Raw genomic sequence first — 58,005 nt, 5'->3', positions numbered from 1 at the left:
CTTTCATCCTCCTCGACTTCTAATTCAAGAAAAAAACAAGAAACTTTACAACTTGACTTTGAAGCCTTGAAGATAAACTAAATAGATGTGCAAACAAGGAACTATGATCTCGAGGAATGGGGGTGGGCCTAGAAAAAATTTTCAAGGGGTGCGGATAAGGGGTTTAACCAAATTTTCAAGGGTTCAAGGGGTGCGAATAAGGGGTTTAACCAAATTTTCAAGGGGTGCGGGGAGAATTTTACATTATAAAATACACTAATTTTTTTTTTCAGGGGGTGCGCCCGCCCACCCTGGACTCTTACTAGGTCCGCCCTTGGGCCGAAGGATTATGTTTTTTTTTTCTTTGAACATATGACAAGTAAGAACGATTCGTTTTAGAAAATGGCTATTCGAACGGGTTTTGACAAAAAAATGGGTACAGGTTGAAACAGGCCGTTTAAAAAACAATCAATTTTGTTTGGTTCGAACGTGTTTCAAAGTATTGTCACCGTATAGTAAGAGAATTCTCCTATCAGACTCAAACGGAACTTGAATGATTCTATAAAAGAACTTACATCATCCGACTCTTCTTTCTCTTCGACCTTTTCTTCTTTCTTCAAAAACAGACCAGATGAGCATTGGTCGATTAAGATGCGTATATATCTCAACCGCACATCATATCACAACGCCTTGTTGAATGCAAATTGATAGCATCCAAAACCTTTCCAGCAGAGCTTAGGACTTAGGAGGTTGTATCGTTGTAAGGAGACTTCTAGCATGTCTGAATTTGACTCGAAAGTACCGACATTTTACAAGCACCAAACTAGATTTGTAAAGTTTAACTACAACAAATATGGGTATAAATTGCAAGATCTTATGAGATCTGGAATCAGCCTTTCAAGGGCCAATGGTATTCTACAATAATCAAAGGGCAAAAGACACGTTCTAGACTTCTAGCAAGCTTAGAATAACATAGAAGCTCAAACAACTCAAATTTTGAACCATCCACTCAGAAAACAAGTCAATAAAGCAACATTTAAAACCAATAAAAGATCTGAAACTTGCACACATAGAGGCTCAAAAACCTACGAATATCTAAATAACTAGCAATTAAAAACTTGTTATACCAGATCACCAGGAGAATAAAGGAGCCTGTTCATAATTTAGAGAAAAGGAACACGCGGCATGAGAATTTACACATATGAAATAATCCAATAAAGCATTCTGTGATGACAATCCTTGATACTAGTGAAGGATATTAACTGCATAAAAATAACAGGCTTTCAGTATCCACACATCCCCCATTTTTATTTACACATCCCTAACCCTACAGGAAGCGTATTGGGCTATATGGTTCCTCTGAGCCCAAGCGTATTGATCTATAAGCTTCCTATTGGATAACTTTTCAGAAGCTTTGTAGACACTTTTCAGATGCTTTTTAGGCAATGATTAGAGACCAGAGGAAGTGTATTGCCCTATACGACCCTAGAAGAATTTTCCTTTTCACACGCATCACATGTTGCTCTTACCAAACTTTTTTTTTTAATTTAAGTTAGTTTTTTTTATAAAATAATGATGTTTTTTTGTTAAATTTTTGTAAACAACATAGTTAAATTAAGCAATCCAAACAAATTAAATATATACATACATTATAACTTACCAAAACAAACATATCCTAATTAAACAGAAAATTAAATCGTTCATACATTAAAACATTAAAACTAAATTTTTCGTACAATATTGCATCATATAAAAACATCACAAACCACTATCTTCATCAATCCTCGTCAGACTCCTCGTCAAACTCCACGAGCTCCTCCTCCGTAAATATCGGGGCACGCCTAATAGAGGGCGACGGGTTGTGTCGTGTATAGGACGTTCCCGGAGCCTATAAAAATTTAAACAAAATAATCATTACATAATATTAAAATTGTTCATAAAAATTGAAATAAAAACAAAATAACATACATGCATGGAAGTGCCGACCAAAGGAAAGAGCGGCATCGTCTGGCCAGACTGAGGAAAACGCGGCATCCAAAGGTCGGGCTCAGAATAGGACGGTCCTGAAGCCTATAAGAATTTAAACAAATTATCCATTACATTTCATAACATTAAATTGATCATAGATAATTGATGTGTGTGTAGTGTAATATATTTTTGATGTATATTTAAGCCCTTTTTTACACTTTTAGCCAAGTATTAAATTTATAAAACACGATATTTACTAACACCGCGGACCCGTTTACAAAAGGCCTAAGCAGAGAGTTAGTAGAAACGTCGTCAAGAGGAATGGGACTAAAGCCTGTGGTAAATGGGAATATGAGGGAAACCTAACTTAGTTGACTGGAGATCCCAAGATCTAAGTTCAATAGGACAACTTAATCATATTACCAAAACGGCGTCACTGTGGGGGAGTACCCCAAACTAAATAAAAAGGGAGTTATATATACTTCCTAGTCCATTCCAATCAGTGACATGAACTGAGGTTAAGCATATTAAGGTTAATGATTTCGGGAAATCAAATGACCATGATGCTTTTAATGATTCATGGGAATCACCTATGTTAGAGAGAAGTGGGGTCGCTTCAAATGGATTTGTGGGGTGCGCAAATCCTAGAGCTCTCGCAGAACCAGGCTAGTGTTCCAGGACCATAATAGGACACGACAATGAGGAGTTGGCCAAACCAGGGAGAGTATTGTGTGAAGTGTATTGTCGTTTACACAAATGGGGGGTGGGGAGGGGGGTTTAGGTTTTTATTTTTTTTTGGGTGGGGGGGGGTTAGGTTTTTTTTTTTTTTGGGGGGGGGGGTTTGGTTTTTTAGGTTGTGTTCACATTGGTTCTCAAGGTTCTCACAATAAGGGTGGTTCTCGCATGAGCCCCTCCCTATATATATATATATATATATATATATATATATATATATATATACATATATATATATATATATATATATATATATATATAAATGATACCTCTAAAAAAATATGGGGATACCTCTAACCAAAAAATAGGATATTTGATATTACTAAAATCTCATTTTTTTATAAGCTCATACATTTTCAACCCGATAATTTGTAGAATAGTTATGCCCGAATGATAAAATAAGCCCAAATTAACAATAATATAAATTGAAAGGAGTCCCTAAATATAATTAATAAAGTTAACCCAATACACAGAACGATATTATAGGTGAATAAGTGATATTGCTCGTCTTATGGTGGAAACCGGAACACATAGTTCTTGTCATTTGGTTTATCGGGTAGTGAAACTAGCTTTGGTTTTAGCGGTCGCAACCGCAACCGTTGAAATGTATTTTTTTTCTAAATTGAAGCATGTCAAGACGGATTTACGCAATCGAATGGGCATGGAATATTTGAATAAATGCTATGGTTTGTGAGGTCGAAAAATAAACTTTTGATAAAGTAAAAGACGACGATATGATGGAACGATTTCAAGATAAGAAAAAGAAAGAGGACACATCTATTAAGTATTTGTTTTACTTTATTTATTATTGTTTTTTATAATTGCCCGGTAAATTTTTTTTCAGGATACCCCTAATTTAATGGGATAGCTCCGCCACTGCTGTTTCATACTACAAGCTTATTCAAAGTTGTTGTTTCATACTACAAGCTTATTGAAGGTTGCTGTTTCATAATACAAGCTTATTGAAAGTTGCAGAATCATACTACAAGCTTAATAAAGATCGCAGAATGGTGTCACAAGTTTATTAAAGTTGCAGAATGATATTGCAATGTTGATATGGGTTCTAAAATTTGAAATGTTATATGTTTTATAACCCAACTACACATAAGAGATGCACAACAAATTCGTGTGTTGTGAACAACATACTGTGTTTGTTAAAAAAAATTTAATGTTGAAATTTATATTGTGTCTGTGTATCATGTTCTTTATTAAAAATGTTTGTTGGTTAATATTTCTACCGATAGGAAAATTTGGTCAATGTATGATGATTCTCTTGAATCATTCGTCATGATTTTTTTCTCAGTTTTAATTTTCGTATATCAAGTGGGAAGATCTTGTGTGGAGGAGAAAGATTATTCTCATCTACCATCTCCTCCCGTAAGGTGTACGAAGATAATGAAATTTGCTGTTGTGGTTGCGTCAACGTCTGCTATTGAGTCTTATGAAAGATTTAGCAGACGCTGAGGTATTTGTCATCTACCACCTCCTCCCGTAAATTATTCTGCCAGTTATGGTGGGGGAATCAGCCCCATGCAGAACCTCCAGCATCCTTAACCTTCGACCTCTCATTTCCTTCGCATAAAAAGTTGCATCAGGAAGCTCGATATAAGAAGAAATGGGACGGGATTCACTATATTTTACTTCTAATTGGAAGCCCGACAAACAGTCTTCCAATTAGAAATGATTTGTTAAAATAGTACGAAGTGAACATTGTATTTCTGCCCCGACAAATAGTCTTGCAATTAGAAATGATTTGTTAAAATACTACGAAGTGAACATTGTATTTCTGCCTGTATGTAATTAAAATAGTACTACATTTATGTAATCTGCGAGTTTGATAGATCTTATTGTAATGTTGTAATGTTATTGAATTACCAAATAAATAACCTTTTTAAATTTTGTGTTGTATCATGCCTTGTTGTAACCCTAATTTCAATGATGGTTGAAAAAAAATTAGAACCACTTCAAACGAATAATAAAATCCGACTAACTGATTAGTTGAAACAAATAACCATTTCAATGTATTTAAAGTTGTTTTAAGAGAACTACCATTTTTACTTTTTTGAATATTTAAAAAATATTATTATATGTATATTCATCCAGAAGATGGTGGGCTCCACCAACTATCTTGTTACTCTAACACTATAAATACTAGTTGTATTAGGTTCTCAACCCACTACACAACCCACTCATCCTTAACATTTCCTAACAAACGAAATCCAGCTTACACAACCCACTCATCCTTAACATATCTTAACATTTCACTTTCTTAGTTCATGGATTCTTTTCGGCCATACCTCGTAAGACTATATTGGGGCGGTGTGTTTTCCTTTGTTAACGGGGCTGTTCAGTTTGACCAATCCATGCTAACAACCTCTTTCCTTATGCGACGTAAATCGTCGTATGACGAATTGGTGGATTCAATCTGTAATCATGTTCAACTTCAGAAAGAATCGGTGCGCCTTTCATTGTTACTAGGGTACACGTTTCAAGGCATATCTCATACAACAAAAAATTTCAACGATGATGGTATTGAAACAATGAACTATTTAGCCCAAGTATCGGAAACCAACTTCATTGCCGAGATCTATGTTCAGTGGGATGCAGTCAATCCTGTCCAACACATGAGTTTCACAAACCTTCTGCATGACATTACACAACGTAATGTTGTTGACACCCAAGATTATGATGAAGATGACGAGGGATACGTGCAAACAACTCAAGAACACCACTTGATGCCTGCTGTTGATAACATAGTAGGTCCGTCCTCCCAGTTTCTGGTGGGTGACAACAATAATGACGGTCTTGATGATTCGGAAAGTTGCAGCACCGAAGAAAGTTCTGAAAGTGAAGAGGCACCACCATCCGACGATGGTACTTCTGACGACGAGGCTGCAGTCAACCAACACACTGAGTTGACCCTGGCTCAGCCGAGGCCTATCATTCCAGCGACACATGACGACCCATACGAGGACGAGGAACTTAGGGATTACATGTGTCCGGATTATGAAGATAATCCAATGGACGTATGGAATCCAAAAGTAAAACAGATACGTCTCGGCATGTATTTCAAGTCAAAACAGGAGGTGGACCTTGCTATCCGAGAATGGAATATTCGCCGTGGAAGGGAAATTTTTGTGATGGATAGCAAACCAACTTTATACAAAGTTAAATGCTACATGAGAAATAAAAAATTTAAAAACCCTTTCCCTCATTCTCCTTTGTGTGAATGGCGTGCAACGGCATCAAAACAGAAACACCAACACCTTTGGCAAATTACCAACTGGGCGCCTGCCCACACTTGTTATTCCACGGTGGTACGCAACAACAAAAGGTGCCTTAGATCTAAGGATATCGCTGCACACATCCTGCCACAAATTCATACAGACATTGCGTTGAAGGTGAAACACATCAGGACGCATATAAAGCAAGCGATGTCTGTCGATGTTACGTATACGAAGGCGTGGCGTGGACGAAGAAAGGCAATTGAGAGGATATATGGAACCTGGGAAAGCAACTTTCAGGAGCTGCCAAAGTACGTGTTACGACTTCAGTCTCGAAACCCTGGTACGGTGGTTTCATGGTTTCATCACCCGCACTCGGCTCCAGGACATCCAACATTCAAATATGTTTTTTGGGCATTTGGTCCTTCTATTCGCGCGTTTCATCTTTGCCAGCCTGTCATCTCTGTGGACGGCACACACTTGAAAGAAGGGTACCGTGGTAAGTTGTTGGTTGCGGTAACCAAAAACGCCAACAACTACATAATGCCAGTGGCGTACGCGCTAGTTGACGAAGAGACGGTTCATAGTTGGTGTTGGTTTTTCCAAAATTTGAGAGAATACGTCACCAAAGACTGTAACAGTAGAATTTGTGTAAATATTTGAAAATGGGCCACTATCTAAACCCCACGAGTGGTGGACCCATTATGTGATATGGGCCCTGTTAATAAAATAATGCAATTTAATGCACACAAGTGAATTAAGGGGTAGTGACTAGTGAGGTACTCTAGTATAGACCTGGCAAACGGGTCGGGTTGGGTCGGGTCATGGGTCAAAATGGGTTCGGGTCAAAAACGGGTTCGGGTCAATTAAAAAAGGGGTTGATTTGGTTCGGGTCAAAACGGGTTCGGGTCAGACGGGTTCGGGTCGGAACGGGTTCGGGTCGGAACGGGTTTCGGGTCGGATTAGTGAAAAATATTTTTTTAAAGAGATTGTACATCAAGGGGCAATTTTGTTCGGTACGAAACTGTGCGGGTCGAAACGGTTCGCGTCAAAACGGTACGGGTCGAAACGGTTCGATTCGAAACGGTACTAGTCGAAATGGTACGGATCGAAACGGTTCACGTCAAAACGTTTTGCGTCGAAACGGTTCGCTTCGTAACGGTACTAGTCGAAATGGTACGGATCGAAACGGTTCGATTTGAAACGGTACTGGTCGAAACGGTTCGCGTTGAAACGATACGTTCCGGATGCTGCAATTGAAAACAAAGTTCTAACTCATATACTGAAAATATCTTAAATATCGTATAAATATATGCTCAGAACTGTGACCCAATATATGTACAATCAATTATAAACCATATCAATATTATTTATCATCACCAAGCCTCATCCTATAACAGTTATTATTTACTCGATAATTCAAGTTGAAAATCGTGCTGACATGTTGTTACATATACATTCTTAAATGATTTTTTTTGCTGAATATTAGATCTGGCAAACGGGTCAAAACGATACGATTCGATTCGAAATGGTATGAGTCGAAACGATACGGGTCGAAACGATACGGGTCGAAACGGTACTAGTCGAAACGGTTTGATTCGAAACGGTACTGGTCGAAACGGTTCGTGTCGAAACGGTACGCGTCGGTACGGTTCGCGTCGGAACGGTACGCGTCGGAACGGTTCGCGCCGAAACGGTACGGTACAAAACTCGTCCCGACCCGAAACCCGTCCCGTGCGGAAACTCGTGCCGGCTCAAAACCCGTTGCGATCCGAAACCCGTCCAGTGCAGAAACCCGTGTCGGCCCAAAACCCGACCCGAACCGACCCCGTTCCGAGCCAAAACCTGCGTCGTGCCGAAACCCGTCTCGGCCCGAAACTCAATTTGAGCTGAACCTGTTCCGATCCAAAACCCGTTTCGTGCCGTAACTCGTCTCGTGTGGATACTTGTGCCGGCTCGAAACCCATTCCGATCCGAAACCTGCCCCGTTTCTTTAAGACATTAACCCACATCGACCCATTTATTTAATGTTGTCGACCCGCTTTGACCCGAAAATTACAAGATGGAATTTCAAGTGACCCATTGTGACCCATTTAGTTAAAATATCTTACCCAAACCAACCCATATAATTTTAAAAGTAACCCAAATTGACCCACTTGGAAGGCTTTGGGTCAAGATTGCCCCCTCTACTCTAGTACATCATCATATAAACCGAACGTTTGTGAATCATTATGCTGGAAGTTTGTTCAGTTTTCTTAATGTTTTGAATACTGGTATGAACCGGCCGCTAATACGAGTCATATCGGATACCGGGCACGACCCGTGTACGTTTAAGACCGGTAAAACGAGAAGACAACTAGTCAACCCGGTTGAACCATTTATAAGCCCTATCTGATAAGGCTTGAAAATCGGTTTTTAAAACATTGGTTTTGTTCATGAACATATGTTCGTTTATGTTTGTTAGTCTACGTTCATTTGTGTTTTTTGTGTTCATGGCGGTTTGTGGCATTGCTTATGTTGGATAAAGGTAATATTTCTAGCTAAATACAAAGCACACGAGAATTATAAACCTAACGACAATAACAATACTACGTAAACAGATGGGACGAGTCAATACAAGATGTTTTAGCAAAAAGTAACAACTTCGTTTGGGCCGAAACGGTTCTCACCAAAATGGGGTCGCCTTCAAATGGTTAGTTCACCGGCTCATCTTCTTTCCCAAAGGACAATCCATATATTGTAACTTTATGAATATGGACTAGCATTCTCGGAGACTCTGTGGGATAACACCTGAAGTGGTGGTGGAGCTTGACCAAAAGTTTCGAAGAGGCGTAAAGTCATGGGATCCATTTTTTTTTCTTATCGTTATGTTTCGGGTCGGGCCAGCTATTCGATTTGGGTCGGGTCAAACAATAATAGTTCCAAATAAAACTAAAAAAAATTCATTCATTCAAAGGACCCGTTCTTACATATAAAAAAAACTAAATATTGTTTAACAAACAAAAGACCAATATATACAATGCTACGAGATAAATGAAACCTGGACGAAGAATTACAACTCAGCCCGACGACCTTTAAAATTTAAAGTGGTAACAAACTTTACTTTGATTAATATATTGTATAAATATTTAGGCAAAATAATTGGAAGGACGATCCTATATAATTTTAAAATTTTCAGACGAAAATCGGAAATTATACACTTCTAACCGATACATTGGAGGGGGCAGGTGCACCCCCGGGCACCTACTAACCTATGCCCCTAACCTGAAGCATAACGCATTTAACCAAAATAAGAGCCGCAACAATAATATTATACAGGTCCACCATTTTAGTAGTTGGTCCCTCGTCAGATAAAGATAAGGAGTGGGATGTAATGATGTTTTATTAAACTTTTTAAATTTAAAGGATGGGTGAGAGATAATGGATGGATGAGTGCTGTTAGGGACAAATAGGGTGAGTGTTGTCTGTGATCGGGGAAAAGGGAAATGCATATATGGGATTGGAGAAAGGGAAATGCATGGGCTAATGGTTCTAAATTTGGAAATGAACTAAGAAGATGGTTCTAAAATGGGTTGGACTCATTTTATTTGAATGAATATCTATATGAACGAAGATAAGAACGTTCATGAACATAATTGTACAAAAAAGACATGTTCATATTCGCTAGTTTATGTAAATAATATAAAACCATTTTTTTGTTCGTTTATTAATAAAACGAACTTCTTCTGCACTCAGTTATTTATTTGTTTAGAGGTACTGTTTAACATATCTATTGTCATAAACTAGTGGACCTAATGTTTATAAGTTTAGGTAACCTTTTAACTAAGCCAGAAAAACAAATTAAGTTATTTCAACTTTACACAACAGAAGATAAATTGTTATTATTATTATTATTATTATTTTTACAATTTTCATTTTTCTAGACTTCTAATTGAAGAAAAAAACGAGGAACTTTACATCTTGACTTTGAGTCTTGAAGATGAACTAAACGCATGTACAAACAAATTGAACTATGATCTTAAGGAACGCGGATGTGATTTCTTAAATTCTAGGCCAAAGGGTTATGTTTTATACTTTGAACGGGTCACAGGTTTGAGTGAGTCGTATTAGAAACTGGTTATTTGAACAGGTTTTGACAAAAAAAAAAAAAAAGGGTACAGAAATGGTCCTTTTAAAAAATAGTCAATTTCGTTTGGTTAGACTTAAAACGTGAAGAATTATCACCATATGGTATAGAGAATTCTCCAATCAGCCTCGAATTGAATTTCAAAGGTGTTATAAAACAGTTTACATCTGACTCTTCTTTCTCTTCGTCCTTTTCTTCTTTCTTTGACTCAGAAGCAACAGAGCTGCGGGTGTAGTGTTGCCATCACCAACCACCTGATGCTATGCGGCTGCAAGCAAACTAACACCATTTCATCTTTATCAGCGTCTAAGAAAACAGACCAGATGAGCATTGACTGATTAAGATACGGATATATCTCAACCACACATCATATCACAACACTCTGCAGAATGCATATTGACAGCATAAAAAACCTCCCTAGTAGAGCTTAGGAAGAGACTCCTAGCATGTCTGAATTTAGAAGGAAAGCACATTCATATATAGTGCCCAACATTTTACCATTAAACAAAACTCAAAAGCACCAAACTAGCTTTGTGAAGTTTAACTACGACAAATATGGGTATAAAGGCCAAAGGTATTCTACAACAATCAAAGGGCAAATGCAACTTCAAATCCAATTCCAAGCATAAAAAAAAACACATTCTAGCAATGTTGGTGAAAAAGTGCGTATATGTCTATACGCAGCGTAGGTAAAGGTAGGGTTTGGTGTGCAAATAGCCATGTTGGTGTGCAAATAGGTAGACCATATATAATAGTGAGAGGGTGTTTGGGATTACGTTTTGAAGTGATTATTTGATTATTGCGTTTGTAAAACATAAATAATCTAAAAAAATGTTTGGATGAAAAAGTGATTATCTGCGTTCAAAACGCAGTTTTGAAGAAACATGTACCTACATGCTTTTTCAAAACGCAGTTTTGAAAACGCAAAATCTATTTTGAAAACGCAACACCAAACACCCCTGAATTGGAAGCTGAAAGATAATATGGGATGATAATATGCAGAAAGAAAAACTTTGCTACTGTTTCAGTAATAAAAGAGGGTACATTAATAAATCTCGATACTAATCCTATTTATATTAAATACAAAAACACATGTGGAGAAAGAATATTCTAATAAACCTCCTTTTATTCAGCAAACAACTTCAGTCACTTGTTCTCCAAGCCCACGTTTCTTTTCTTTCCAACAAACTTGGTAAACACAAGACCATTCTCCATCAAACCGTTGCTAAATAAAAACCCATTTAAACGAACCGTGACCCAATAACGTGCCAACCATGTGACTCGTGAACCGTACACAACCGATTAATCCAACAAAGCCTTTCACTTTATTTCCCCTAGCAAGATAACTTATTATCTGGACAAACTCAGAATCCATACGAAGATGACCAACCGAACAGACGAATTCTAGTATGTCCGGACCATTGTGTAATAACAAAAAGTGGAAGATGGCGCTGACAAGCTTATACTTTTCCAACTGTCTGCAAACATAACTATATGATAAAGTGAACATATCGTCAGTGAGCACAAGTTGGGGCATGCTCCGCCAAGTATGCCGCCATTTCTTTTACATAACGCTCGTTCTCAGTGCATCTCGGATCGGCATACGAGTTAGAATATCTTCAATAATGTTTTGACTTTTGAGGAAGGGTGCTGATAATATACATATACAATTAATAATAAGACCTGGAAACGGGTTGGGTCGGGTCGGGTCATGGGTCAAAACGAGTTCGGGTCAATTAAAAAAAGGGGTTGTTTTGGTTCGGGTCGAAACGGGTTCGGGTCAAAACGGGTTCGGGTCGGATTGCAATTCCATTGTGTTTGCAATTTCTAAAGTTTAGTCAAATGTTCTGGAAGTCACCCAGAATAAAATTCTCAAAGCCTTCCTAGTGTTACTGAAAGAAATAGGATTTGAACCAACAATATTCAGATAGTTCATGGTTATTGTTTTTATAATTTCAAAAATTCGATTATTGGTACCCAAAGAAATTGGAACCAAAGCGGCTATGGTGGAGTTGTAGCATTTTCAAAATAAATAAATAGCCTGGTCTAAAACCAAAACCAAAATGAATGAAAAATAGTTAGAAAAAATTAAATGTTGAGAGTGGGTTTGCGTCGAAACCGTTCGCGTCGAAACCGTTCGCGTCGAAACGGTACGCGTCGAAACCAGTGGCCGACCCAGGAATTTTTCCATGGGGGTGCGAAACATTTTTAAAAATTTTAGGCCCCTAGGTATATAAGTAAAAAAAATTGGATCGTATCGGGTCGGGTCATGTAAAAAAAAGAAATTGCGCCATAACGTCTCTACTCATGGTTTCTATCACAAACAAATTGATGCATAAGTTTATCGCTCCATAACATAATGTTTTAATTTTAATGTTCAACCCTAGAAATCGTGTGTAATCACCCTAAAAATCATCTAAACAACATAATCACCTTAAAAATCATCTAAACAACCATAAACAACATCAAAACACATGAAATTTCAAACCTATTTAAGAATTTTATTACCCTTTGGTGTCGGACGGCGGTGGTTCGCAGCTGCTGATGACGTGCTGTTGTGGTTGCTGTTGTGTTCGATGATCGCTGGTAGGAGACGACCCAAGAGAGGGAGGGCGGGAGGAATCTAAGGGACTATTGGGCTTATTTTAATTATTATAGTTTTAACTTAGGTTGAGTTTGGTTAATGGGCTAGTAATTAGTGGGCTAATTATGTTTAATGAAATCGTAGGTTAAGGTATTGGGTATTTGGGTTAAGTTGGGTAGTATAAGTTTATATAATTTAGGTAGTTTTTTTAATTAGAGTTTACTAAAAAAATTTAAAATATAAATCCAAAACATTTTTTACCTAAGGTGTGTGGACGAAAAAATCCAAGGGGTGCTGACGGGATTTTCAACGGAAAATAGCACTAATTTTTTTTTCCCGGGGGTGCGCCCGCCCACCTTGGGCTACATGTAAGTCCGCCCCTGGTCGAAACGGTTCGATTCGAAACGGTTCGATTCGAAACGGTTCGATTCGAAACGGTACGGGTCGAAACGGTACGCGTCGAAACGGTTTGCGTCGAAACGGTACGGGTCGAAACGGTTGCGTTGAAACAGTTCGATTCGAAACGGTACGGGTCGAAACAGTTCGATTCGAAACGGTACGGGTCGAAACAGTTCGATTCGAAACGGTACGGGTCGAAACGGTTCGCGTCGAAACGGCACGCGTCGAAATTGTTCGTGTCGTGCGGAAACTCGTGTCGGCCCATAACCCGTTGCGATCCGAAACCCGTCCCGTGCAGAAACTCGTGTCGGCCCGAAACCCGACCCCGTTCCGATCCAAAACCTGCGTCGTGCCGAAACCCCTCTCGGCCTGAAACTCAATTTGAACTGAACCCGTTCCGATCCAAAACACGTTTCGTGTCGTAACCCGTATCGTGCGGATATTTGTGCCGGCTCGAAACCCATTTCGATCCAAAGCTTGCCCCGTTTATTTAAGACACTAACCCCCATCGACCCATTTCTTTAATGTCGTCGACCCGCTTTGACCCGAAAATAACAAGATGGAATTTCAAGTGACCCATTGTGACCCATTTAGTTAAAATATCTTACCCAAACCAACCTATATAATTTTAAAAGCAATCCAAACTAACCCACTTAAAAGGATTCGGGTCAAGATTGTCCCCTCTAACAATTATACATTTGAGTTTTAGTTTTCATATTTGAAAAACGGGCCACTATCTAAACCCCTCGAGCGGACCCATTTTGTGATGTGGGCCCTGTTAATAAAATAATGCAATTTAATGCACACAAGTGACTAGGGAGGTACTCTAGTACATCATCATATCGGATACCGGGCACGACCCGGGTAAGTTTAAGACCGGTAGACAAAATCTTTATAATTGATTTCAAAGTTAAAAATATATAAGAATTATATATTTTGGTACACTTTAATAACATAAACCTATTGTACACTTGTATTTAAAAAAAACCTTTTTGAAAAATTGAGTACTTTTGGATTAATTTTTATATTATGGAAATTGAGTACTTTTGGATTAATTTTTATATTATGGATTAACTTTTGCATTAATTTTATCATGAAATCATGTATTTTTGGATTATTTTTTGAGTCGAAATTGCATTTTATGGAATTACAGGCTTAACTAGTCAACCCGGTAGAACCATTTCTAAGCTCAATCCGATAAGGCTTGAAAACCGTTTTTTAAAACATTGGTTTTGTTCATGAACATTCGTTAATCTCCGTTTATGTTTGTTAGTCTACGTTCATTTGTGTGTTGATGTTCATGTTCGTTCATGGCGGTTTGTGGCATTGCTTATGTTGGATAAAGGTAATATTTCTAGCTAAATGACAAAATGCACGAGAATCATAAACCTGACGCCAATAAACATACTACGTAAAAAGATGGGATGAGTCAAAACAATATGTTTTAGCAAAATGTAACAACTTGGTTTAGGCCGAAACGGTTCTCACCAAAATGGGGTCGCCTTCAAATGGTTAGTTCACCGGCTCAACTGCTTTCGCAAAGGACAATCCATATATTGTAACTTTACGAATATGGACTAGCATGTTCGGGGACTCTGTGGGATAACACCTGAAGCATAACGCATTTAACCAAAATAAGAGCCGCAACAATAATATTATACAGGTCCACTATTTTAGTAGTTGGTCCCTCGTCAGATAAAGATAGGGAGTAGGATGTAATGATGTTTTATTAAAATTTTTTAAATTTTAATGGTGGGTGAGAGATGATGAATGGATGAGTGCTATTAGGGACAAAGAGGGCGAGTGTTTGTGATCGGGGAAAAGGGAAGTGCATTGATGGGATTGGGGAAAGGGAAATGCATGGGCTAATGGTTCTAAATTTGGAAATGAACTAAGAAGATGGTTCTAAAATGGGTTGGACTCAAATTTTATTTGAATGAATATCTAAATGAACGAAGATAAGAACGTTCACAAACATAATTGTACAAAAAAGACATGTTAATATTCGCTAGTTTATGTAAATAATATAAAACCATTTTTTTGTTCGTTTATTAATAAAACAAACTTCTTTTACATTCAATTATCTATTTATTGTTTAACATATCTAATGTCATAAACTAGTGGACTTAATGTTTATAAGTTTAGGTAACCTTTTAACTAAGCCAGAAAATCAAATTAAGTTATTTGAACATAAATTGTTATTTTTTTTTACAATTTTATTTTAATCAATATGTTTACCTTTCTTCTTTCTAGACTTCTAATTGAAGAAAAAAATGATTCTAGACTTCAAATTGAAGAAAAAAAACGAGGAAATTTACATATTCACTTTGAAGCCTTGAAGATGAACTAAACGCAAGTGCAAATAAAGTGAACTACGATCTTGAGGAACGCCGGATGTGATTTCTTAAATTCTAGGCCAAAGGGTGATGTTTAATACTTTGAACGGGTGACAGGTACGAATGAATCATCTTAGAAAATAGTTATTATTATTATTTTTTTTTTTTGAATAGCCAACGGAACTTTTTATTAACTCAAAACCAGTACAAAACAAAAAAGGAAACACCCAGCCAGAAGCTGGATTATACAAAAGAAAAGCTTAAACATAAACAAATTACCAAACTACATTAAAATCCCACCATTCTTGACGTGTAATCGAAGTATACTTTGATCTCGCCTTTAAACTTTTATACGAAGCTTCTTTAATCTCCTCCGTTATTAATTGTACCGGACCGTGTTTGTAGCTTGTGAGTAGAAAGCAAATCCTTCATCTTAAAAGCGTATATGGGGGAGAGATGGCATCAAATACTGATAATACTCCACCGTTTGAGAGAAATGGCACGTGATAAAAATATGTTCCACTAATTCTTGGATGTCCCAAGATAGACGGCACATGGGATTTTGGACGTGGATATTCCTCCTAAGAAGAGCATCCATAGTAGGTAGTCTCCGAAGCTCCGTGCGCCATGTAACAAATCTCACCTTTGCTGGGACCCAACTGTTGGAAGGGAACTGAATCTGAGCAGAAAGGCTGCTAAACTCATTAAGCGGCTCCTTTAAACTTCCCACGGAGAACAAACCGTCATTTGCTTTAGTCCAAACCCTAGAAATCTCATATCTCAATCATCAAAATCAAAATGTCACACAACATTCCCTTCGAAGTCCAAGAGATAATCATGAACAAGCTTCCGGTGGAACCGTTGATTCGATTCCGAACAGTCTGCAAAGCATGGAAGTCCCTCATCGACAGTTCCGATTTCATTCGAAATCATATCACCCAACAGAATTAGCAACATCTGCTCGTAAGGTATCACGACCCTCCTCATCGCGAGCTAAAATATGTTTCAATTGCTGACAATGATACTGCTACTTTCCCCCATCATAAGGTTCCTGTTACTATTCCCCAATTGGTAGTTGATATGGATAAACATTATACAAGAATTGACAGCTCTCACGGCTTATTGTGTTTGTTCGGTATCGAAAATAAAGCGATTATTTGGAATCCTTCTATTAGGAAAGCGGTTGATGTTGTTCTGCCTCGGATGGTTGGTGATGGGTTACATGTAAATGTGTTAGGGTTTGGGGTTTGTCCGGAGACTATAGATCCGAAGATCATTAAAATTAGGATTAATATGGAAGATGTGGTCCCGTGGCAGGTTGAGGTGTTTACGCTAAGCACGAGGGTTTTTAAGAAGTGCGTATAGCAGCAATGTACCGAGTAAGTGTTTTAAGTTTGGTGGGGAACAGGTGGTTGTAGGTGGAGTTGTTTATTTTCTTGTTAGTGGTAGGGTTGATGGTAATTTGATTGTTTCATTTGATCTTACAAGTGAAGAGTTTGGAGAAGTGAAGCTTCCGGATAGCCTAGTTTATACTCGTTGTAGAAAATAGTTATTTGAACGGGTTTTGACAACAAAAAATGGGCACAGAAAGAAATGATCCGTTTAAAAATGGTCAACAAAAAATGGGCAAATGCAACTTCAAATCCAATTCCAAGCATAAAAAAACACATTCTAGCAATTTTAGAACCACATCGAAGCTCAAACAACTCAAAATACGAACCATTCAAAAACAGATCACCAGGAGTAAAAAAAGAACACCATTCAAAAGATCGGAAATTTGCACATAGAGATGTAGCAAATGGAGGAGGCTCACAAGCCTACTAATATCTATATAACTAACATTACAAACGTGTTAAAACAGACCACAAGGAGTAAACGGGTACACTTTATCGGGTAATTGGGTCGGGTAAACGGGTATATAACTAAATCCCAAACCCGTCCCAAACCCGCGAAAAAAATAACAACTATTCCCAAACCCCATTAACCGACCCCAAACCCGTCCCAAATGTGTTGGGCTTCGGGTTTACCAATCGGGTTCGGGTTTGATTGCCATCCCTACCCCAAATAAATCTCAAACAAGCCCTAGCCTTTGATTCCCCAAATTGAACAGAAACATGCAAGTTTAATCGGAATTGTGTTAGGGCTTTTGTTCGACGGATGTAAACGAATAAAATCGTGTAAAGAACTTACCTAATTGAGCTCGGTATGAACGATGAACGACTTGGCCAGAGTTTAACTTTTCCGGCAAGAGAGAGAGAGAGAATGGGTACTTGGCCGGAGATGCCTGATTTTCCGGCGAGAGAGGATGTTGTTGGTGATGGGTATATGGCTGGATGTTGGTGAAAGCCCTAACTTTTTGTCCTTTTGTGAGCGTCTCCGTCGTCCCACACACGACGTTCTCGACGACGTCGGGCCTGGCGAAATGGTGTTGACAGCGGTGTCGGGCCAAGATGGGGTGGGCAGTGGCGAAGCTTGAAAATTTCCAATGGGGGGTTGGAAGTCACCAAACCTAAAAATTCTAAATAAGTAATTTTTTTTTATAATAGGAGGTCGAAAACGTATATACCTAAAAAATTCTATACAAAACGTACATACATAACACTACTGAGCGAAAAGTTCGGGGGGTCGAACCCCCCCTCCCGGCCCCTTGAAAGTTACGCCATTGGGGGCAGGGACGGTCCCCATACCGTCTAGCCTAATGTTTATAAGTTTAGATAACCTTTTAATTAATCCTAAACGACCACTTCAAGACCCTTTTGAACTAGTTTTATTTTATAATTAAAGAAACATTTAAAAGCGATCAAAAATCTAAACCTTACTAATATCTATATAACTAACAATACAAACGTGTTAAAAAACAGATCACCAGGAGTAAAAAAAAGGAACATGCAACATGAGAATTTACACATGGGAAATTAATAATCCATAAAAGCATTCTGTGAATCCTAACCAAGGAAATTAATAGCTTCATGGGCCTACTTGTACTTGTCTTTCTGGGCATTTTCCAGGCCCCCCTTTTTAAAATAGGAATAGCTCTGGGGGGTCGAGCCCTCGCCTATACTTTAGGCAAATTAGGCCTACCGATGGGGCTTACCTTGGCCATAGGGGTTTTTACGAAGGGCCTCATTACAGAAGCCGGAGTCTCAGAAGTACTAGCGGGTCCTCTTCGCATGATGCCCGCAGGGTCGGATTCGGTGGGTAACTCTGGCGGTTGGGAAAATACAGCCTTTGTAAAGATGTTTATGGGCTCACAATGATTAATTTAGCAGAAGGTGATGCCCGCGGAAATGGGAGTAGTAGCATTTCTTTAAGCATCTTCCGCTCTTCATCAGCAGAAACATTGCTATTCAGTCTAATTCGTACTTCCTCCAGCTCAGGTGACTTGGCGATGATTAGTTTCACAAATTCCATCTCAAGAGGCAAGTTACTATAGTTATGTATCTCCAACATCTCAAGATGATCCAAGTTCAAATCTGGGTAGCCTTCTGGATCAAGAAAGTTGGCTGGAGTTTGTTGAACAGGCGATTTGTCATTATTATCCATCTAATTAGAAAATAGGTTAAAAACGTCAATAAAAATATAAAGAACCACTGCCATAATAAATAATATTAAAACTATTTACCAGAAAAACGATTCTCCCCAACACAGGGGAGCTCCTGATGATACAAAGGGCAGAAGAAATCTCGTTTTGTTCCACCAAACACACATGCAAAAACAGATAACTGAGATGGACTAGTGAAGCTGGAAGCTTATGTGGCATGCCACCTGCACACAAGTACTTTGACCAAATACGAAAGTCAGATTTAGCAAACGCCATAATCTTACATCAGATGTAATCTTTAACTTAAACAATACCTTCATATAATGCTTTGTGATACCAAAACCCTCAAGCAAAGGAACACATTGAAAAAGATCAACTAATGTAAAATTGTTTCCTCCAGCTGGTACAGACTCAATGCCTTTTCCTACTTCTATCTGCATTTAAAATAACATCATCATCAACTGAAGAAGCTTTAATCCATAAATGGTTATATAGAACTAACCAAAATGAAAGACTGAAGCAGCGGGCACTTGGAAATGAAATGTTGAAGCACTTGAGCAGAAACCTCAACATTCTGAAAATTCATGACCGTCAATGAACTAACCCCGTTAAACGTCAATGGGGGTTCCAAAGTACAATTTTCAAGATGTACATGTTCTAATCCTTGCAATGCAAAGAAAGAAACCGGTAACTTGTTGGATCTATTATCACTAATAAAGATAAATTCTTTCACTGTATTTCCCCTTGCAAGAACACTTAATATCTGGGCAAACTCAGACTCCATATGAAGTTCGCCAACCGAACATCTAAACTCTACTATTGTCGGACCGTTGTGGAATAATAAAACATGGAAGATAGCACTGATAAGCTTATACTTGTTCAACTGTATGCGAAGATGATTAACCATATTGTCTGTAAATACAAGTTTAGGCATGCCCCGCCAAGTATGCCGCCATTTCTTTGACAAAACACTCGTTCTCAGTGCTTCTTGGAGGGGTATACGAGTTAGAATATCCTCAATAATGTTTTGGGGAAGGGTGCTGATGAAATCCGATTTTAGTTTTCGAGTTCTTGTTGGGGGGTGATGCTCCATATTATAATAGTGCTGCTGCATGGTAGAATGCAAAAACACAATCAAACTCCTTAATCCTAAATTCCTTATTCGACAACAAATAGTCAGGGGTTGACAAAACACACACTAGAATCAGATTCAGGGTTAAAAAGGAATGACATGGGGGGCCTCCGAACAATAACACAAATTTACTAAAATCAAATATATATCAAATTCTTAAACTGGACTGAACTGATCTTCATATAGCACTATTGATCATGAAAAGAACTAGAAAGCTGTACAGCAGTTGGTTGTTAAAAAAAAAACTGAATACGAGTCACCTCTGGCAAAGAAAATCAGCAGAAGACGAAACACAAATGAAGCAATGAAGATACTCAGATAGTAAGAGCTTGAACCGGTGGCCGGTTAATCCATGAAACGTTGCATATGGAGCCATGGAGAGAATATCAATCCACAATCTTTGGAATTTGGAAATTGTTAGAAAACCAGATATACAACCAATAACTGTTTTCAGCAGTTCTCCAATAACTAAGTTTTACAAGTTGATTTCAAGCACTACTTGAGTAGGAGGTAGGCACCCATTAGGCCATTTTCATGGCCCAAAATAGAAATGGGTCACTTGGGCTGCACTTACTAATTAAGTTTGGGTTGTTATTAACGGGCCTACGAATTAATTTCGGAAATGATATCTTTGATTCAGTTCAGGGGAGCGTCTGATGATACAAAGGGCAGAAGAAATCACGCTTTGTTCCACCAAACACACATGCAAAAACAGATTTTTGAGATGGACAAGTGAAGTGGGAAGCTTATGTGGCATGCCAGTTGCACACAAGTACTTTTACCAAATACCAGTGCATCTCGGATTGGCATACGAGTAAGAATATATTCAATAATGTTTAGAAGAAGGGTGCTAATGATATCAGAATTTAGGGTTTGAGTTGTTGTTGGGTTTTGATACTCCATATGATAATGCTGCTGCTGCAAGGTAGAATGCAATTCCCCAATCAGATTTAGGGCAAACGATTGAAAATTGGGGGCTTCGAGTAATAATAAAAACTTAATCAAATCAAACTATTTCGAAGTGGATATACATATACAATTATACATTTATCAAATTCTTGAAGCGAATTGATCTTTAAAACACTATTCATGCCAAGGAAGAGTTATAGAATTAAATTCATCAGCAAGAAATAAACTGAGTACGAATTAAATACCTCTTGTCGTCTAGGGTTTAAGCAAGCGATTTGTTGAATTCGCGGGGGCCTTGTACTGTACTCCCTCACTCAATCGTCTTCTAAGATTTGGGGCTTCATCGCCGCTTCGTTTTCCCAACTGAACCCACTGTCGTTGCGTTTGTATTACCATTTTACATTTTGAGTTTTAGTTTTCATATTTCGAAAATGGGCCACTATCTAGCAAAAAGCAATAATTTGGTTTGGGCCGAAACGGTTCTAACCTAAATGGGGTCGTCTTCAAATGGTAAGTGTCGAATCCCCTAACTAAGTTAGAGCTAAATAACATAAGTTGTAAGAGTTTGTAAATATCGAATACGTTTTCTGTAATTACTGAAAACAAAGTACACAGTTTGCAATAAGTGACATAAATAAATGACGATTTTTGTAATTTATTCTAAAGAAAATAAAAAAAAAACATAAAAGGAAATGTAAGTTTTGTGGCAAAAGGGAACCCAACAAAGGATGATTCGTCGACAGAAAAAGATGACGAGGAAGAAGAGGATGAGCATTATGAGTATGACGAAGGAACTGACACCGGTACTGATGGGCAATTAGATGAGAGCAAAGATAACGGTAGCGAGATATTTTTAAACACTGATAGATGCACCTTTTTTTTCCGTTGGTTATTTTTTCCTTTTTTCTTACTAAATGTTTATTGAAGCTTTTTATCATTGTTTTGTGATTGTTTAATGCGACATAATATTAGATATTATAACTTACGGTTATTGTTTTTTTATATTCCATACACCGACAGACATGCATAACATTTTCATTTGTTCAAAGGTATGACTTGTATAATTTTACACAATACACAAACGTCGAAACACAATTGTCTCGACTTTGAAACATAAGACTTTGTGATTCTGTTAACGCATACGTGCGTAGAGGTGTACAAAAAACTGGTTTTAGAACCGAAACCGGAAAAAAAAACCGAAACCGTTTTTTTTTAACCGGTTTTTTCATAACCGGTTTTTTTTAACCGCCGGTTTTTATACCGGTTACTATTCTTGACTTCAAAAACCGGTTATTAACCGAACCGGTTAGTAAAAAACTGGTTAAAACCGGTAAAAAACCAGTTTTTTGGGGAAAAACCGGTTATACCGGTTATTGTTTTGGACCTCAAAAACCGGTTAGTAACCGGAACTGGTTATAAAAAAAACCGGTTTTTATTTTGGGTGAAAAAACCGAAACCGGTTAATAACCGAAACCGGTTTTTAAAAAAAACCGATTTGTACACCTCTATTCGTGCGTACTTATTCATGTATGAAACTGCACACATGTGTATGTATTATGTATAAATCCGTACACAAGTGTACTTAGTTGAATAATGTGTTTTAGATACTATACATAACAGTACACAAGGGAAGGTTCATTGGGGAACACTTAAAAATTGGGGAACAGCGGGGAACCGGCTCAAACGAACTCCGATTGGACTCATTCCAGCGGCGTTGGAACCGGCTCGTCGAACCCTAACTAAGATCTTTCAACCCTAAACCCTAAATCCTAACTCCTAAACTCTAAACCCTAAAGCTAAAAAATAAGGCTAAAACCTAAGATAAACCGTACAATCTAAACAATAAACCCTAAAAACTAAACCCTAAAGGCTAAACCCTAAGCTAAACCCTAAAGCTAAACCCTAAACCCTAAAGCTAAACCCTAAACACTAAATCTATACCCTAAAGCTAAACCCTAAAGCTAAACCCTAAAGAAAAACCCTAAAAGCCAAACCCTAATATATTTAGGGTTTAGGGGTTATGATTTAGGGTTCAGGGTTAAAAGATCCTAGTTAGGGTTCGACGAGCCGGTTCCAACGCAACTGAAATGAGTCCAATCGGAGTTCGTTTGAGTCGGTTCCCCGCTGTTCCTCATTTTTTAAGTGTTCCCCAATGAACCTCACACACAGTACACATGTATAAAAAACAAGGAACTACGATTTTGAATAAAAAAACAAGGAACTTTACAACTTGACTTTGAAGCCTTGAAGATAAACTAAAGGGATGTGGAAACAAGGAACTTCGATCTCGAGGAATGGGGATGTGAATCCTAGGCCGAAGGGTTATGTTTTTTTTTCTTTGAACAAATGACAGGTAAGAAGGAGTCGTTTTAGAAAATAGTTATTTGAAAAGGTTTAGACAAAAAATGGGTACAGGTTGAAACAGGCCGTTTAAAAAATAATCAATTTTGTTTGGTTAGAATATGTTTCAAAGTATTCAAAATAAGAAAATAATTAACTTGATTTTGCAAAACCTTGTGACATTCAGAAGGGTAAAAACATGTTTCCATTCGGTACAAATAGGTGCTAGATAGAAGAAGGTCAAAATAAAACAGTTGTCTATTACTTCTTACAAACTAATTGTTCATAGATAACACAAAATGGCATTATCAAAACACAAACAAAATAGTCCTTAAAAGCATTCAAAATGAGAAAATTAACTAGCATCATCATCAAACGAACTAAGGAAATTAACTAGCGTCATTAAAATAACCGCCTTCATTAAGAAGTTTCTGGGCGTACAATGGTTAACTTTGCAGAAGGTGATGCCCGCGGAATTGGGTTTGAAACCAACTCTCTAAGCATCTTCACTTCTTCATCAACGGAAACATTGTCGTTAAGCAAAATTCGAACTTTCTTTAGCACAGGTGATTTGGCCATAATGAGCCTCACAAATTCCATCTCAAGAGGTAAGTTACTAAAGTTATTTATCCAAAACGTCTCAAGATGATCCAACTTCATATCTGGGTAGCCTTCCAGATCAAGAAAGTTGGTGGCAGTTTGTTGAACAGGCAGTTTTTCATTATCATACATCTAAGTAGGAAGCATGTTAAAATGTAAATGTAAGTATAACGACCACTACCGTTAAAATAATAAAACTATTTACCAGAAATTTCATAGTCTCCAACACAGGGGAGCTCCTGATGATACAAAGGGCAGAAGAAATCTCATTTTGTTCCACCAAACACACATTCAAAAACAGATAATTGAGATGGACAAGTGAAGTTGAAAGCTTATATGGCATGCCACCTGCACACAAGTACTTTGACCAAAGACGAAAGTCAGATTTAGCAAACGCCATAATCTTACATCAGATGTAATCTTTAACTTAAACAATACCTTCATATAATGCTTTGTGATAGCAAAAGTATTAAGCAAAGGAACACATTGAAAAAGATCAACAAATGTAAAATTGTTTCCTTCTGGTACAGACTCAATGCCTTTTTCTAGTTCTACCTGCATTAAAACATCTTTAATATAACATCATCAACTGAAGAAGCTTTAATCCATAAATGGTTATATAGAACTAACCAAAACGAAATAATGAAGCAACGAGCACTTGGAAATGAAACGTTGAAGCACTTGAGCAGAAACCTCAACATTCCGAAAAGTCATTCTTGTCAACGAACTAGCCCCGTTAAACGTCAATGGTGGTTCCAAAGTACAAGTATCAAGATGTACAACTTCTAATCCTTGCAATGCAAAGAAAGAAACCGGTAACTTGAAGGATCTATTATCACTAATAAAGATAATTTTTTTCACTGTATTTCCCCTTGCAAGATAGCTTATTATTTGGGCAAACTCAGACTCCATATGAAGACGAACAACCGAACAGTCGAACTCTAGTGTCTCCGGACCATTGTGGAATAATAAAACATGTAAGATGGCATTGACAAGCTTATACTTTTTCAACTGTCTGGAAAGATGATTAGATGCAACCAAATCGTCTGTAAATACAAGTTTAGGCATACCCCGCCAAGTATACCGCCATTTCATTGACAAAACACTCGTTCTCAGTGCACTTCGGAGTGGCATACGAGTTAGAATATCTTCAATAATGTTTTGAGGAAGGGTGCTGATGATATCCGAATTCAGGCTTCGAGTTCTTGTTGGGTTTTGATACTCCATAATAGTGCTGAAAAGTAGAATACAAACAAAAAATCAATCAAACACCTAAATCTCCACAAAGCATTTCTATAGTAGTTACTCTAACCAATTACCTCTGGTAAAGAAAATCAGCAGAACACGAAACACAAATGAAGCGATGAAGAAACTTAGATAGTAAGCGCTTGAAGCGGTGGCCGGTTAATCCACGACGACGACATTCGTCGGTTGAAAAAAGCAAGAGGAGATTATTACAGGAGCGGACAGTCGACAGAAGGGCTTTATAGATAGATGATGTATTGAGCAATGAAACGTTGCATATGGTGCCATGGAGAGAATTTCAATCGACATGCTTTGGAATTTGGAAAATCATTATTACCTCCACTGTGTATATTTAATTAATTAGGGTTTATGGTGTCGAGTCGGTAAAGGTGGTCGACACCGATCGGTGACCACCGCCACATTTGTTTACCGTTCCAACATTACCGATTTTGGGGGAGAAATCGGTGAAGGTTCACCGACTCGGTGAAGGGAGGGAAGGGGAGAGAGAGGGTTGTGTGGTGGGGTCCATGCTTTCTCAACCAATCACATATTTTTTCTTTTTTTTTTTAAATAGTTAACCAAATCCCATTAGGTAAACCATCGCAACGTTTTTTAGCATTAGGTAAACAATTGACATGACGCTATATGATTAGGTGATTTGGTAGTTTACCTATTCAAGGTGTCTAACCACTCCCTACACCCTTAGGTAGCGTTTGGTATGCAGGATTGAGAGGTGAAATGGAATGGACCATTGTGAGGGAATGAAGAAAAGAGTGTTTCATTGGTCGATAGAATGGAATCGTTCATTATAAAATACATTTCATTTCCTCAAAATCATTTCATCCGTCCCCCCATGTTTTTTTCCATTCCATTCCATCTTCACACTTTATTAACAACACCACACCACAACCCACCACCATTGCTATCACACACACCACCACCACCACCATCATCCGCCGCCGTCACCCACCCCCACCCCCGCGCCACCCGCCACCACCTACCGCCGCCACCCGCCACCTCCGTCCTCGCCACCGTGCGTCGCCACCACCCACCTTCGATCATCGCCGCCACTATTGCCGCTGCCACCTCCGATCACCGCCACCACCCAACCCCCCCCCCCCCCCCCCCCCGCTATCAACCGCCACCACCCACCGCCACCTCCGACCACCGACGTCGCTGCTACCACCTCCGACCACCCCTGCCACCACCATCGCCACTGCCGCCACCTACATGCACTGTCATCCACCACCACCGTTGTCACCATCTGCCGTCGTCTCCACCCATCACCACCGTGCCGCTACAACTGACACCTAGCACCACGCCCCATCATCGCCCATCACTGACCACCGCCATCTGATTTTATTCATTTGTCTTTTTTCACGTACCAAACAACAAAAAGTAATTGTTCATTCCATTCACACATGGTAACCAAACAAGACATGGAATGTTAGTGATCAATTCCATTACCTCATCCATTCCATTACCTCGTCTATTCCATTCCATTACCACATACCAAAAAGACCCTTATGCTTTGGATTTGGAAAATGATTATTACCTCCATACTGCGTATTTAATTTTTTTTTATGAACGAAGATAAAAGAATGTTTATGAACATAAATGTATAAACAAGACCTATGTTCATATTCGCTAGTTTAAGTAAATAATATAAAACCTTTTTTGTGTTCGGTCATTAATTAAACGAACTTCTTCTACACTCAATTATCTATTTGTTTAGAGGTATTGTTTAACATATCTAATATCATTTAACTAGTGTAGCTAATGTTTATAAGTTTAGTTAACCTTTTACCTAAGCCAGAAAAACAATTTAAGTTATTTGAACTTTACACAACATAAGATAACTTTTTTTACAATTTTATTTTAATCAATCTATTTACCTATATTGAAGAAAAAAACGAGGAACTTTACATCTTGACTTTGAAGTCTTGAAGATGAACTAAATGGCCGGATGTACAAACAAAGAACTACGATCTCAAAGAATGGAGAGTGATTTTTTATAAGGTTGGCCGAAGGATTATGTTTTTTTTTTTTTTTTTACTTTGAACGGGTGACGCATAAGAACGATTCGTTTTAGAAAATGGGTGACAAAACGCTTACCGGTTGAAACAGACTGTTTAAAAATAGTCAATTTGGTTAGGTTAGAGCTTGTTTTAAAGAATTGTCACCGTATCGTATAGAAAATTCGGGTGTGAGCCGCTAATTGAATTTCAAAGATGTTAGAAAAGAGCTTACACCATCGGACTCTTCTCTCTTCGTCCTTTTCTTCTTTCTTTAAGTCATAAGCATCCGAGCTACGGGTGTGCAGTGTTGCCACCACCCCCTGCTGCTATGCGGCTGCAAGAAAACCAACACCATTTTCAACTTTACCACCGTCTAAAAAACAGACCAGACGAGTATTGATGGATTACGCTTTGTATATATCTCAACCACACATCAGATCACAACACTCTACAGAATGCATATTGACAGCATCAAAAACCTTTCCAGTAGAGCTTAGGATTTTGTACTGCCGCGAGGAGACTCCTAGCATGCCTGAATTTGGTTTAAAAGCATGTAATCCCATATAGTGACCAACATTTTACCATTATAAAAACTTTTCCAAGCACCAAACTAGCTTTATGAAGTTTAACTAAAATAAATTTGTGTATAAATTGCAAGATCTTATGAATTAACCACTTCATCCAAATAAAAGCCTTTATATAGCAGTTTATGGGCGATCAATGATTAATTTAGCATTAGGAGAAGCCCGCGGAAACGAGAATAGCAGCATTTCTCTAAGCATCTTCAGTTCTTCATCAACAGAAACATTGACATTAAGCTTAATTCGTACTTCCTCTAGCTCAGGTGACTTAGCCATGATAAGTTTCACAAATTCCATCTCAAGAGGTAACTTACTAAAGTTTTCTATCTTCAATGTCTCGAGATAACCCAAGTTCATATCTGGGTACTCTTCTGGATCAAGGAAGTTGGTGGGAGTTTGTTGAACAGGCAACTTGTCATTATCAAACATCTAATTATAAAACATGTTAAAAAGTCAATAAAAGTACAACGAACCACTACCATAAATAATATTAAAACTATTTACCAGAAAATCAATTTTCTCTAACAACGGGGAGCTCATTATCATACAAAGCACTGCATATGTTCATTTGTGTGTTGATGTTCATGTTCGTTCATGGCGGTTTGTGGCATTGCTTATGTTGGATAAAGGTAATATTTCTAGCTAAATGACAAAATGCACGAGAATCATAAACCTGACGCCAATAAACATACTACGTAAAAAGATGGGATGAGTCAAAACAATATGTTTTAGCAAAATGTAACAACTTGGTTTAGGCCGAAACGGTTCTCACCAAAATGGGGTCGCCTTCAAATGGTTAGTTCACCGGCTCAACTGCTTTCGCAAAGGACAATCCATATATTGTAACTTTACGAATATGGACTAGCATGTTCGGGGACTCTGTGGGATAACACCTGAAGCATAACGCATTTAACCAAAATAAGAGCCGCAACAATAATATTATACAGGTCCACTATTTTAGTAGTTGGTCCCTCGTCAGATAAAGATAGGGAGTAGGATGTAATGATGTTTTATTAAAATTTTTTAAATTTTAATGGTGGGTGAGAGATGATGAATGGATGAGTGCTATTAGGGACAAAGAGGGCGAGTGTTTGTGATCGGGGAAAAGGGAAGTGCATTGATGGGATTGGGGAAAGGGAAATGCATGGGCTAATGGTTCTAAATTTGGAAATGAACTAAGAAGATGGTTCTAAAATGGGTTGGACTCAAATTTTATTTGAATGAATATCTAAATGAACGAAGATAAGAACGTTCACAAACATAATTGTACAAAAAAGACATGTTAATATTCGCTAGTTTATGTAAATAATATAAAACCATTTTTTTGTTCGTTTATTAATAAAACAAACTTCTTTTACATTCAATTATCTATTTATTGTTTAACATATCTAATGTCATAAACTAGTGGACTTAATGTTTATAAGTTTAGGTAACCTTTTAACTAAGCCAGAAAATCAAATTAAGTTATTTGAACATAAATTGTTATTTTTTTTTACAATTTTATTTTAATCAATATGTTTACCTTTCTTCTTTCTAGACTTCTAATTGAAGAAAAAAATGATTCTAGACTTCAAATTGAAGAAAAAAAACGAGGAAATTTACATATTCACTTTGAAGCCTTGAAGATGAACTAAACGCAAGTGCAAATAAAGTGAACTACGATCTTGAGGAACGCCGGATGTGATTTCTTAAATTCTAGGCCAAAGGGTGATGTTTAATACTTTGAACGGGTGACAGGTACGAATGAATCATCTTAGAAAATAGTTATTATTATTATTTTTTTTTTTTGAATAGCCAACGGAACTTTTTATTAACTCAAAACCAGTACAAAACAAAAAAGGAAACACCCAGCCAGAAGCTGGATTATACAAAAGAAAAGCTTAAACATAAACAAATTACCAAACTACATTAAAATCCCACCATTCTTGACGTGTAATCGAAGTATACTTTGATCTCGCCTTTAAACTTTTATACGAAGCTTCTTTAATCTCCTCCGTTATTAATTGTACCGGACCGTGTTTGTAGCTTGTGAGTAGAAAGCAAATCCTTCATCTTAAAAGCGTATATGGGGGAGAGATGGCATCAAATACTGATAATACTCCACCGTTTGAGAGAAATGGCACGTGATAAAAATATGTTCCACTAATTCTTGGATGTCCCAAGATAGACGGCACATGGGATTTTGGACGTGGATATTCCTCCTAAGAAGAGCATCCATAGTAGGTAGTCTCCGAAGCTCCGTGCGCCATGTAACAAATCTCACCTTTGCTGGGACCCAACTGTTGGAAGGGAACTGAATCTGAGCAGAAAGGCTGCTAAACTCATTAAGCGGCTCCTTTAAACTTCCCACGGAGAACAAACCGTCATTTGCTTTAGTCCAAACCCTAGAAATCTCATATCTCAATCATCAAAATCAAAATGTCACACAACATTCCCTTCGAAGTCCAAGAGATAATCATGAACAAGCTTCCGGTGGAACCGTTGATTCGATTCCGAACAGTCTGCAAAGCATGGAAGTCCCTCATCGACAGTTCCGATTTCATTCGAAATCATATCACCCAACAGAATTAGCAACATCTGCTCGTAAGGTATCACGACCCTCCTCATCGCGAGCTAAAATATGTTTCAATTGCTGACAATGATACTGCTACTTTCCCCCATCATAAGGTTCCTGTTACTATTCCCCAATTGGTAGTTGATATGGATAAACATTATACAAGAATTGACAGCTCTCACGGCTTATTGTGTTTGTTCGGTATCGAAAATAAAGCGATTATTTGGAATCCTTCTATTAGGAAAGCGGTTGATGTTGTTCTGCCTCGGATGGTTGGTGATGGGTTACATGTAAATGTGTTAGGGTTTGGGGTTTGTCCGGAGACTATAGATCCGAAGATCATTAAAATTAGGATTAATATGGAAGATGTGGTCCCGTGGCAGGTTGAGGTGTTTACGCTAAGCACGAGGGTTTTTAAGAAGTGCGTATAGCAGCAATGTACCGAGTAAGTGTTTTAAGTTTGGTGGGGAACAGGTGGTTGTAGGTGGAGTTGTTTATTTTCTTGTTAGTGGTAGGGTTGATGGTAATTTGATTGTTTCATTTGATCTTACAAGTGAAGAGTTTGGAGAAGTGAAGCTTCCGGATAGCCTAGTTTATACTCGTTGTAGAAAATAGTTATTTGAACGGGTTTTGACAACAAAAAATGGGCACAGAAAGAAATGATCCGTTTAAAAATGGTCAACAAAAAATGGGCAAATGCAACTTCAAATCCAATTCCAAGCATAAAAAAACACATTCTAGCAATTTTAGAACCACATCGAAGCTCAAACAACTCAAAATACGAACCATTCAAAAACAGATCACCAGGAGTAAAAAAAGAACACCATTCAAAAGATCGGAAATTTGCACATAGAGATGTAGCAAATGGAGGAGGCTCACAAGCCTACTAATATCTATATAACTAACATTACAAACGTGTTAAAACAGACCACAAGGAGTAAACGGGTACACTTTATCGGGTAATTGGGTCGGGTAAACGGGTATATAACTAAATCCCAAACCCGTCCCAAACCCGCGAAAAAAATAACAACTATTCCCAAACCCCATTAACCGACCCCAAACCCGTCCCAAATGTGTTGGGCTTCGGGTTTACCAATCGGGTTCGGGTTTGATTGCCATCCCTACCCCAAATAAATCTCAAACAAGCCCTAGCCTTTGATTCCCCAAATTGAACAGAAACATGCAAGTTTAATCGGAATTGTGTTAGGGCTTTTGTTCGACGGATGTAAACGAATAAAATCGTGTAAAGAACTTACCTAATTGAGCTCGGTATGAACGATGAACGACTTGGCCAGAGTTTAACTTTTCCGGCAAGAGAGAGAGAGAGAATGGGTACTTGGCCGGAGATGCCTGATTTTCCGGCGAGAGAGGATGTTGTTGGTGATGGGTATATGGCTGGATGTTGGTGAAAGCCCTAACTTTTTGTCCTTTTGTGAGCGTCTCCGTCGTCCCACACACGACGTTCTCGACGACGTCGGGCCTGGCGAAATGGTGTTGACAGCGGTGTCGGGCCAAGATGGGGTGGGCAGTGGCGAAGCTTGAAAATTTCCAATGGGGGGTTGGAAGTCACCAAACCTAAAAATTCTAAATAAGTAATTTTTTTTTATAATAGGAGGTCGAAAACGTATATACCTAAAAAATTCTATACAAAACGTACATACATAACACTACTGAGCGAAAAGTTCGGGGGGTCGAACCCCCCCTCCCGGCCCCTTGAAAGTTACGCCATTGGGGGCAGGGACGGTCCCCATACCGTCTAGCCTAATGTTTATAAGTTTAGATAACCTTTTAATTAATCCTAAACGACCACTTCAAGACCCTTTTGAACTAGTTTTATTTTATAATTAAAGAAACATTTAAAAGCGATCAAAAATCTAAACCTTACTAATATCTATATAACTAACAATACAAACGTGTTAAAAAACAGATCACCAGGAGTAAAAAAAAGGAACATGCAACATGAGAATTTACACATGGGAAATTAATAATCCATAAAAGCATTCTGTGAATCCTAACCAAGGAAATTAATAGCTTCATGGGCCTACTTGTACTTGTCTTTCTGGGCATTTTCCAGGCCCCCCTTTTTAAAATAGGAATAGCTCTGGGGGGTCGAGCCCTCGCCTATACTTTAGGCAAATTAGGCCTACCGATGGGGCTTACCTTGGCCATAGGGGTTTTTACGAAGGGCCTCATTACAGAAGCCGGAGTCTCAGAAGTACTAGCGGGTCCTCTTCGCATGATGCCCGCAGGGTCGGATTCGGTGGGTAACTCTGGCGGTTGGGAAAATACAGCCTTTGTAAAGATGTTTATGGGCTCACAATGATTAATTTAGCAGAAGGTGATGCCCGCGGAAATGGGAGTAGTAGCATTTCTTTAAGCATCTTCCGCTCTTCATCAGCAGAAACATTGCTATTCAGTCTAATTCGTACTTCCTCCAGCTCAGGTGACTTGGCGATGATTAGTTTCACAAATTCCATCTCAAGAGGCAAGTTACTATAGTTATGTATCTCCAACATCTCAAGATGATCCAAGTTCAAATCTGGGTAGCCTTCTGGATCAAGAAAGTTGGCTGGAGTTTGTTGAACAGGCGATTTGTCATTATTATCCATCTAATTAGAAAATAGGTTAAAAACGTCAATAAAAATATAAAGAACCACTGCCATAATAAATAATATTAAAACTATTTACCAGAAAAACGATTCTCCCCAACACAGGGGAGCTCCTGATGATACAAAGGGCAGAAGAAATCTCGTTTTGTTCCACCAAACACACATGCAAAAACAGATAACTGAGATGGACTAGTGAAGCTGGAAGCTTATGTGGCATGCCACCTGCACACAAGTACTTTGACCAAATACGAAAGTCAGATTTAGCAAACGCCATAATCTTACATCAGATGTAATCTTTAACTTAAACAATACCTTCATATAATGCTTTGTGATACCAAAACCCTCAAGCAAAGGAACACATTGAAAAAGATCAACTAATGTAAAATTGTTTCCTCCAGCTGGTACAGACTCAATGCCTTTTCCTACTTCTATCTGCATTTAAAATAACATCATCATCAACTGAAGAAGCTTTAATCCATAAATGGTTATATAGAACTAACCAAAATGAAAGACTGAAGCAGCGGGCACTTGGAAATGAAATGTTGAAGCACTTGAGCAGAAACCTCAACATTCTGAAAATTCATGACCGTCAATGAACTAACCCCGTTAAACGTCAATGGGGGTTCCAAAGTACAATTTTCAAGATGTACATGTTCTAATCCTTGCAATGCAAAGAAAGAAACCGGTAACTTGTTGGATCTATTATCACTAATAAAGATAAATTCTTTCACTGTATTTCCCCTTGCAAGAACACTTAATATCTGGGCAAACTCAGACTCCATATGAAGTTCGCCAACCGAACATCTAAACTCTACTATTGTCGGACCGTTGTGGAATAATAAAACATGGAAGATAGCACTGATAAGCTTATACTTGTTCAACTGTATGCGAAGATGATTAACCATATTGTCTGTAAATACAAGTTTAGGCATGCCCCGCCAAGTATGCCGCCATTTCTTTGACAAAACACTCGTTCTCAGTGCTTCTTGGAGGGGTATACGAGTTAGAATATCCTCAATAATGTTTTGGGGAAGGGTGCTGATGAAATCCGATTTTAGTTTTCGAGTTCTTGTTGGGGGGTGATGCTCCATATTATAATAGTGCTGCTGCATGGTAGAATGCAAAAACACAATCAAACTCCTTAATCCTAAATTCCTTATTCGACAACAAATAGTCAGGGGTTGACAAAACACACACTAGAATCAGATTCAGGGTTAAAAAGGAATGACATGGGGGGCCTCCGAACAATAACACAAATTTACTAAAATCAAATATATATCAAATTCTTAAACTGGACTGAACTGATCTTCATATAGCACTATTGATCATGAAAAGAACTAGAAAGCTGTACAGCAGTTGGTTGTTAAAAAAAAAACTGAATACGAGTCACCTCTGGCAAAGAAAATCAGCAGAAGACGAAACACAAATGAAGCAATGAAGATACTCAGATAGTAAGAGCTTGAACCGGTGGCCGGTTAATCCATGAAACGTTGCATATGGAGCCATGGAGAGAATATCAATCCACAATCTTTGGAATTTGGAAATTGTTAGAAAACCAGATATACAACCAATAACTGTTTTCAGCAGTTCTCCAATAACTAAGTTTTACAAGTTGATTTCAAGCACTACTTGAGTAGGAGGTAGGCACCCATTAGGCCATTTTCATGGCCCAAAATAGAAATGGGTCACTTGGGCTGCACTTACTAATTAAGTTTGGGTTGTTATTAACGGGCCTACGAATTAATTTCGGAAATGATATCTTTGATTCAGTTCAGGGGAGCGTCTGATGATACAAAGGGCAGAAGAAATCACGCTTTGTTCCACCAAACACACATGCAAAAACAGATTTTTGAGATGGACAAGTGAAGTGGGAAGCTTATGTGGCATGCCAGTTGCACACAAGTACTTTTACCAAATACCAGTGCATCTCGGATTGGCATACGAGTAAGAATATATTCAATAATGTTTAGAAGAAGGGTGCTAATGATATCAGAATTTAGGGTTTGAGTTGTTGTTGGGTTTTGATACTCCATATGATAATGCTGCTGCTGCAAGGTAGAATGCAATTCCCCAATCAGATTTAGGGCAAACGATTGAAAATTGGGGGCTTCGAGTAATAATAAAAACTTAATCAAATCAAACTATTTCGAAGTGGATATACATATACAATTATACATTTATCAAATTCTTGAAGCGAATTGATCTTTAAAACACTATTCATGCCAAGGAAGAGTTATAGAATTAAATTCATCAGCAAGAAATAAACTGAGTACGAATTAAATACCTCTTGTCGTCTAGGGTTTAAGCAAGCGATTTGTTGAATTCGCGGGGGCCTTGTACTGTACTCCCTCACTCAATCGTCTTCTAAGATTTGGGGCTTCATCGCCGCTTCGTTTTCCCAACTGAACCCACTGTCGTTGCGTTTGTATTACCATTTTACATTTTGAGTTTTAGTTTTCATATTTCGAAAATGGGCCACTATCTAGCAAAAAGCAATAATTTGGTTTGGGCCGAAACGGTTCTAACCTAAATGGGGTCGTCTTCAAATGGTAAGTGTCGAATCCCCTAACTAAGTTAGAGCTAAATAACATAAGTTGTAAGAGTTTGTAAATATCGAATACGTTTTCTGTAATTACTGAAAACAAAGTACACAGTTTGCAATAAGTGACATAAATAAATGACGATTTTTGTAATTTATTCTAAAGAAAATAAAAAAAAAACATAAAAGGAAATGTAAGTTTTGTGGCAAAAGGGAACCCAACAAAGGATGATTCGTCGACAGAAAAAGATGACGAGGAAGAAGAGGATGAGCATTATGAGTATGACGAAGGAACTGACACCGGTACTGATGGGCAATTAGATGAGAGCAAAGATAACGGTAGCGAGATATTTTTAAACACTGATAGATGCACCTTTTTTTTCCGTTGGTTATTTTTCCTTTTTTCTTACTAAATGTTTATTGAAGCTTTTTATCATTGTTTTGTGATTGTTTAATGCGACATAATATTAGATATTATAACTTACGGTTATTGTTTTTTTATATTCCATACACCGACAGACATGCATAACATTTTCATTTGTTCAAAGGTATGACTTGTATAATTTTACACAATACACAAACGTCGAAACACAATTGTCTCGACTTTGAAACATAAGACTTTGTGATTCTGTTAACGCATACGTGCGTAGAGGTGTACAAAAAACTGGTTTTAGAACCGAAACCGGAAAAAAAAAACCGAAACCGTTTTTTTTTTAACCGGTTTTTTCATAACCGGTTTTTTTTAACCGCCGGTTTTTATACCGGTTACTATTCTTGACTTCAAAAACCGGTTATTAACCGAACCGGTTAGTAAAAAACTGGTTAAAACCGGTAAAAAACCAGTTTTTTGGGGAAAAACCGGTTATACCGGTTATTGTTTTGGACCTCAAAAACCGGTTAGTAACCGGAACTGGTTATAAAAAAAACCGGTTTTTATTTTGGGTGAAAAAACCGAAACCGGTTAATAACCGAAACCGGTTTTTAAAAAAAACCGATTTGTACACCTCTATTCGTGCGTACTTATTCATGTATGAAACTGCACACATGTGTATGTATTATGTATAAATCCGTACACAAGTGTACTTAGTTGAATAATGTGTTTTAGATACTATACATAACAGTACACAAGGGAAGGTTCATTGGGGAACACTTAAAAATTGGGGAACAGCGGGGAACCGGCTCAAACGAACTCCGATTGGACTCATTCCAGCGGCGTTGGAACCGGCTCGTCGAACCCTAACTAAGATCTTTCAACCCTAAACCCTAAATCCTAACTCCTAAACTCTAAACCCTAAAGCTAAAAAATAAGGCTAAAACCTAAGATAAACCGTACAATCTAAACAATAAACCCTAAAAACTAAACCCTAAAGGCTAAACCCTAAGCTAAACCCTAAAGCTAAACCCTAAACCCTAAAGCTAAACCCTAAACACTAAATCTATACCCTAAAGCTAAACCCTAAAGCTAAACCCTAAAGAAAAACCCTAAAAGCCAAACCCTAATATATTTAGGGTTTAGGGGTTATGATTTAGGGTTCAGGGTTAAAAGATCCTAGTTAGGGTTCGACGAGCCGGTTCCAACGCAACTGAAATGAGTCCAATCGGAGTTCGTTTGAGTCGGTTCCCCGCTGTTCCTCATTTTTTAAGTGTTCCCCAATGAACCTCACACACAGTACACATGTATAAAAAACAAGGAACTACGATTTTGAATAAAAAAACAAGGAACTTTACAACTTGACTTTGAAGCCTTGAAGATAAACTAAAGGGATGTGGAAACAAGGAACTTCGATCTCGAGGAATGGGGATGTGAATCCTAGGCCGAAGGGTTATGTTTTTTTTTCTTTGAACAAATGACAGGTAAGAAGGAGTCGTTTTAGAAAATAGTTATTTGAAAAGGTTTAGACAAAAAATGGGTACAGGTTGAAACAGGCCGTTTAAAAAATAATCAATTTTGTTTGGTTAGAATATGTTTCAAAGTATTCAAAATAAGAAAATAATTAACTTGATTTTGCAAAACCTTGTGACATTCAGAAGGGTAAAAACATGTTTCCATTCGGTACAAATAGGTGCTAGATAGAAGAAGGTCAAAATAAAACAGTTGTCTATTACTTCTTACAAACTAATTGTTCATAGATAACACAAAATGGCATTATCAAAACACAAACAAAATAGTCCTTAAAAGCATTCAAAATGAGAAAATTAACTAGCATCATCATCAAACGAACTAAGGAAATTAACTAGCGTCATTAAAATAACCGCCTTCATTAAGAAGTTTCTGGGCGTACAATGGTTAACTTTGCAGAAGGTGATGCCCGCGGAATTGGGTTTGAAACCAACTCTCTAAGCATCTTCACTTCTTCATCAACGGAAACATTGTCGTTAAGCAAAATTCGAACTTTCTTTAGCACAGGTGATTTGGCCATAATGAGCCTCACAAATTCCATCTCAAGAGGTAAGTTACTAAAGTTATTTATCCAAAACGTCTCAAGATGATCCAACTTCATATCTGGGTAGCCTTCCAGATCAAGAAAGTTGGTGGCAGTTTGTTGAACAGGCAGTTTTTCATTATCATACATCTAAGTAGGAAGCATGTTAAAATGTAAATGTAAGTATAACGACCACTACCGTTAAAATAATAAAACTATTTACCAGAAATTTCATAGTCTCCAACACAGGGGAGCTCCTGATGATACAAAGGGCAGAAGAAATCTCATTTTGTTCCACCAAACACACATTCAAAAACAGATAATTGAGATGGACAAGTGAAGTTGAAAGCTTATATGGCATGCCACCTGCACACAAGTACTTTGACCAAAGACGAAAGTCAGATTTAGCAAACGCCATAATCTTACATCAGATGTAATCTTTAACTTAAACAATACCTTCATATAATGCTTTGTGATAGCAAAAGTATTAAGCAAAGGAACACATTGAAAAAGATCAACAAATGTAAAATTGTTTCCTTCTGGTACAGACTCAATGCCTTTTTCTAGTTCTACCTGCATTAAAACATCTTTAATATAACATCATCAACTGAAGAAGCTTTAATCCATAAATGGTTATATAGAACTAACCAAAACGAAATAATGAAGCAACGAGCACTTGGAAATGAAACGTTGAAGCACTTGAGCAGAAACCTCAACATTCCGAAAAGTCATTCTTGTCAACGAACTAGCCCCGTTAAACGTCAATGGTGGTTCCAAAGTACAAGTATCAAGATGTACAACTTCTAATCCTTGCAATGCAAAGAAAGAAACCGGTAACTTGAAGGATCTATTATCACTAATAAAGATAATTTTTTTCACTGTATTTCCCCTTGCAAGATAGCTTATTATTTGGGCAAACTCAGACTCCATATGAAGACGAACAACCGAACAGTCGAACTCTAGTGTCTCCGGACCATTGTGGAATAATAAAACATGTAAGATGGCATTGACAAGCTTATACTTTTTCAACTGTCTGGAAAGATGATTAGATGCAACCAAATCGTCTGTAAATACAAGTTTAGGCATACCCCGCCAAGTATACCGCCATTTCATTGACAAAACACTCGTTCTCAGTGCACTTCGGAGTGGCATACGAGTTAGAATATCTTCAATAATGTTTTGAGGAAGGGTGCTGATGATATCCGAATTCAGGCTTCGAGTTCTTGTTGGGTTTTGATACTCCATAATAGTGCTGAAAAGTAGAATACAAACAAAAAATCAATCAAACACCTAAATCTCCACAAAGCATTTCTATAGTAGTTACTCTAACCAATTACCTCTGGTAAAGAAAATCAGCAGAACACGAAACACAAATGAAGCGATGAAGAAACTTAGATAGTAAGCGCTTGAAGCGGTGGCCGGTTAATCCACGACGACGACATTCGTCGGTTGAAAAAAGCAAGAGGAGATTATTACAGGAGCGGACAGTCGACAGAAGGGCTTTATAGATAGATGATGTATTGAGCAATGAAACGTTGCATATGGTGCCATGGAGAGAATTTCAATCGACATGCTTTGGAATTTGGAAAATCATTATTACCTCCACTGTGTATATTTAATTAATTAGGGTTTATGGTGTCGAGTCGGTAAAGGTGGTCGACACCGATCGGTGACCACCGCCACATTTGTTTACCGTTCCAACATTACCGATTTTGGGGGAGAAATCGGTGAAGGTTCACCGACTCGGTGAAGGGAGGGAAGGGGAGAGAGAGGGTTGTGTGGTGGGGTCCATGCTTTCTCAACCAATCACATATTTTTTCTTTTTTTTTTTAAATAGTTAACCAAATCCCATTAGGTAAACCATCGCAACGTTTTTTAGCATTAGGTAAACAATTGACATGACGCTATATGATTAGGTGATTTGGTAGTTTACCTATTCAAGGTGTCTAACCACTCCCTACACCCTTAGGTAGCGTTTGGTATGCAGGATTGAGAGGTGAAATGGAATGGACCATTGTGAGGGAATGAAGAAAAGAGTGTTTCATTGGTCGATAGAATGGAATCGTTCATTATAAAATACATTTCATTTCCTCAAAATCATTTCATCCGTCCCCCCATGTTTTTTTCCATTCCATTCCATCTTCACACTTTATTAACAACACCACACCACAACCCACCACCATTGCTATCACACACACACCACCACCACCACCATCATCCGCCGCCGTCACCCACCCCCACCCCCGCGCCACCCGCCACCACCTACCGCCGCCACCCGCCACCTCCGTCCTCGCCACCGTGCGTCGCCACCACCCACCTTCGATCATCGCCGCCACTATTGCCGCTGCCACCTCCGATCACCGCCACCACCCAACCCCCCCCCCCCCCCCCCCCCCGCTATCAACCGCCACCACCCACCGCCACCTCCGACCACCGACGTCGCTGCTACCACCTCCGACCACCCCTGCCACCACCATCGCCACTGCCGCCACCTACATGCACTGTCATCCACCACCACCGTTGTCACCATCTGCCGTCGTCTCCACCCATCACCACCGTGCCGCTACAACTGACACCTAGCACCACGCCCCATCATCGCCCATCACTGACCACCGCCATCTGATTTTATTCATTTGTCTTTTTTCACGTACCAAACAACAAAAAGTAATTGTTCATTCCATTCACACATGGTAACCAAACAAGACATGGAATGTTAGTGATCAATTCCATTACCTCATCCATTCCATTACCTCGTCTATTCCATTCCATTACCACATACCAAAAAGACCCTTATGCTTTGGATTTGGAAAATGATTATTACCTCCATACTGCGTATTTAATTTTTTTTTATGAACGAAGATAAAAGAATGTTTATGAACATAAATGTATAAACAAGACCTATGTTCATATTCGCTAGTTTAAGTAAATAATATAAAACCTTTTTTGTGTTCGGTCATTAATTAAACGAACTTCTTCTACACTCAATTATCTATTTGTTTAGAGGTATTGTTTAACATATCTAATATCATTTAACTAGTGTAGCTAATGTTTATAAGTTTAGTTAACCTTTTACCTAAGCCAGAAAAACAATTTAAGTTATTTGAACTTTACACAACATAAGATAACTTTTTTTACAATTTTATTTTAATCAATCTATTTACCTATATTGAAGAAAAAAACGAGGAACTTTACATCTTGACTTTGAAGTCTTGAAGATGAACTAAATGGCCGGATGTACAAACAAAGAACTACGATCTCAAAGAATGGAGAGTGATTTTTTATAAGGTTGGCCGAAGGATTATGTTTTTTTTTTTTTTTTTACTTTGAACGGGTGACGCATAAGAACGATTCGTTTTAGAAAATGGGTGACAAAACGCTTACCGGTTGAAACAGACTGTTTAAAAATAGTCAATTTGGTTAGGTTAGAGCTTGTTTTAAAGAATTGTCACCGTATCGTATAGAAAATTCGGGTGTGAGCCGCTAATTGAATTTCAAAGATGTTAGAAAAGAGCTTACACCATCGGACTCTTCTCTCTTCGTCCTTTTCTTCTTTCTTTAAGTCATAAGCATCCGAGCTACGGGTGTGCAGTGTTGCCACCACCCCCTGCTGCTATGCGGCTGCAAGAAAACCAACACCATTTTCAACTTTACCACCGTCTAAAAAACAGACCAGACGAGTATTGATGGATTACGCTTTGTATATATCTCAACCACACATCAGATCACAACACTCTACAGAATGCATATTGACAGCATCAAAAACCTTTCCAGTAGAGCTTAGGATTTTGTACTGCCGCGAGGAGACTCCTAGCATGCCTGAATTTGGTTTAAAAGCATGTAATCCCATATAGTGACCAACATTTTACCATTATAAAAACTTTTCCAAGCACCAAACTAGCTTTATGAAGTTTAACTAAAATAAATTTGTGTATAAATTGCAAGATCTTATGAATTAACCACTTCATCCAAATAAAAGCCTTTATATAGCAGTTTATGGGCGATCAATGATTAATTTAGCATTAGGAGAAGCCCGCGGAAACGAGAATAGCAGCATTTCTCTAAGCATCTTCAGTTCTTCATCAACAGAAACATTGACATTAAGCTTAATTCGTACTTCCTCTAGCTCAGGTGACTTAGCCATGATAAGTTTCACAAATTCCATCTCAAGAGGTAACTTACTAAAGTTTTCTATCTTCAATGTCTCGAGATAACCCAAGTTCATATCTGGGTACTCTTCTGGATCAAGGAAGTTGGTGGGAGTTTGTTGAACAGGCAACTTGTCATTATCAAACATCTAATTATAAAACATGTTAAAAAGTCAATAAAAGTACAACGAACCACTACCATAAATAATATTAAAACTATTTACCAGAAAATCAATTTTCTCTAACAACGGGGAGCTCATTATCATACAAAGCACTGCATAAATCTCGTTTTGTTCCACCAAACACACATCCAAAAAACAGATTTTTGAGATGGACTAGTGAAGTGGGAAGCTTATGTGGCATGCCACCTGCACACAAGTACTTTAACCAAATACCAAAGTGAGATTTAGCAAACACCATATTCTTACACCAGATGTAATCTTTAAACCTGAATACTACCTTCATATAATACTTTGAGATGTCCAAAGTCTGAATCAAAGGCACACACTGTAAAAGATCACCAAATGTAAACTTGTTTTCTCCTGCTACAAAGTCAAGAACTTTTTGACATCCAACCTGCATAACAACATTGTTAATTAAAGAAACTTCATAGATGGTTATATACTTATGTAGACCTTACCAAACAGAGATACTCAAGCAGCGGGCACTTGGAGAGGAACTGTTTAAGCATTTGAGCAGAAACCTCAACATTTTCGAAGAACAGTTCTTTCGGTTTATTTCCCTTTGCAAGATAACTTATTATCTGGGCAAACTCAGAATCCATACGAAGATTACCAACCAAACCATTAAACTCAAGTGTTGTTGGACCATCAGTTCTGGTCAACCAAAGCAGAAGTCCAAGTTAAAGTCAACGATAATGAAGTTTATCAGAATTGCTGATGTAACACCCCGAAAACGAGTTTGGTAATTAAACCCCGTTAATACTAAAGACGGGGAAAGTACCGTTAGTGGTAAAAGTAAACTGTCAAATATTAGGAATTTATTTAATAATCCTAATATTTATTTGAAGTGAATAAAAAGCTTTTAAGAAATAAAGTGATAGAAGGCCCGAGTTAACGGGACCCGAAATAAACTTAGTCATAAATATTCTCGAACCCGCAAAGTTAACTAGGAATATTAAACCTAGTTAATAAGTGGGGAATATTGTTAGAAATAAGTAGGTTGTTCCCTACTTAATTAACTAACCAAATTAGAGGGGCCAATATTGTTAAAATTGAAACTTAACTTTAATTAATTAAATAAAACACACCAAACACCCCACAAGGAGGTGTCTGGTCGTACAAGAAGAACAGGGGGGCGATCCCCACACATCAAAACCCTAAGTCTTCACCAAACTTGCAAATTGATGGCTCAATCCAAGTCAAAATCGAAAATCAAGCATAGATTATTGATCCCCATTGAAAGGGGAGTCATAAGGTATGTAAATTTTATGAAAAATCTCTAGTTGGATTTCTAGGTAAACTTAGAAATCTGAAATTTGATGGTTGCATGTTTGTTATATGATGAATTATGAATGATTTGATGTCTAGGAATAAACCCTAGTCATTTACTTGTTGAATTGATGTTCATAATTGTGAATTCATGATCACCCGATTATGTGCTAAATGAGTTTTGTAGAAACATGATGAACCCTAGAATCATAATGGTTAAATTGTGTTAGTAGAACTCCCTGAAGTTGGATTTGAAGTTTGATGTTAGTACTTGTTAGTTATGCTAGAATTTAAGGGTTTAGAACACTTAAATGGGCTGGAGAAATTTGATGTTTCGTGTTGCACACAAGGTGCTTGATGAAATGCTTGAACAAGAAAATATAACAAAACTGATTGGGATTAAAAATTATTGGGCTGCAGTTTTAAAAAAATCATATAAAATCATTGGAACGACCTGTGAGGTTGAGCCTTATATGCTCAGAAAGCTATTGAAACATACTACGTTTTATGTTTGAACATGTTTGTTAAATTCTGATGTTAAACGGGTCAAAACAGTGTCCGAAGTCGGCTGAATTGTTTTGACAGCAAGCTGACTGGAAGCATTTTTTTTTACTTTAGAGCTGATTTTGTAAAAATCATATAAAATCATAGGAACATCGTTAGAAGACGTACCATATATGCCTAGAAAGCTATTTCAGAGTTCTACGATCCATTTTTGAACATGTTGATCTAATTCAGCTTTTAAATAGGTCAAAATGGTCAATTACAGCAGCTGAATACAAAATCGCTGCACTTTAGTAATGTTCTTATTAACCAAGAAAAAGACATATGATTGCGTATACTTGTTTAGTCATGAAGTATTTATTGTTAGGAACAAGTAACACTTTATATGACATGCTTAAAGTGTTCAAAATCACTTACTAACTAGTTTGTATAAATAACTTGACTAACGGGTCAAACGGTTAGTGAATGGAAAGAATTATGACAAAAAATAAATAAGTAAATAATATAGTTGTTGAATAAATAGCATACTTTGGTGAATAAGTGTGTGAATCCATAAGGTGTGATGGTCATGTTAATGGTTGACTAATCTAATCATCTTGTGGATATGATATGGTAGTTTGACTCTGACAAGCTAGGTAGGAGCTTGGAAATGAACGGGTCAAATGGATACAAGTTCAAGTATGAAGCTCGCAAGGATGCAAGGTAAGTATAACTTACACTAGTCATATATTTTAAAATGTTCTTTTGTCATATTGACTACGAATAAGACAAATGGTAATTTTGTCACACGTTGACAATAATCGTTAGTTTTAAAAGACGCTTTCCCGCGAAAGACATAAAGAGCCGAAAGTGGTAATAAACGGTTTATAAATAAAATGAGCATACGGTGTTAAAAGGAGCGAGTCATGTAGATGAGATGATAATAAATATTATCTCGCAAAGATAAACGGTCAATTCGGCCAAACGGGTCAAAAGGTGTAGACATCACCTTTTGACAATATCGACTAATGATTCTGGTGTCGAGTTATATGTTTACAGGAGTAGATATCCAATGGATACTCGCATCGCTCTTAATTAGCAATTATAAAGCAAGGTATTAAACCGGTTTAGTAAGTTGATCCGAGCCAGGTATGTATAATAGATTAACTCATCATGTAGAACTTGAAGTTCTATGAAAGTTAGGAAAAATAAAAAAAAAGGGCATTCGGTTACCTTAATAGGTAAACCGAAGGATTTAAATTATTTAGACAGAATGTTTTGAAAACAAGATTTGGTTAAAAATGAGAAATTAGAATCAAACAACAGGTTTGTTTGATAAAATCACGAACGGGTCAAATTTGGTAAAAAGGGTTAATAAGCCGAAGACTTAAAAGTCTTAAAATTTTGTTAATCCAGATGTTGGGTCTTGACTCCATTTGATGGAGGTTCAATTTACAATCACGTAGGAAGAAACGGTAGGTCAAACAGACGAGCGGTTTGAAAGATACGAAAGTATTCGTGTCAAAAACGGCAAAAAGGAAAGGAATGATGCAGGGGCCACCGTAACTTACTTACGGTGCCACCGTAAATTACGGTGGACATGATTTGGTTACGGTAAATGCCTACTGTTGTACGGTTGAATAATTGAAACACAGAGACCACCGTAACTTACGGTGCCACCGTAAGTTACGGTGGAGGTCAGAAATGAGTTTTTATTTTGGGTTTAAGATATCCATGTGGGATTTTCCTAATTTCCCCATTGTATTAGTTTAATTAATTATCAAAACTGACCTTTAAGTTGGTTTTGATCACAGGTGAATGTCGAGGGTCCCGGATGAAGATCGAGCATCGAGCAAGAACTGAACACACATTAAATAAAGCTTCCGCAACGTTGTTTTGTCGTTATTCTAAACGGTGATTTAAATCACATTATGTATATCACTTAAATTGTAAAAGTTTTTAATAAACCCGCATTTTGTACAGTATGTGTGGTCTTAACTACACATCTAATTGTGGTATTTTCATGCTAAATTGTAATTTAGTAACTAGGGTGTTACAAGTTGGTAATCAGAGCTCATGGTTAAAGATTAAGGTGTGTTCGGTTCGAGGCTTGATCGCAAATCCGGTAAGTACATGTATGTTAATAGCTTAGCATGCTAAAGTGTTGTAAACAACACATAGGGCTATCGTGTGATACACGTTACCCCAATTAAAATGATTAATATGGTTGACGAAAATACGCGCGTTGACGCGTATAGTAAAAAAAAAAAAGCCTTATATTATAATACGGGCGATTATTGAAGTTGAAATTACTAACTCTTGTGAATGTTTTAATTGAAGGACACTCGCGTCTGAAGATGACGAGAGTTGAACAAATTGCGGATATGATGATGGAACGGTCCGAGATGTGACAAGAAGAGCATACTCATCAAGGACCTAAATCGCGTAACGATCGCAAATAAGTAATGGCAAGGAATGCCCGTCGGGGCAAGCATTACCAGGTGCACATTTTAAACTTATAGTACAAACAGTAATATGCAACAAATACATAGTGAATGACAGTTGCATATAGAATATGAAACTTGGAAAACCTGGATAGGTTACCTATCCAGGATGACGTTTCCAAGAGAAATTCAGTAGAGAATATGTATTATTCACAAATTGTGAATAACAAGACAATAACAGAATTCAGTTTATATAGAAACTTGGACGAGAGTGATCATCCAAGTAAGTATTCTCAATATAAATCCTATTGAGAAAAGTAATGATCACATCAACAAATGTGAATAAATGTTTATAAAAAGGGACATTTTACATGTTCAAGGATAAACGACTAAAACTAATAATTGTTAACTAACAATTAAATAAAGTTTTACCAAATGAAATCATAAATATGGAAATAATTTGAGGAGTTACTTACATGGGACGTGATGTGGTAATTATAATAAGGTCACGCATACCATGTGTTGATCGCTTACTCTGGCCAAGTAAGTAGTGAACACATGATAGCATGAGCTTCTTATAATGAGCGCAGTTATGTCCGATGTAGTAAGGTCAAGATGAATGAAAATTTAAAGGATCCTTAGGGTCAAGAAATCTTATGGGCATACTCGTATAAATGGTTTTCGCGGGAACCATAAAAACGACGTATGGCGCACATAGAAATAAATGACCCAAGGAAATTCGTGACATAAGTCATTTCGGACGAAACAACCATGGTAGACAAAAAGGGCATTGTAAAACCAAAGTATAAATGACCCGCGGGGTCATAGAAACAAAGGTATTGCCCACATGGAAAAACGATCAAAGTCGTTGACTTTGGTCGTAGTAAAGAAATGATGATGATGATGATAATCATCATTCATAATTTATAAGACTGTCAAGGATGGTCGAATAAAGAATAAAAGTTTGGTTGAATAAAAGCGATGGATTTCGCTAAGACAACCAAACAAATTAAAACGAAATCTTAATATATACCGGAATGCTTGCACTAATAATGACTTCGGTAAAGTACCCGGTTGATGGGTAAGGATTTAAACACATGCGTAAACCGAGAAACGGGAACACGAATTTAAAGTCAAAAGAATCGGATTGTGAGTTATGACTGAAAGACCATAAAATTTCGCAAACAGAAATTTTGATAATTATATTCAACTATTCGAAGTCGAATGGGTTAAATAAAGAATAAAGTTGATTGTTTATAAGTGATGGATTTCACATTAATAAGTCAAACAGGTTGAATACAATATAACGCCGAATGGCACAAATGAGCGCTAGCCAGATAAGGGTAGCGTTAAATGCAAGAGAATAATGAGCCCGGTAATGGGATATAACCAAATAAGAATAAATTATGGACTGTCAATATCCTGGTAGGGATAATTGACAAAAGTTAAAGAGAAGATCCTAAAACTAAAACTTCGGTTTTAGTAAGAAATAATGTTTTTACAAACATAGACTCTGATAGGAATTTAAATAATAAGTATGAAAGATACAAATCTTGACACTGATTGGTGCAAGACAATATATTCGAAAAGTGATATTTTCGAAGATGAAAAGGTTAATATAAATTAAACATGATGTGACATGATCACGGTCAAGAGGTACAATGTGAAGAAGAATCACATTATAACCAAGCGAGCGGTAAAAAGAAACCGGACTAAGTCTAGTTAGTGAAACCGGTTAAGGTCAATAATTCAAGTTAAGAAATTTGGTTTGCTTGTAAGTGGTAAATTCGGTATAACTGAACCGAATAAATAAATTTGAAAATAAAAAGATTTGTTGCTAAAAGTGAAAGATTTCACTAAGGACCTTTAAACGGGTCAAAGTAACGGGTTCATAAAGAAATCCGATAGTATATGAAAGCATTGAATATCGCTAAGTTGATTAAACTAGTGGAAATAACGAGATTACGTTATTTCAAGTCGCATCATGTCATATAAGATACATAGATGATTAATAACCAAAAGGATATTACCATACTTTTCTGGTAATACTAACAATCGGTTAAAATATGAGAAATGCTTAATTGATTATCGAGAGCAAATGCATGGAGTGGAACTCGATAAATTAAGTAAGAAAAGGTTTCGGGGACGAAACCTCTTTAAGGGGGGTAGACTTGTAACACCCCGAAAACGAGTTTGGTAATTAAACCCCGTTAATACTAAAGACGGGGAAAGTACCGTTAGTGGTAAAAGTAAACTGTCAAATATTAGGAATTTATTTAATAATCCTAATATTTATTTGAAGTGAATAAAAAGCTTTTAAGAAATAAAGTGATAGAAGGCCCGAGTTAACGGGACCCGAAATAAACTTAGTCATAAATATTCTCGAACCCGCAAAGTTAACTAGGAATATTAAACCTAGTTAATAAGTGGGGAATATTGTTAGAAATAAGTAGGTTGTTCCCTACTTAATTAACTAACCAAATTAGAGGGGCCAATATTGTTAAAATTGAAACTTAACTTTAATTAATTAAATAAAACACACCAAACACCCCACAAGGAGGTGTCTGGTCGTACAAGAAGAACAGGGGGGCGATCCCCACACATCAAAACCCTAAGTCTTCACCAAACTTGCAAATTGAAGGCTCAATCCAAGTCAAAATCGAAAATCAAGCATAGATTATTGATCCCCATTGAAAGGGGAGTCATAAGGTATGTAAATTTTATGAAAAATCTCTAGTTGGATTTCTAGGTAAACTTAGAAATCTGAAATTTGATGGTTGCATGTTTGTTATATGATGAATTATGAATGATTTGATGTCTAGGAATAAACCCTAGTCATTTACTTGTTGAATTGATGTTCATAATTGTGAATTCATGATCACCCGATTATGTGCTAAATGAGTTTTGTAGAAACATGATGAACCCTAGAATCATAATGGTTAAATTGTGTTAGTAGAACTCCCTGAAGTTGGATTTGAAGTTTGATGTTAGTACTTGTTACTTATGCTAGAATTTAAGGGTTTAGAACACTTAAATGGGCTGGAGAAATTTGATGTTTCGTGTTGCACACAAGGTGCTTGATGAAATGCTTGAACAAGAAAATATAACAAAACTGATTGGGATTAAAAATTATTGGGCTGCAGTTTTAAAAAAATCATATAAAATCATTGGAACGACCTGTGAGGTTGAGCCTTATATGCTCAGAAAGCTATTGAAACATACTACGTTTTATGTTTGAACATGTTTGTTAAATTCTGATGTTAAACGGGTCAAAACAGTGTCCGAAGTCGGCTGAATTGTTTTGACAGCAAGCTGACTGGAAGCATTTTTTTTACTTTAGAGCTGATTTTGTAAAAATCATATAAAATCATAGGAACATCGTTAGAAGACGTACCATATATGCCTAGAAAGCTATTTCAGAGTTCTACGATCCATTTTTGAACATGTTGATCTAATTCAGCTTTTAAATGGGTCAAAATGGTCAATTACAGCAGTTGAATACAAAATCGCTGCACTTTAGTAATGTTCTTATTAACCAAGAAAAAGACATATGATTGCGTATACTTGTTTAGTCATGAAGTATTTATTGTTAGGAACAAGTAACACTTTATATGACATGCTTAAAGTGTTCAAAATCACTTACTAACTAGTTTGTATAAATAACTTGACTAACGGGTCAAACGGTTAGTGAATGGAAAGAATTATGACAAAAAATAAATAAGTAAATAATATAGTTGTTGAATAAATAGCATACTTTGGTGAATAAGTGTGTGAATCCATAAGGTGTGATGGTCATGTTAATGGTTGACTAATCTAATCATCTTGTGGATATGATATGGTAGTTTGACTCTGACAAGCTAGGTAGGAGCTTGGAAATGAACGGGTCAAATGGATACAAGTTCAAGTATGAAGCTCGCAAGGATGCAAGGTAAGTATAACTTACACTAGTCATATATTTTAAAATGTTCTTTTGTCATATTGACTACGAATAAGACAAATGGTAATTTAGTCAAACGTTGACAATAATCGTTAGTTTTAAAAGACGCTTTCCCGCGAAAGACATAAAGAGCCGAAAGTGGTAATAAACGGTTTATAAATAAAATGAGCATACGGTGTTAAAAGGAGCGAGTCATGTAGATGAGATGATAATAAATATTATCTCGCAAAGATAAACGGTCAATTCGGCCAAACGGGTCAAAAGGTGTAGACATCACCTTTTGACAATATCGACTAATGATTCTGGTGTCGAGTTATATGTTTACAGGAGTAGATATCCAATGGATACTCGCATCGCTCTTAATTAGCAATTATAAAGCAAGGTATTAAACCGGGTTAGTAAGTTGATCCGAGCCAGGTATGTATAATAGATTAACTCATCATGTAGAACTTGAAGTTCTATGAAAGTTAGGCAAAATAAAAAAAAAGGCATTCGGTTACCTTAATAGGTAAACCGAAGGATTTAAATTATTTAGACAGAATGTTTTGAAAACAAGATTTGGTTAAAAATGAGAAATTAGAATCAAACAACAGGTTTGTTTGATAAAATCACGAACGGGTCAAATTTGGTAAAAAGGGTTAATAAGCCGAAGACTTAAAAGTCTTAAAATTTTGTTAATCCAGATGTTGGGTCTTGACTCCATTTGATGGAGGTTCAATTTACAATCACGTAGGAAGAAACGGTAGGTCAAACAGACGAGCAGTTTGAAAGATACGAAAGTTTTCGTGTCAAAAACGGCAAAAAGGAAAGGAATGATGCAGGGGCCACCGTAACTTACGGTGCCACCGTAAGTTACGGTGGACATGATTTGGTTACGGTAAATGCCTACTGTTGTACGGTTGAATAATTGAAACACAGAGACCACCGTAACTTACGGTGCCACCGTAAGTTACGGTGGAGGTCAGAAATGAGTTTTTATTTTGGGTTTAAGATATCCATGTGGGATTTTCCTAATTTCCCCATTGTATTAGTTTAATTAATTATCAAAACTGACCTTTAAGTTGGTTTTGATCACAGGTGAATGTCGAGGGTCCCGGATGAAGATCGAGCATCGAGCAAGAACTGAACACACATTAAATAAAGCTTCCGCAACGTTGTTTTGTCGTTATTCTAAACGGTGATTTAAATCACATTATGTATATCACTTAAATTGTAAAAGTTTTTAATAAACCCGCATTTTGTACAGTATGTGTGGTCTTAACTACACATCTAATTGTGGTATTTTCATGCTAAATTGTAATTTAGTAACTAGGGTGTTACAGCTGAAGGCATTCCGGACGACTTTCTAGTGTTTCGGATTATTGTATTGTTTTGTATCCCGGACAATGTGTTTTGTCCGGGTTTAGTCCCTAGCCTATATATATGTGTTGTATAGGATTAGGGCAGATATATAATATAGACACACAGCAACAACAACCCTTGAGTGCTTGGTGCACCTCTCACAACATCCCATCCATTCTCTATCATTGTGTGTATTCTAGAGAGAGAGAGAGAGACTATGTGTTAGTGAGAGAAAGCTAGGGTTTAGATCTTTGTGATCTAAACCAGCTTGTAGATGATGTATACTCCTTTGGTTTATGTAATCTGTGATGACTGATTCGTTAATAAAGGGTTCATCTTCTACATCTTTCTATCTTGTTCATATTTTGTTCTTCATGTCTTGAATCAAGTGCAATGTTTGATGTTCGTCATCGATCCGGTGCTTTCACAGTGGTATCAGAGCAGAGCATGGTTACCGATTCAGAATGGTCTAACCGCCTTCTAAATCACCATTGCTCTTGATTTGATGTTTGTTTCCGCCAAACATCTTGAAGACTTGAAGATTTTGCAGAAAAGTTGAAGAAAATGAAGTTGTTCGTGTTTGTTTTGTTTTCCAAGTTGTTGCAGATATGAGGTTTGATCCAAAATTGCTCTGTCCGAGTTTTTCTTAGTGTTAAACCCGTCCGAGTTTCCATTCTGTGTTTATGTTTCCGGGGTTTTTGGTGAACCAGTGTGAAGTCACACTGGGGAGATGTCCGGAGAATGGTTACTGAAGCTTGTCCGAGCTTTACAATTTGGAGTTATGATTAGTTCCGAGGTTTCATGGTTTCCGTCCGAGTTTTGGTAAAGATTTTAAGTCTGAGTTTTAGTTACGGCAACAACAGTCTTCTGGCCGAGTTTTGACGTTCCGAATTTTTAGACATAGTAAAGATGCTCCGAATCTTTAAATCTACAAACAGTTAAGCACTATGTTCCGAGTTTCTTCGTGATCCGAGTTTTAATCGCTTCTTCAGCAAATTCCGAGTTTTGTTCAAAAGATTCAGCAAATTCCGAGTTTTTTGTTCAAAAGTTTCCGAGTTTTTCTTTTTGTTCAAATGCTCCGAGTTATAAAGTCTACTCAGTCCGAGTTTTAAAACAACAACCAGCTCCGAGTTTTTTTAAAGCTTCTCAGTCCGAGTTTTAAAACAACCAGCTCCGAGTTTTAACTCCTATCTAGGTCTGAGTTTTAACTCCTTACTAGGTCCGAGTTTTAACTCCTTACTAGGTCCGAGTTTTAACTCGTTGAGGTCCGAGTTTAAGAACCTTTTACTAGGTCCGAGTTTTAAGTTTACTCCTCCCTTGAGGTCCGAGTTTGAGCCTTTGCCTTTTATCCGAGTTTCTTTCCACCTCTTTGAGTCCGAGTTTCTTTACACTCATTGAGTCCGAGTTTTTTACACTCATTGAGTCCGAGTTTCTTTACACTCATGGAGTCCGAGTTTCTTTACACCATTGAGTCCGAGTTTTCTTTCGAACTCATTGAGTCCGAGTTATTATGGTTTAAAATTCCGAGTTTAACTTATAGTAGACTAATCCGAGTTTCTCTTTGAACCATCCGAATTTCTTTTAGGAAGTCCGAATTTCCATAAAAGACTTCATTAATTAGTTCCGAGTTTTATAATTCTTTCAGAGTTTCGGATTTTCTTTTAAAAGGTTCCGAATTTACCTTTAGATAGGTCCGGATTTTTAAAGCATTTCTAGTCACTCCGAGTTTTTCATGTTGTCCTTTGTTCACATTTACTGTTCCGAATTTGTTTTGGATCCAGTGTGGATTTTTTTTTGAAAAGTTCCTGGTAACTAGTGTTATACTGAATAAGTGAGGATGAAGAGAATATATATATATATATATATACATATATATATATATATATATATATATATATATATATATCCGAGAATTTTTGTTCGGTAATGGCGGTCCACGGTTGTTTACAAGACTCTCGGTGTTGGGATGTGGCTCTCACTACAGAGTTTTGTGACAAGCTGGGAATTAAAATTGTTGGTTTTCTAATCTGAGATGTACTCCGGGTTTCTATGTGTCTCCGGAGGTTTGAAACAAGTAGTTCGATTGTTCCGAGATTAGTCTTTCAGAGCTTCCTTTATTTCTTTGCTTGTTTCGAATTCCTTTGTATTTTACATACTGTTCTGATGATCTGATCCAATGTTTCAAGAGCTTCTGGGTTTTACTGGTTCCAAATTTGCTAAGAATTTCGGGTTACCTGGGGTACCGGATTTTTAGCTAAGTTTAGAAGTTTGTGTTGTTCGGAAGTTTCGAGTTGTGCATGTTCCGAGTTTTTCTAGTTATTCCGGGTTACCTGGGGTACCAGATAACTAACTAAGAGTCAGAATTATGCGTAGTTTGGAATTTGAAGTCGGTTTCGGATTATCGAAAAGTTTTATGGTACTTATGTTGTCCGGATCAAGTGAGGAGGTGAAGAGAATAAGACTTGCTTGGATTTTTGTATTGTTTACAAAGAAAAAGGGGGAGTAAAAATTTTGAAATTCCTGTTTTCTTTGTAAACCAAAAGATCGTGGTGCTACATGGAAACAAGTTCATGTTTACTATCTTTGAGATTAACTTAGTGTTAATCTTACCGGTGGCGAAGTGTTTATAACATGAAGCAAGTTAGAGCTAGTGTATGATTGAGTTTTGTCAAGTTTGTTCGAGGTTTAATCAAGTGTTGACGTGATGAAGCAAATTGTTCGTTTGGCAAATAGTTGAAGGTCATGCCTTTATCGTATGCCGGTTAGAGTAGAGAAGATTAGTCTTCTGGGTACCTCTTCCAAGTTGGTGACTGATCGGATTTTCGAAATATGGGGTTCTTACATTGAGGGGGAGATCAGAGACGAAAGTCATCGGGTAATTGGTGGATTTGTGAAGATACGAGATTGGATCTTGAAGATTCGAGATGAAATGATTTTAGACACTCGGTTGTAGACTTTGATCAAGATGATGGATGTACATTTTCGGAGTTTGGTTTGTTATTAATTTATCGAACCAAACTTCATGTCTTTGCGGAATTTGAAGTGTTTGATGTTAGGCATTGGACATCCGACGTTTCATTCTCCTACCGGTTAAGTTTGAAGATTAATGTATCGAGCGATATTCTTACATGTGGTTGTAGGTCGGTTCGCGTTAACTTGATTTGGGAGTAGTTTGAGGGGGAGGATCTACAACGTCTGGTGTTGGATGCTTCGGGTTTCTCAAAGCGGCAATTTAAGTGATCGTCAGCAAGTCTTTGATTAGAAGGGTTGAAGATCACAGTGCTCTGCCAGAAAGATCAAGTCTCAGCCAAAGTTGAAAGCTGACATGATATCTTCAGTTAAAGGGGAGTCTGTAAGTGCAGTATCCGGTGATTGAAGATTATTGATGCCACACAGAACTGATGCAACAGTAAAGGGGGAGACTGTAAGTGCAGTTCCTGCCGGGTAACTGTCGCTTATCAGTTCTGGTCAACCAAAGCAGAAGTCCAAGTTAAAGTCAACGATAATGAAGTTTATCAGAATTGCTGAAGGCATTCCGGACGACTTTCTAGTGTTTCGGATTATTGTATTGTTTTGTATCCCGGATAATGTCTTTTGTCCGGGTTTAGTCCCTAGCCTATATATATGTGTTGTATAGGATTAGGGCAGATATACAATACAGACACACAACAACAACAACCCTTGAGTGCTTGGTGCACCTCTCACAACATCCCATCCATTCTCTATCACTGTGTGTATTCTAGAGAGAGAGAGAGACTATGTGTTAGTGAGAGAAAGCTAGGGTTTAGATCTTTGTGATCTAAACCAGCTTGTAGATGATGTATACTCCTTTGGTTTATGTAATCTGTGATGACTGATTCGTTAATAAAGGGTTCATCTTCTACATCTTTCTATCTTGTTCATATTTTGTTCTTCATGTCTTGAATCAAGTGCAATGTTTGATGTTCGTCATCGATCCGGTGCTTTCACACGAATTTAGGCTTTGAGTTCTTGTTGAGTTTTGATGCTCCATAATAATAATGCTACTGCAAGGTAGAAGGCAAAAAGAAAATCCTAAATTTGTTACTTGACAATAACTGTTGTGATGTCAACGCATGATTACAAAAGCATTTCTATAGTAGGATTGACAAACAAAAACATTTCTTCTTTAGACTGTCAGTTCAGATTTAGGGCAAATGATGGAAAAATGGGGGCTTCAAAAGTAGTAACAAAAACTTATTCAAATTAAACTATCGGCTAGTAGATATACATACATACATATACATTTATGATTTATCAGATTCTTGAACCTGAATGGATCATTATGAGACTGTTGATCATGACAACAAGTTGTAGAAATTAATACACCCGAAAGAAAAAGTTAACATGAATTACGTACCTCTTGTCGATTTGCAGCCGTCTTGTACTTCACTCACTCGTGTTTCCGATTGTATCATCCACCCACTATCCCTTCTTGCCTTTTTTTCGTTTCTTTTTCTTGGCTTCTTGTGTTAGGATGGGGCTTTATAGGGCACGTTAGAGCCATGTCAACGTAGAGAGGACTTTAAAGCCCCTCTATTTGCAATAGTTTAAACCATTTCTATTAAACAAAATACAAAAAAAAAAAATAATAAAGAGAAAAAAATTTGATTGACTGAAAACAATAGGTCCCACCCCTCTCTTAAGCGCTCGTTACCGGGTTAACGAGGCATCATTGACGCCACCCTTTGACGCGCAGGGGATGGGATGGGGGCGCTCACGACACTGAGATGGCTAGGGGTGGTATACCACACGTCCACACCCCTGGCCTTACTATTTGTTTTAGTTCTTATTTTTGAATTGACCACTATGTAAACATAGGCCCATCTTTTGTTGAAACTCTTAAATGTCCATTTGTTTGAGTCAATTTGCTGTCTGTTTTTTGTTTTTCACTTATTTGCCAAAAGACTTTACTTTATCCATTAGTCACTATCTATTACGCTATCACACCCAATTATGATTTGACATCTTATTTCATCATATTTCACACATCAGATTCCATTATTAATTTTTTTTGTTTCTTAAATGAAGTATAAAATTAAATAAAATAAAAGCCAACATTTTAAAATACATTAATTAAATTACAAGATCACGGTGGGATTTGGGTAGGAATGAAATGGAGTCAACATGAAAGTTTAAAGGAACAACAGGTTTTAAGGTACCGTCTTGTGAACGGATTACCACTGGTTGTTTTAGTGGAGATGGTGGTTCGTTTAGAGGTATATTGTTTAACATATCCAATGTCATTTAACTATTGGACCTAATGTTTATAAGTTTAGGCAACCTTTTAACCAAGCTAGAAAAACAATTTAAGTTATTTGAACTTTATACAACTGGAGATATTTTTTTATAATTTTAATTTTAATCAATCTGTTTACCTTTCATCTTCCTAGAATTCTAATTGAAGAAAACACGAGGAACTTTACGTCTTGACTTTAAGGGCATGTTTGGCTAAGCTTTTTGAAACAACTTATTGACTTATTGGCTTTTTGGAAAGGTCAGTATGGAGTGACTTATTGACTTATTGGCTTTTTCCCCTCACATACACTCTCATTGCCAAACATCATTTTGGAGTTTATAACTTTTCAAAAAGCCAATAAGTCAATAAGTTGTTTCAAAAAGCTTAGCCAAACATGCCCTAAAGTGTTGAAGATGAACTAAATGGACGTGCAAACAAAGAACTATGATCTCATTGCCAAACATCATTTTGGAGTTTATAACTTTTCAATAAGTCAATAAGTTGTTTCAAAAATCTTTCTTCTTTAGACTGTCAGTTCAGATTTAGGGCAAATGATGGAAAAATTGGGGCTTCAGATAGTAACAAAAACTTATTCAAATTAAACTATCGACTAGTAGATATACATACATACATACATACATACATACATACATACATACATACATACATACATACATACATACATACATACATACATACATACATACATACATACATACATACATACATACATACATACATACATACATACATACATACATACATACATACATACATACATACATACATACATACATACATACATACATACATACATACATACATACATACATACATACATACATACATACATACATACATACATACATACATACATACATACATACATACATACATACATACATACATACATACATACATACATACATACATACATACATACATACATACATACATACATACATACATACATACATACATACATACATACATACATACATACATACATATACATTTATGATTTATCAGATTCTCGAACTGAATGGATCATTATGAGATTGTTGATCATGACAACAAGTTGTAGAAATTAATACACCCGAAAGAA

The 58,005-nt window shown here is 37.3% G+C and overlaps 4 protein-coding genes and 1 long non-coding RNA gene across 18 annotated transcripts; 1 reads left to right on the top strand and 4 right to left on the bottom strand.

Annotated features, from left to right (window-relative positions):
• Window positions 1–17,143: 17,143 nt before the first annotated feature.
• On the bottom strand, window positions 17,144–21,335 carry LOC118479235 (F-box/FBD/LRR-repeat protein At1g13570-like). 7 transcript variants are annotated; one of them, XR_004883291.1, is made up of 6 exons: window positions 21,179–21,327; window positions 19,395–20,000; window positions 19,207–19,326; window positions 18,974–19,129; window positions 18,446–18,894; window positions 17,144–17,860 (listed from the first exon to the last, which is right to left on the bottom strand). XR_004883291.1 is itself a non-coding variant. In XM_035985022.1 (6 exons), exons 3-6 carry the CDS (start codon window positions 19,983–19,985, stop codon window positions 18,592–18,594), a joined length of 1,170 nt encoding a protein of 389 aa, XP_035840915.1. In that variant the 5' UTR covers window positions 19,986–20,000; window positions 20,285–20,942; window positions 21,179–21,312; the 3' UTR covers window positions 18,161–18,591. The 7 variants fall into 7 exon arrangements, 5 of the variants coding, with proteins under 5 accessions (XP_022015259.1, XP_035840916.1, XP_035840917.1 ...); XR_004883290.1 differs by having other exon boundaries at window positions 19,395–20,942; window positions 21,179–21,312; XM_035985022.1 differs by lacking the exon at window positions 17,144–17,860 and adding an exon at window positions 20,285–20,942 and having other exon boundaries at window positions 18,161–18,894; window positions 21,179–21,312.
• Window positions 21,336–23,435: 2,100 nt separating this feature from the next.
• On the bottom strand, window positions 23,436–26,035 carry LOC110914961 (F-box/FBD/LRR-repeat protein At1g13570). Its single transcript, XM_022159568.2, has 5 exons — window positions 25,193–26,035; window positions 24,504–25,107; window positions 24,312–24,428; window positions 24,079–24,234; window positions 23,436–24,005 (listed from the first exon to the last, which is right to left on the bottom strand). The coding sequence occupies exons 2-5, from the start codon at window positions 25,098–25,100 to the stop codon at window positions 23,694–23,696; spliced, it is 1,182 nt and encodes a 393-aa protein (XP_022015260.1). The 5' UTR covers window positions 25,101–25,107; window positions 25,193–26,035; the 3' UTR covers window positions 23,436–23,693.
• Window positions 26,036–31,129: 5,094 nt separating this feature from the next.
• Window positions 31,130–35,321, bottom strand: LOC110914958 (F-box/FBD/LRR-repeat protein At1g13570). Of its 7 annotated transcripts, none has more exons than XR_002578655.2 (6): window positions 35,165–35,313; window positions 33,381–33,986; window positions 33,193–33,312; window positions 32,960–33,115; window positions 32,432–32,880; window positions 31,130–31,846 (listed from the first exon to the last, which is right to left on the bottom strand). XR_002578655.2 is itself a non-coding variant. In XM_022159559.2 (6 exons), the coding sequence occupies exons 3-6, from the start codon at window positions 33,969–33,971 to the stop codon at window positions 32,578–32,580; spliced, it is 1,170 nt and encodes a 389-aa protein (XP_022015251.1). In that variant the 5' UTR covers window positions 33,972–33,986; window positions 34,271–34,928; window positions 35,165–35,298; the 3' UTR covers window positions 32,147–32,577. The 7 variants fall into 7 exon arrangements, 5 of the variants coding, with proteins under 5 accessions (XP_022015249.1, XP_035840913.1, XP_022015254.1 ...); XR_004883289.1 differs by having other exon boundaries at window positions 33,381–34,928; window positions 35,165–35,298; XM_022159559.2 differs by lacking the exon at window positions 31,130–31,846 and adding an exon at window positions 34,271–34,928 and having other exon boundaries at window positions 32,147–32,880; window positions 35,165–35,298.
• Window positions 35,322–37,422: 2,101 nt separating this feature from the next.
• LOC110914957 (F-box/FBD/LRR-repeat protein At1g13570) lies at window positions 37,423–42,796 on the bottom strand. Of its 2 annotated transcripts, XM_035985017.1 has the most exons (5): window positions 39,180–40,033; window positions 38,491–39,094; window positions 38,299–38,415; window positions 38,066–38,221; window positions 37,423–37,992 (listed from the first exon to the last, which is right to left on the bottom strand). In XM_035985017.1, exons 2-5 carry the CDS (start codon window positions 39,085–39,087, stop codon window positions 37,681–37,683), a joined length of 1,182 nt encoding a protein of 393 aa, XP_035840910.1. In that variant the 5' UTR covers window positions 39,088–39,094; window positions 39,180–40,033; the 3' UTR covers window positions 37,423–37,680. The 2 variants fall into 2 exon arrangements, with proteins under 2 accessions (XP_035840910.1, XP_035840911.1); XM_035985018.1 differs by lacking the exons at window positions 38,299–38,415; window positions 38,491–39,094; window positions 39,180–40,033 and adding exons at window positions 42,447–42,563; window positions 42,628–42,796.
• A 102-nt stretch (window positions 42,797–42,898) lies between these two features.
• On the top strand, window positions 42,899–50,789 carry LOC110942303. The gene is made up of 6 exons (XR_004883288.1): window positions 42,899–43,424; window positions 44,559–44,644; window positions 44,981–45,035; window positions 45,736–46,422; window positions 50,208–50,293; window positions 50,630–50,789. It is a non-coding gene; the product is annotated as an uncharacterized LOC110942303 (long non-coding RNA).
• Window positions 50,790–58,005: the final 7,216 nt, after the last annotated feature.

Source organism: Helianthus annuus, chromosome 16 (assembly GCF_002127325.2).
Source record: "Helianthus annuus cultivar XRQ/B chromosome 16, HanXRQr2.0-SUNRISE, whole genome shotgun sequence".
Taxonomy (NCBI): Eukaryota; Viridiplantae; Streptophyta; class Magnoliopsida; order Asterales; family Asteraceae; genus Helianthus; species Helianthus annuus.
The sequence above is the reverse complement of the archived record's forward strand: the minus strand, read 5'-3'. Positions and strand labels throughout refer to the sequence as shown.

Bases quoted from the DNA above. Each gene is read 5' to 3' on its own strand.
- LOC118479235 (XM_035985023.1), bottom strand. From the start codon at position 20,006: ATGCAGCAGCACTATTATAATATGGAGCATCACCCCCCAACAAGAACT. The intron at 19,130-19,206 runs GTATTGTTTAAG...ATTTGGTCAAAG, and splicing joins TCACAAAGCATTATATGAAG to TACTTGTGTGCAGGTGGCAT. The intron at 18,895-18,973 runs GTAAATAGTTTT...TTTTCTAATTAG, and splicing joins TGGGGAGAATCGTTTTTCTG to ATGGATAATAATGACAAATC.
- LOC110914961 (XM_022159568.2), bottom strand. From the start codon at position 25,100: ATGGAGTATCAAAACCCAACAAGAACTCGAAGCCTGAATTCGGATATC. The intron at 24,429-24,503 runs GTTAGTTCTATA...GTTTTAATGCAG, and splicing joins TGCTTCATTATTTCGTTTTG to GTAGAACTAGAAAAAGGCAT. The intron at 24,006-24,078 runs GTAAATAGTTTT...CTTCCTACTTAG, and splicing joins TGGAGACTATGAAATTTCTG to ATGTATGATAATGAAAAACT.
- LOC110914958 (XM_035985020.1), bottom strand. From the start codon at position 33,992: ATGCAGCAGCACTATTATAATATGGAGCATCACCCCCCAACAAGAACT. The intron at 33,313-33,380 runs GTTAGTTCTATA...TTTTAAATGCAG, and splicing joins TGCTTCAGTCTTTCATTTTG to ATAGAAGTAGGAAAAGGCAT. The intron at 33,116-33,192 runs GTATTGTTTAAG...ATTTGGTCAAAG, and splicing joins TCACAAAGCATTATATGAAG to TACTTGTGTGCAGGTGGCAT.
- LOC110914957 (XM_035985017.1), bottom strand. From the start codon at position 39,087: ATGGAGTATCAAAACCCAACAAGAACTCGAAGCCTGAATTCGGATATC. The intron at 38,416-38,490 runs GTTAGTTCTATA...GTTTTAATGCAG, and splicing joins TGCTTCATTATTTCGTTTTG to GTAGAACTAGAAAAAGGCAT. The intron at 38,222-38,298 runs GTATTGTTTAAG...CTTTGGTCAAAG, and splicing joins TCACAAAGCATTATATGAAG to TACTTGTGTGCAGGTGGCAT.